General features: G+C 42.7%; 1 protein-coding gene across 1 annotated transcript; it reads right to left on the reverse strand.

Annotated features, from left to right (window-relative positions):
* Window positions 1-22,083: 22,083 nt before the first annotated feature.
* Window positions 22,084-45,963, reverse strand: LOC124973990 (mediator of RNA polymerase II transcription subunit 13-like). Its single transcript, XM_047537580.1, is given in 13 exon segments — window positions 22,084-22,216; window positions 23,061-23,173; window positions 28,806-28,967; window positions 31,398-31,555; window positions 32,752-32,928; window positions 33,757-33,915; window positions 37,065-37,237; window positions 37,387-37,631; window positions 42,092-42,280; window positions 43,709-43,928; window positions 44,574-45,000; window positions 45,670-45,862; window positions 45,955-45,963. Coding segments are annotated over 13 exon segments (2,358 nt in total).
* Window positions 45,964-72,089: the final 26,126 nt, after the last annotated feature.

Consider the following 72,089-nt stretch of genomic DNA (forward strand, 5'->3'; position numbering starts at 1 on the left):
ACGGAGGACAGGCAAAGTCTGCCTCGTTCTCTGGGGTGGCAGCCAGCAACCTGTTTCCCATCTCCCTGTAGGTGATGGCTGATGCTCTGTGAACACTGGGAGCCCCCAGTCAAGGGCGGAAGCCTATAAACCTCGATGTTGAGCGCCAGATTCTCCAGGTCTGAGAGGCCAGAATTGGTAATGGCATTGAAATCACTGATCTTTCTTTCCTGCTTTCTTTCTTTACTTTTTTTTTCTTTAGAGGAAAAGGTTTCTTGCTTTGCTAGCAAAGGAGAAACGCAGAGGACTCCTGTCCCAGAGGCTGTGATTCTGCCCCTCAACAGGAATAGGGGGCTTTTAAAGAGCTGATGCAAAGGTTCCATTCCACACGTTCTGCCTGGAGTAGGAATTCACTTGTTAATTTGGGAGAGAGTCACTTCGGAGATCTTCTGGTGTCATCCCCCAAAGTCTGGATGACTCCATTCCTATGGTGGGTGCCTGTTGATTTCTGCCTCCCATTCCTATGGGACAATGGGTGATGACATCTCCAAGCTGCCTCTGCTGAGAGGGCGAAGCTGTGGGGAAGTAACCCAAAGTCCTTTTCTCCACTAGGTGGGCGTGGACAGTTAAGGGCACTCAGCAACAGAGCAGTCCAGAGTCCCCTGTGGCAGATGGCAGGTGACTGGACAAGGCGTACATAGGGAGGGATCATGCTAAGACAACAATAAAGCAAAGCAATTCACTTAACAGGACAGCACACATTACTTTTTTGTAAACCCATTAGTGCAAATGCAATCAGTATTTCATCTGTTCTCTGACAACCATGAGGGACAGTAACTCATAGTCATATCACTGGGGAAAAAGATGGAGTTCATCAATGTAGGAGGTGGGGAAGATTTGTAGGTCTATGCAGTCAGACTCAGATTAACTCAGGACAGGACTTGTGACTCTAGAGTCCTCTGTGATGGTCCTATTAGTCCCTCCCACCCAAAGAACCCTCCCTTATAATTTCCAAATTTACTTTTGGTCGGGCTACCCAAGTGTACATCTTAAGCTACATTAAAACACACACACACACAAAACCGTTGCTTTTCCTTTTACATGTCCATGTGGGACTGTGCTGTTAGGCTGTACTTCCTGCCAGGTGTTTAAGACCACGTTGGTCAAGACTTATCTAGTTCCTATCTACTCTTTAGAGATTCCTCAGAGGTCACTCTTGGGGACATGTGCAAAGCCTCCTGGCTCCTTTAGCTTCCCCTACCAGTGGTGCCATCTTCCAGGATGGGTCAGGGTCTACCTGACCCTATGTGGCCTCCCTTGGAATATCAGGATATTTCCCTTTCAAATGACCCTCCTCTTTGCAGAATGTGCACTGGTTGGCTTCCTGTTCTCTAGGGTCCTCTCAATCTCCTTGGTCAGCAGATGGGGTGACTCACGAGAGTGGCAGGGCTCATTCTCTGGGTCCTGGCTGACCTTAGAGGGAAAGGGCCAAAAAGTTGACTGCTTTCTCCTTGGTTTTTTTACTTCCTTTACTTTGTTCTCCAAGTTTTGGGTTTTAAACAACCAGCAGGCCAGTATCACCAGTCTTATAGTGGGAGTGACGGGTTATCACTCCAATATTTATGATTTCATAGTTAGCCCTATGCTGATTCTTCTCACTCAGCTTTGCATTCTCTTCTGGAGCCTCAGAAAGCTTTCCCAACTTCACTCAGTAAGGATGTGCTGGTTTTCATAAGCAGCCATGGACCACGCCCAGAAGCCATGGGAACAGATGTGGTCAACTAGAGAAATGGCGGTCCACCGTCCATATGTGGGAGACTCTTCTGATTTTAACCCTGAATGTCTCACGTCCCAGGAAACCCCTAGCTCCTGGTCACCACCGGCGGATGCTCTCACACATGCACTACTGTGGCCCCAGGAACAGCCCATGATGCTGTGAGTTGGGCATCAGGATCTCTACGACCTCTGGATGTCAGCCCCGATCCCAACCTAGCTTTCTCCATCTTTGTCATCGCTGTCCTCACTGTGACTCAGCATTTCCAATCCACTGGAGCAAAGCTCAGAGGAGATGCTACACATTTCATGTTGGTGGCCATCGGACTCATGTGTATATCCTTTGAACTTAGGATAAGTCGGAAATCAGCCTTCTGGGATCAGCAATTCCACTCTGGGGAATCTTCTAGAGGAGTTAAGCAGGGGAATTCTGCACCGCTCTGAAGTTTGTAAGAGTTGGAAACCTGGAAGCAACATATATGATTGACAGAATAGATAACTACATTGTGGTCATCTCTTCAAGGGAACACTACAAACACAGGGGGACCCTGCAGGGTACAGGGGCTCCTTGATTCTGTTAGAGTTATGTTCCAATAAGCCAATCATAAGTCAAAAATATTAAGTCTAAAATTCTCTTACTATTCCCAATAAACTCACTGTAAACTTGAAAAATCTAAAACCGCCGTAGTTTGGTACTATGGTTCAGATTAGTGTCCCCAACGGCCATATGCTGAGGCATGGTCCCTAGAACAGTGCTACTGGGAGGTGTGGAAACCTTCAGGGATGGGGACTACTGGGAGGTCCTTAGGTGATTGGTAGTGTGCCTGAAAGGGATTGTGGGACTCCAGTCTCTTCCTCTGCTCACTCCTTTTTTCTAATTCCTGACTCATAAGGTAAGTGGTTTGCTCTGCCACATGCTCCCACAAGGATGCACATGCTGTTCTCACCAGAGACCCAAAAATGGGACTGACTTTTCTTGAACTGGAACCTCAGAAGCCATGAATCAAAAATAAACCTTCTTTCTTTATAAGTTAAGTACATCAGATATTTCATTATAGTAGAGGAAAGCGAACTTAAACAGTTGGGGACCATTAGACTATAAAACAAATGAAACAAGGCTACACATATCAACATGGATATCTCTGAAACCTAGCATTGTTTAAAGAAATCAAACTGCAGAAGGCTACATCTAGCTTCATGCGAAGTACAGATGACTGCAGATCAATGCACAAATTTCTCTGAATGCATACTATGTATTATAAAATGTAAAGTATACATTATAATATGTAAAAATAGACATGGGAAGGATGACATTGGATAACTGTTTCCACTAGAGGCAGGGAGGAGGGGATGGAAAAAATGGAATCTGCAAGGGGAGTTTAAATGCATTTTATAATTCAGTGTTTCATCTGTTAACCTGAGTCATGCCAATATGATTACATGATGCTTCATACATTTTAGTAAATCTGAAATATTTTATAATAAATGTTTTATATGTTTTGTTATTTGTTCAGAGATCTATGCTGTTTTTAACATATAAGGATCCCATAATTTGATTAAAAAAACTTCAACTTGTAGGCTAAGTCAAAAGAGGTTTTCTTGTCTCAAATAAATAAATAAATAAACAAGGCTGAGGATATAGCTCATTGGTATGGCACCCCTGGATTCAATCCTTAGTACTGCAAAACAGAAAGAAGAAAAAAACCAGAGTTTATGCTCTTTGAAAGATAGTTTCATGGGAATGAAAAGACAAACCACAGACTGGAGAAAATATTTGCAAAAGACACATCTGATGAAAGACTATTACCAAAATATACAAAGAAAGCTTGAATCTCAACAATAAGGAAAAAAAAAAAACCTGGTTTTAAAACTGGAACAAAGACCCAAACAGATACCTTACCAAAGATCCCCAGAGGGCAATTAGCTCATGTAAAAGTGCTCCCCACAACAGGTTGTATTGGGTAGTTTTCTGTGACTATGACAAAATACCTGAGAAAATCAACTTAACAGAGGAAAAATTGTTTTGGCTCATGATTTGAGAGGTTTCAGTCCACAGTTTGCTGGCTCCATTGTTTCTGGCCCCCAGGTGAGTTAAAACATCTTGGTAGATGGGTGTAAAGATGATCACCTCCAGTTTCCACCCCCTCCCAAGAGTCCATTCAGCTGTCAATGCACCAATGGATTAATCCACTGAAAAGGTCAGAGCCTTTGTGATCAGATCACTTCCCAAAAGCTCCACCTCTGAACAAAGTTGCAACGGGTACCAAGCCTGAAACACGTGACTTTCCAGACATTCCATATCCAATCTCTAACATATACTCAACAGAAAAAATGCACATTGAGCAGCAGGGTAGGTACCTAGCACTCCACCACACACCGTAGAACGGCCCACATCCAGGACACTGACAACACCAATGCTGATGGGGATGTAGAGCAACAGGAACTCTCTTCATTGCGCATGGGAATGCAAGATGGTGCCATCTCTTTGGAAGACACTTTGATGGTTCGTACAAAACAAAGCACACTCTTGCCATATGACCTAGTGATTGCACCATGTGGTATTTATCCAGAGGAGTTGAAAACTTCTCTCCACATGCTAACCAGCACATGGCTGTTTACAACAGCTTTATTAATAACTGCCAAACTTGGAAGCAACCCAACTGTCCCTCAGTAGGCGATGGATAAACTGTGCCACATTTGGGCAATGGAATATTATTCACCATTAAAAAAGAAATGACTATTGAATTCTGATGAGACTGAAAGAAGAATATTAAAAGCACATTGCTAAGTCAAATAGGCAGATCTGAAGAGGCTATCTACTGCATGATTCCAACTTGATGACATTCTGGAAAAGACAAAACTATAGAGACCGTGAAAGGGTTCGTGTCACCAGGGGTTGGAGGTAAAGCAGAGGATTTTTTGGAGTAGTGAAATTGCTCTGTTGATCCCACAGGGTGGGTATCGGTCCATATACATTTATCCAAACCCACAGCCTGTACAGCCCCAGGGTGAATTTTGGGTGGAGATGACATGTCAGGCAGGTCCACGGTGGTAGCAGATGGCCTGCTCTGGTGGTGATGGAGAGTCTGTGCATGTGTAGGTTCGGGGGGCGTACGGAAGACTCTGTACCTTCCTCTCAATTTTACTGTGAACCTCAACATGCTCTAAAACATAAATTAGACTCTTTTGAAAATGAACAAAACAGATTTTGGGTCCCAGAGGCTCATCTGCACCCCCATGGGACAGAACGTCACCAGCCAGCCTGTCTGATGGACCTCCAGAGGGGCTGGGGCCTGGGTCATGTCCGAGGATGTCAGGTGTGCCCAGCTGCCTCTGTCCAGAAGCTAACAGCTGGGAGTTGGGCATTAAGGGGATGGAAGTCACGGTCAGCCTGCCCAGCTCCCGCACCCTCCGCTCTCCCTCCCTGCCACAGTCTCTTGGTAACTGCGGAGGCTGGCCTCGTGGTCCAGGGACCCCATCGTCTTCTGTAAATGCTCAAAAAGGATGTGCCTCTTGAACTGTGGGTTCCACGCGTGTCCATTAGCTCTTGGGTGTTAATTGGCTTCTCCAGCCTTCCCGCTTCTTCCCCTGTTTTTGTCTGTTCATCTCTCAATTACTCAGGAGAGAGATGGTAAAATCTTCCCCGGTAATTGTGGGTGTAGGGAGACGTTAAGTTGAGCCCCCGGGAATTCAATCTTTTAACATCAGGGTGTGAGGCTCTTTATTTCCCACAGTGCTCTCTGCCTTCAAGTCTTTTCTGCCCAGTAATAACAGAGCAACACAAGCCGACTCTCAGTACTTGCCTGGCTCCTACTTTTCATCCTTACCCTTCAAATCTTCCTGTACCTTGACTCTCTAAAGTGTTTCTTTGACAAACAATGTATGGCTGGTGACTGTTTTTATTTTTGCTTTTAGTCCAATAAAACAGTGCTTTTGGGGACAAGACTGACATGTTTAAATGTGATGGCTGACATACTCAGATCTTCTTGAACATCTTGTTTTTGCCATATTTATCACACTTTAACCGTTTGCGCTTTATCCCCAGTTAGCTAAGTTTTCTTTCCTTCCCCTTTTAGCTTGCTGTGGGGTCAGAAGCTACACATTGTGGTCCTGTTATGTTAGTGTCTATACTGGACACTTTAATGTTTCCTTGACTTCAAGCTAGTTGTGGATAATTGAGTTTAATCCATTTAATCCATAGCTATACCTTCCTCTCTAGGAATATGAACTTAGAACTCTTCTATTTAGATTATTTGTGACGACACTTAGGTCTATGTAGTTCATATCCTCAAGAACACTCATTGCAGCTGTTTAATACAACCAGTGCATTTACACTTATTCACATGTGTACCAAATTCTTTTCATTATTTCTTATCATATCTTGCTGCTTCCTCTGTGATTTAATGATTTTCTTCCTAAAGTGCATGTCTTAGTGGTTATTTCAGCTTGTTATTTGATGATAAGAAGCTTTTCTTATTTGAAAATATCTATTTTATCCCTCTTTCTTGGGTGATAGTTTCACTAGGTATAGAATTCTGGGTCATTGGCTGCTGTCTTCTCAGCAGATAGAAGATAGTGAACATTTATCTTCCGTTGTTGCTCTTAAGAAGTCTTGGTTGGTGAGCTCTCTCTTCCCACTAATTAACAGCTTTTCAATTGCTCACAATATTTTCTTCGACTTTATGTTCTGTACTTGTACGATAACCTGAATTTGCTTATATTTATCCTGCTTGGGATAGTTGCATATCTTGTATATGAAGATTCATGTCTTTCATTAATTAGGAAAAACATTCTTTGAATAATGACTCTGTCAAATTTCCTCTGTTTCTTCCTGCTAAAATTCCTAATACATGCCTGTCAGACCTTATTCTGTCTTCAAAACCTCTTAATCTCTTTTCTCCTCTCCTCCCCTCCTCCTCTCCTCCCTCCTCCCTTTCCTCCTCCTCCTGTTCCTCCTCCTCCTCCCCTTCTTATTCCTCCTCCTCCTTCTCCTCCCCTTCTTCTCCTCCTCCTGCTCCTCCTCCTCCTCCTCCTCCTCCTCCTTCTTCTTCTTCTTCTTCTTCTTCTTCTTCTCCTCCTCCTCCTCCTCCTCCTCTTCCTCCCTCTTCTTCCTTCTTCTCCTTCTCCTCCTCCTCCTCCTCTTCTTCTTCTCCTCCTCCTCCTCTTCCTCCTCTCCTCCTCCTCCTCCTCCTCCTCCTCTTCTTCTTCTCTTCTTCTTCTTCTTCTTCTTCTTCTTCTTCTTCTTCTTCTTCTTCTCCTCTTCCTCCTCCTCCCCCTCCTTCTTCTTCTTCCTCCTTCTCTCTCTCTCTCTTAGTACTAAGATGGAACCCAGGACCCTGTGCATGCTAACAAGTGCTCTACACTGAGCTACATATCCCAACCCTCTTGGGTAGCATTCTAGATATTTCTTCACATTTGTCTTATAGTTTACTAATGTGCTCTTCTTCTGTCCTATTCACTTCAAACTATTGAAGTTGTTCTATTTATAGTTTTCTATTAATAGTTGTCTATTAACAACTATTTATAGTTGTTCTTAAGTCTACTGCTAAATCTTGTTTTATGAATTAATTTTAAAGCTCATATATTACTATGTCAGAGTTTGTTTTTAATACTAACATTATGTTGAAATAGCTTCCATTCCCTTTAAAATCTTATTTAAAACATGTAAGGCCAGCACTTGAAGAAGGGATTCTGAGACTAACACAGGCCACCACAGATATCATGGCACAAAGGAAGTCAAGACCTTGATCTGAATAGTTTTCATATATGATTCAAAATTGTTCCATATTTTATAAGTCTCAAGTTTTTGATGTGGTAGTCCCCAGTGTTGCCAGGACAGCAACAAAAAAGCCAAAGTTCACTGTTGCCCAAGCGTGTCCCCAGCACTGTGGGGCCCTGGGTTGATGGACAGGTCTAGCAGGATGGGAATAGTGTCAAGAGCATCCTGAGCCTTAGGGACTAAATGAGCCTGGCTTTCATTTAGCTTCCCTAGTTTAGCAGGACCTGGTGTGTCCCCTCCAAAACTCATGTCGCAATGTAATCCTCATTATGAGATATTAAAAAGGTGGGACCAAGTGGGACCTTGAAGAGGTGATCAGGATCTGCCCTCATGAATGGATTAATCAGTTGATATGATGACTAGATTAACGGATTGATGGGTTAATGGGCACTATAACTGCCAGTGTGGCTGGCCTCTCACGTGACCTGTCTCTTGCCACATGACATGAACCACTCAGAATTCTGCCAGCAGAAAACCCTCACCGGAGTTGGTGCCCAGACCTTGGATCAGATCTCTGAGGCCAAATGGACTTCTTTTCTGTGTGACATTCCAATCTGGGGTATTGTATTTTTAGCAACAGAAAACAGACTAAGAAAGGGGTAGAGACAACAGGGACAATAATAAGAGCTTGATAGGTCCCCCAAAGTCTCCAGGATCGAAAGCCAAGAAAGGAGAAAGCATGGACTGACCACTGCAACACTACTGGGATTGATCCAGACTCTGAGAGGTGGACAGATAAGAGGCGTGGGTCTCACCTTGGGGAGTTCATGGTTCAATAGGAGAGAGGGGGAAACTGAGGTTCCCAACTGCTCGATTCATCCTTAGCAACCGTGGTCAGCACCATGGCAGAGAAGTCGTTTCCAGACAACCATGCACAAAACTCCTCATGGTTTACAAACTGCTTCCAGACCCAGGGCGGTCTAACGTCTCCTTTGTAAAGATGAGGAAACCGAGGCCTAGTGGGAAAGTAACGTAACTTCTCTGCATCTCAGTCATTCATCCTCCAAACGGGACCATAAGGAGTCACCCCGTGGAGCTGATCAGAGAATCACGAGTTGGCATATAAGAAGCCCTGACCCCTCTGCCCGGTATACGGTAGGTGCAATCCAGCATTTAGTGATTGGCATTGTTATTGACCTGCTCCTCGGAATCTAACCCTCCCTGAGGCTCCTGTGGCCCTCCCGGCATGCCTTGTCATTTCCTTCATGACACTTATCCCTGTCTGAAAACGTGCATCCATTCACCTATATGCTGGTTCACCATGTCTCTCCTGAGGATCACACACACCTCGAGGAAGGGACCTGTCTGTGGCCTCAGCACCCCGGACATGGCGGCCCGTGTGAGTCTGTGAGTGACTAGGCAGCAGCTGGAGGTCTGAGTTCAGGGAACTCTGGTTCATCCCGAGTCATGAGCCAGCCACCCAGCGTGAATCCTGGGGAATGGTTTTAAAATGCTACACACCTCACCAGGCACAGCATGGTACCATCTGTGGCACCAGGTCCAGCCCCGCCTCCTCCCATGGCATCCTCATTCCTGGGCTACGTTTATTTTTCTGCCCCTGACACTCTGCTTGCATCTTTTGGTATAACTCCTATTGGCAATTTGACAGTCCAGGAAGGTATTGATAGGCAGGAACGAGGCTAGTCACCAGAGTCCCCACCAAGGGCCAGGCATCTGGTAGGTGTTCACATGAATGAAGGCACCTGGGTATGAATAATAGATGTTCCTTGGGTAAGGTTGCCAACTGTAATATAAGACATCTAGTTTTATCTGAATTTCAGATAAATGATGACTACTATTTTAGTATAAGTATATCCCACTGTATGAGATGGGATATACTTATACTAAAAATGATTCATTATTTGAAATTCAAGTTTAACTGGACATCCTGTATTTTTATGTACTCCCTCTGACAACCTATATCAGAGGTACCTAGAGCAAGTGACAGAAAGGGGTAACAGAAAAAGGGGTCAAGCTTAAATACAGGCCTGGTGTTGCTGAGGAGGTGGGCACAGCCAGTGACGCCATGGAAGAGCAATGAATTCTCCAGTGTGGCCTTGAAGTACCTGGCCCAGGAAGGTGATCAAGGATGGAGGACAAACCCCTCTACCCCTGATCTCCAAGGAGGCTTAGGATGGACAACACGAGAGGTCTGTGTGAGAAGATGACCGTGGATGACTGTGCCGATTTCATACTCTGGCACACAGGGTTGAGCACACGATACGTCCTCAAGAAAGAGGTGTTCATGTGGAGCCAAAGAAGCCCAACTCAGAAGGCCAGGGGCCGGCAGAAGCTAGAGCGGAAAAAGGAGAAGAAAGGTGGGGGATCTGGTGGAAAGGGAAGGGAGCTCAGAAGAGGAAAGGGACCAAGCGGGGGCGGGAGCCGCAGAGCTGGGGAGTGACACTGGCCAAATTGTCCTGTCACATTGTGTAGCGTGTGCAGGTGTGAAAACATAACAAGAAATTCCATCCACACGCACAACTACAATACACCAATTAAAAACGTGGGGGGAGTGTGTGCAGACACACACACACACACACACACACACAGACAGACATACACAGCAGCCCAGATTGCTCTTCAAAGCCGCCCTAAACCAGGCCCCAGTGTCCTACCTAGAGTCTGTCCCCTTGGGCTGTCTTCCCAAGCAAGGGCTCCTGGGATCTCCTGCTTCAGTTACTGGTCCACCACAATTTGTCGGTGAAGGCTGCACCCTGGTGGACCGTCGGGGACATGCTGCCTTTCTGTGGGTTTGGGTGGAATCCATTCAACCCCAAGTACCTGAGGGAGGAAATAAACTTCCAGTGGAGTCACAGAGGATGCGCCCTTAACCACAGGATCCAGGTGAACGAGACCCGCGACACCCCAGGAAACTCACAACACTGAGAAAGGGGCGGATCTTTTTGTGATGTTCGGGGCTCAAAATGCATCACTGCAATTTAACCCTGAGAAAGTATCAGACCAACCCACAGGGAGGGACCAAACTATGACAAGATAACTGGATGTGGAAAGGTCACCAACAAGAGAAAACAGGGCAATGGCCACAGAGCAGAGGGGCTGAAGGAGAGCCTAGGAGAAGGAGCCGCTGGGACCCTGGGCTGGAGCTGGGACACTGGTGGGCCACCTGCCCACTCTGTAGGCAGCAGGGGCACTGGACTGGGGGGCGCTGGGCTGGGGGGCGCTGGGCTCGCAGGGAGGTGCCGAGGCTCAAGCCTTGGTCTGAGTCTGTCCCACCACGATGCGGAATGTCAGCCTCAGCGGATGTGAATGAGGCTACTGGACTCAGCAAACTGCTTTTGCAATTTTTTAAAAAAATAAGTCTAGAATAACTTCAAAGGAAAACTTTTTAAAAATACATATGGGTGGCTGTCTTCCAAGAGAGGAAGGCCCTGGTCTGCATGCCAGGGCTGCCATCTCTGTCCTCACGGATCCTGTTCCGGACGCACAGGGCTGGTAGATGGTGGCCAGGGAGCTCTCCACGGAGATGACCCTGGCTCAGTGCCAAGGCCAGGCCACTGAGTCACCCACGGAGTAGATGGAGCTGATCAAGAGCCTGTGACATGCCAGGATCTTGGGGACCAAGCTGTGAGGGACACAGGTACAAACCCCGTGTGCCTGGTGACCCTGGGTTTGGAGGGGGAGAAGGTGCCACAGAGTGCTGGTAGCGGCCTTGGCGGGGCTGGCAGTGTGGCTTGGCTCAGAGCAGCCATGCGCTTTGGCCCTTCTGTCCCCAGGGTCCCCCTGCAGCGGGCAGGCAGGGTCTGCCAGTAGGCAGTCAGCTAGTGCTGGTGCTAGTGACAGGGTACCAACCTCTGTGGGAGGATCCACGGGGAGAGGGAGGCCAGCCGGAAGCTAGGGACGCTCCCCAGAGAGCCATGGTGACTAACCTGCACCGCGACTGGTGAGAAGAGCTGCCGAAGAGAGAACTTTCCAGGCCTAAGTCTAGGCCAGGTGGAGCTGGGTCTGCAGAGACCAGCAGACCCAGGGAGACGCAGGTGTTGCCCACACATCCCAGCATGAGCATCTGGGGAGTCCTCTGTCCTGTCTAGTTCTGTCCCTCCTCAGTAACAAGCTTTGGTGAAAGCTGGGCACTGAAGTCAATTCTATCCCTGCCGCACTCTGCTGCCTTAGACAACTTGCTTGCCCTCTCTGGGCCGTGGCGGTCTATTGTTGCTCACTGCCGAGAACCTGAAGGAGTGTTCTGTGAGGTTGCCCCCATCCTCAGCTGTCGTGCGGGTGTGGGAGACAGAAGCAAACCTGGAATCCTCCTTACAGTCCTTAAAGAGAAGGGGGACAGTAAAACACCACATCCTTGAGCACCATTTTCAGGTCCCCCAAACCCAGTCAAATTAAGGAACAAGAGCAAGTCCAGATCCACATCATGGTGGAGGACACTGGCTTCCCCCATCTCTTGCCGGGACAGGGCAGGTCGGGGATCCCCGTTGTCACTCTCCTTACGCCCACAGGGACGGCCGCTCCTTGGATGCTGGTCAGACAACAGGCTAAGTGAGCTACAGCCCACGAGGCAGCCGCCTCTGCAGCCTTACGCGTGCAGCCCTCTCTGTGGGGACTGGGGCGGAACCGAGGGCACCAGGAGAGATGTGTCCCCACCCGGCTGGCCACCGCTGGGCAGAACACCACGAGGGAGAGGAGGCACCACCTGGTGGGGCAGCTGCAGGGGCAGAGGTGCTCAGCGTGTCACCGCTGGGCTCCCCGTAAGCACGGCTCAGGCCTCCTGCCTCTCTGGGAAGAAGAGGGACCCGCCTCGCCGGCCTGGCCTCGGCAATGGACGGTACCTCCAGGCCTGGCTGAGGAGTGGGGCTGGGGAAGGCTGCTCAGGACCAGGCCACCATGAGACTCAAGTCCCTGCGGGAGACGCTGGCTTCACCGCTGGCGGGGAGCTGAGGAGGCATGGAAGGGTGAGTGGCAGGCAGGGAGACCCGGAGGCTGGGTGATGGATGGGAGGCACTGAGCAGGGGGCACCTGAGGGTCGGCGATGAAGCCATCATCTAGGACAACGTGAGGACACCAGGGCTCTGCCTGGGGCGGCTGGAGTCATGCAAGGTCACTTGGGTCCTGGGTCTATAAGGCCTGGGAAAGAACCGCGGTGGGTGAATGTTAGGGCCTGGCAGGGGACGCCCGCACTTGGGATGGAAACCAGTCCCATCCTTTCCCCTTGGTTTCCAAGTGGCGCGAGGAGTGTTCCAGGCGAGGCACCTTGTGAGCGAGGCTGGGAGGAGCGGGCACTGGAGCAGGCGCCTCAGCCGGGCCCACTCCGCTGCCTGGCTCTGGACGGCTGACCCAGTGTCCCCCCGCCGGGGTGAAGGAGTGCAGGCAGTCACCTCTGGGCCCGTCCCCGGGCAGGGGACCCGACCAGTGCATGTCACCATTGATCGACAGCAGCAGACCTGTCCAGGTCCCCGAGGGTCCCCACCGCCGTCTGCACCAAGGCTGTGACCTGAAACCTGCCCTGTGAGTCACTGGGCCCCCTCGGGCCGCTTCCCTCATGAGCACAGGAACAGAGCCACCAACCAAAGCTCTCCGGCACCCAGGCCTGGCCGGCCCGCGGGCCCTACCCTCCTGGGAGTGGGCACCTCAGGGCCACCTACCAAATCAGAGCCGACACCCGGCCCTCCGCCCTGCCCAACTTGGGGTCCCTGCCTTCCCACTTTGTTCCTCCAGCACTGCGGCCTGTCCTCAGCGGCCTCTAAAGCCTGTTGGGTTACTCTCCACCGAGGACCCGACTGCCTCCTGGCTGGCACCTACCCGAGGGGCCATGACGACCAAGGCCGTCTTCAGTGGCCCAAGTCCCCCTGCCTCCACGTGCACCCCCTTTGCACAGCCAGGTGATGACGGTCCTCTGGTCCCACGTGGACTTGCCTGACGCTCCAGGGAGGCTCCGGGTCAGCCAGTTCACCGGGAACTGGCACCTGCTTACAGCAACTGCTGGGGCTCCCCAGGGCCCGTGGGGCCCGCATCTTGTCCCCGCTGTAGCCCGAACCTGCACCTGGACGGCCACCTCCCAGGGCTCGTGCAGATCGCATGGAACTCACTTCCCCAGGCGGCTTTGGCCAACAGGACACGGCAGCCCTAGGCTGGTGGCTGCCATGCCAGGCTGGACCCGAGTCCAGTCATCTGCCTGTCTCACTAGACTCCAAGCTCCAAGGCTGGCAGGGACGGATCTGTCCTGTGGCCAGAGACCTGATGGTCCTCGGAGTGGAGAATCAGTGAGTGACAGGACGTGGGGCTTAGGGGAGGCGAGACAGGTCAGGCCACAGGGAGTGTGGGGAGGAGCAGCCCAGTGTTGTGCCCGGGGGCCACGGGCGTCGGGCAGAGGCACCTGGTAGGGGCTGGAAACAGGACCTCAGTGAGTCCCTGGAGTCTGGGCAGGGTGGGGTCACCTAACGGAAGGGCCATCCCAGGCTTTGCTGTGGTCATGGTGCCAGCCGCATGGATGTTCCTTCACTTCCTGCCTGCCCGTGGTACCTGGGGGTTCTCAAAATGTGGGCCCCAGCGGGGCGGCAGTTAACACAGCTCCCAGGGCCACCCTGCTCCACGGGTCAGAGTCCAGGGTGGCCTGGAGTCTGAGGCTCACCAGTTCCAGGAGACCAAGGCTTAAGGTCTTGCCAAAGGTGTTAAGGAAGAATCAAATTAACGGTGTCCATCAGTCAGTGGCTGAAGTGATGGACGGTGCGGCTGGGACAGAACTGGACACGGGAAACACCGGTGCCCTAGGACAGGCAAACAGGTGGACACTGGATGGGGCAGAGCCAAGCAGGCAGGCAGAGCGCTGTCACTTGGGGTTGGCTTGGCAGCGCACCCCATGCACACTGACTTCCACCCATGACTAACTCCATCCCAGATTCGGGATTGGAGTGGGGTTTCCCGATCTTGTCACCCTCGGCACATGACTCCTGCTGGCCATCAACAGACTCAGTCTACAGTCACGTCATGGTCCACGCATCAGGAGCAGGGTACTGGATGGTGAGGCAGCGTACTGGACGTGGTCCAAGGACTAGGAGGTCAACAGGCGGAGAATTCTGCTGATGGGCAGGTACCGCCCTGTTCACATCCATCACCTCCTGAGGGACCAGGAGGTAAGAGGTGATGTTGTTAGAATGGGTACAAGATGGGTAAGAAGAGACTGCTCAAGAGTAATTGCCAACAAAATCAAGAAATGGAGGTTTCTTCCCAAAACATTTTAAAAGAAAGAAAAAGTAAAGAGCAGAGTCCATACACACAAAAAAGCAAAACTGAAGAGTGAAAGGAAGCAAATAAATATGTGTGTATTTATAAAAATTGGCTGACAAGTCAAAGTGTAACACAGAACAGAAAATGCAAATGGTAGAAATCACCCTATTCAAATAAAAATATTAAGAAATAAAATGCAAGGGGCTGGGGAGATAGCTCAGCTGGTAGAGTGCTTGCCTTGCAAGCACAAGGCCCTGAGTTCGATCCCCAGTACCACAAAAAAAAAAAAAAAGAAATAAAATGCAACATCTTGTATGAAGAAGGACGCCTAACACAACATGACAAAGGTCGAAAATAAATGGTTGGTCAAAAATATAATACTGGAATTCTGCTCAAAGGAAAGAGGGATGACGATATTAATATCAAAAGGGTAATTCAAAGCAAAGGGTTTTATGCGAACAAAGGGTCGTTATACAGAGATAAATTTTAACAGAGGCACATCATTAAACCTTTATGCACCAATAATGAAGTACAAAGGGAACAGCGGACCCACCAAACTTGTTATGGAAAATTTTAACTCTTGTCATCTGCCAGTGACGGAGCCGAGTCCACACGGGCACAGAATTCACAATATAAAATCTCCCATCTAGCTGTACCGTCCCACACATGGCCATGAGTACCAGTGGCCATTGAGCCTTTGGAAATGTGTGTATGAACTGAGGAACTCATCAGTAAATTTTATTTAATAGTGAAAATTTGAACCTAAAAGAACTGAAGTCATATAAAATATTTTGTCTACCAAATTCAACTTTCGTTTTGGTAGAATTACATTTTTCTCTGATCACTGAGAATTTAACATTCCAATGTAAATGTGCTGTAAATTTCGAACTGAATTTGAAGACCCATTGCAAGAATGCTAACTAGTGCATTGATAATCTTTATATTGATGTAATGTTGAGATATAATAAGAATTAGGACATGTTGGTTAAAATAAAATGTTTGTTAAAATTTAACTTCCCCTGTTTCTTTTGGCTATTTTAATGTGGCTACTAGGAAAATATAAAATCACATTTATGGCTCACATTACATTTCTGTTAAGCAACACTGCCCAACAGGGCTCACCTTGTTTTGAAGGTTTCAGAGAATGTTTGCAAAAACAGATCATTAGTGGATTACATGGGGATAAGAGAATATTATACTATGACAGACTTTTTAAACTCCAAGAGAACTTTTTAAAAAAATAGTGGAACAAAACAGAAATAAAGAATTAAGAGTGTAAACATTAAATGAGAACATCAAACATCAAAACTCCTAGGATGTAATCAACTTAAACATTGGGTCAGATCAATAATCTCTATACTTTTTATGGTCGGCATCTCTGAGAATCTGACGAAGACATTTTCCAGAAAATGCCCATATGTGAAGAATTCTGTATAAGATTTGAGGAGGGCCCCACACATCCAGAAGCCCCCAGGCTATAAATGCTGGTATTATCAAAAGTGAAAATAAATTAACTAAGCAGGCAATTAAAATTCGAGGAACATGAAACAAAACTCTCAAGGAAACTGGGGTGGGGCGGGGGGCAGGTGGAGGGTGGTGGCAAAAAACAGCAAGATGAAAGTCAGAATGAAAACAGCAGAACTGTCAAATCCATGAGTGGTTCCTTTTGGGGGTGGGCGGGGGAATCAAAAGAAACTAAAAATAAGCAACTGCTAGTAAAAAAAGTCCATTAAGAAAGATAATGCATAAATATTGTTAGAAATGAGGCAGAGGATACTTCACCAAAAACCACAGGTTCAAAACTCAGCATGTCCTCGGCACAATTGCATAGTAATACACTGGGAAACCTGAGTTTTTCCCTTATAAAATTCTAAATTAACAAAACTGACAGAAGAAATAGGAAACATAAATCAACAAAAAAAGAAAAATAAATTTCTGTATTTTTCCAAACTGCTTCCTCCAAAAGCAGCAGAACCTAATGAACTTGCTGGTATATTGTTTCAGTTTTTTGAGGTTCAAGTAGTTCTAATCTCCAAAAGTTTCATCAGTACTTCACCAGTATTTTCTGGGTGCTTACTCCATGCCACATAGGGGCCCTGCTCAACTGTCATGTAAGATAACACCTCTCCAATGTCATAGATTATGACTGCAAGTTCACCAGCTCATCTGGTGAAGCAAATATGTCACCTCTGCACCTGGTAAAACTTTTTCAACTTTGCAGTGATGCAAGAAATACCTACAAAAAATATTATTGTGTGTGTATAACTATATCCACATTGTTTCCTCTACAATTAAAAACCATGTATTTTAAAAAATGAGACAGGAAATTACTTATGTAAATGAAGTATATAAATTAATAAGAATATCAAGAGCCCTAAGTGCATAAAATATGATTTAAATAAGAGAACTAACTTGACAATGCTTATTGCAAAACGTTCAAGCTCAAATTAAATAAGACCACAACTGCTATTATACATGTTAAATTAAGTTGATTTTCCCTGCTCAGCAAACATTTCCTTGTGTCTGAATTTTTTTACCCTCAAAGCTTCTAGTCTTGGCCTAGGGTGGCCAATTTTCCTAACACCTGGCTTTATAAAACAGGTGGATTGAAACATGCCAAATCCACTGGCAAGGAAACAAAAGCTTAAAATAGAGTCACTGCCAATTCCATCTGCCTCTTGGGAATACTGGGGGACTCTGGGACAGACGTGGTCTGACTTTTGTCAGTAGCAGCCCAAACCACATTGTTCCAGCAGATTATTAAAACATAACGTTCTTTTCTCGCTTCCCTGCTTGTTTGGGGTGGGGAGGGGGCAGGGGACTGTACCCTGCATCTGCCTTGGGTCTTCCCATCTCATGGTAACTTAGACGTCATGGGGAAATGAGGTGCAGAGGGAAATGAGTCTTATGCGGCCTCCTTCCTGAGAGTTAGACTTACTTCCTCAACGACTTCTTTCTTACCAGTTTCATTACTTCACAGTTCTAGCCAGAAGCAGTGTCAAAAAATCTTTTTAAACTTGACCTGGGAATTTCAAGCAAAGTGAAGGAAGGCGGGTGCGTGTGGTTCCAAGCACAGCCGGATGCCCTGGGCAAACATGACGTCCCTGTAATTACCTAGTACAAAAGAATTTTCTAAGCGTGTCTCATTAGGTATTAATGACATGAAATAATTACTGTTAGAGTGATCTTTTTGTCAAGGGGATATAAACAAGAGCATCATTTAACACCAAGATAACATGGTAATACGTTAAAATCACATCTTGGTTGGATCCTAACGTGGGGAATCCAAAAGCCAAAGATGCGTGCTTTTTAAAGAGCGACTTGAACTGTATTCCTGACAAGCAGCAAAGACGGTTTCCAGGGTGTGGCCTGAGCTTCAGCAGTGGGCCTTAGCCTTATGAGAAGTTTGTTTTAAAAACTTCTACTGACAAAGTGCACTTAAAAGTGCAGTTTGGCTCTTTGATATGAGTTGGAAACAAACCCCTTGCCCCATGACTTCCTGAAGAGTAGGAAAATAAAAGTATGTCATCGCCTTGTTGGAGCAGACAGACAGACGTGAGGCAGAACTCGGGCCCTGGAAATGGCCCCTGGCTGACAGCACCTCATGCACCTGCTCAAAATCTTCTCTGATTTTCAAAATGTTGGAAAGCATTCAATAACTAACTTTTCCTACCTCGGAGAGATTTGGCTATAGCAGCTGGATTGGTACAGACGGTGGTAGCTGTGAAAACCTTCCCACTATAAATCGAGCCAACACTAACTGCTAGGAAAGCGCCAGACAAGCTATGAGCCAAGTATCCAGCTAATGAAGGCTTGTAAAAATCTCACCTAATGTTGATTAGAGGACACAAGAATCACCTGACCAGATCACGTAGCATCTGGGAGACACGTGGTTCTTTAGGGATTCTTTGGGCAAGCAGAGTGGCAAACACTGCAGAGAACTATACACAGAGCAGTGGTGATCGGATGCGACAGAGACTAGCGCCATCTCCAACCATAATTTTGGCCTCCTTTTTCTCTCTCTTCAGTGTTACTATCACAACATGGGCAGCTTTTCACCCTCATCCCTTGGTTATGGAAGACACCACTGGGACCGAGTCCTCTCCCTGGTTTTCTCTCTAAATTTAGATAGTGTTCTGCTGACCTTAAGTTATGTCAACTCCCAGGGCTTACCCATTTTCAGTGAGAGATTCCACCACGCAGGACAGGGCAGGGAATAAACCCTCGAGACCCCTTCTAGAATGAGTGGTTTTTCCTACTGGATGGACCAAAAGAGGAAAGAACAGAGTGGACGTTGTGCAGTCAACAAGGAACTTGCCTGTATGCGGTATGCCAGATGGCAAGCTATGTCACCAGTCAGCAAAACAGCCAGAGACATGGCTGTTATTTCTAAAGGAAATCAAAAGAAACCAGCTGGGACTGTGACAAGAGAGAGGTAGAATATCACACAGCCTTGTGCTTCATTCTGGGATCGGTCATGACCTTATAGTCCGAGGCATGTGAGCCTGACCTACTCGGTGCCAGGGTTCCTCGTTCAAGGCTGTGTGGGTACACCTGTGTGTGTAAAATCTGACCAAGGAGTGGACTTGTGACGGGAATAGAAGACTGTTCCAGAATAGCTGCTGGTGTGAGCAGAGCAGTGAATTCTACCTTCAATCCACAGTACGCACACCTTTCGGACAGGTGTAGGTAATTTCATTAGAAAGGCAGGATGGGAGGGAAAACAGCCACTCGAAGTTTCAGTAATTCAATAATTTATTCCTCTAAAAAAGTGTGTAAATGTATATAGCTCTCATCCACAAGGTATATATGAATGATTTAAAAGGGAGGCCTTTTATTATTGTTTCTTTTTATCAAAGTCTTTTAGTGTACTGTACCAGCACTATATTGTAGTTTTTTTAATGAACTTCACATATTTTTGTATTCTTTCAAATTGTTTGCTATATATAAAAGAAACTCACTGCAAAATGTTTGAAGGAAAAAAGAAAACAAAAGAAATTCAGAACTTCCCAGAAATGTACAGCTTTTCCATTTAAAAAAGTTTCTGAAATATACATACAAGCATGCTGGACAACTCCCACCCTTCTCCCCACCCCTCGGCTCCTTTTTAGTTCCAACCATGGTTAAGAGTTCTGATTTCTGCAGAATTTCCAAAATTAAAAATAAAAAAAATAAAATAACTTTTCACTCTGTAGCAAATCCAGGGCTTGTATATTTCAGATTAGTTCAGTAAAAAACTCACAAGTAAAATAATGCATATTTAAGGGAAATATTATACAGACTTTTTCACACAGAAGTACATAATAAGATTTTTTAAAATCTATTGCCATTCATTTATTTTTGCACAAAAACGTATAAATATGTCACCAGCTTTTCTTAACTTAAAAAACTTAAATAAAAGACACCAGATGAAAACTACCCTTTGCTGCCTTTTTAAAGTTTTTGTAGGTTTTTTTTTTTTACTTTTTTTTTTCTTTGCTTTTTCTGCTTAGAATTGGGTTTCTAGGGAAGAAAAGCCCCTGCATTAAAAACAGTGCATTTAAAAAAAAAATTCAAAGTTCTGATGAATTCTGGGAAAAAAAGCAACCGCAAAGTGGTAAAAGATTACAAATATCTACTTTACAATGTGTCTTCTCACCAAGATAATTTTATACAAGTTTACAATCTTCATCATCTTATGCTCTTCAAAATGCCTTGAGAATTTTCCTTTCTGATTAAGAAAAAATAGCACTGCAATATTTTTAAAGTCAATTTTACACTGTACACATTAGATACAAATGGTTTGATATATCAGATTCTTTTAACCTATACATTGAGAAAGTCAACCCTTCACCCCTTCAATTGGTGGCACAGAGAACAAAATTATCCATTTACAAGTTATTTCTCTGCTTTCACATTCCCAGCACACAATTTTTTTAATATAATGTTTCAAATGTTAGATTATTTCAAGAAAAAGACTTTTACAAAATCATATCAATTATTACATTTTTTCCTTTTTGTGTTAATAAACAGGACATGGAAGTCTCTTGGAAGAACTTTTAAAATATGCAAGATTCTCTCCACAGACGACAAGAGCTCAAGGCCTGGTCAAAGGTTTAGAAACAGGGTCTCAAAGACAACCCTCTGGGCCTGGAAGGAGGAGTCATAAAATACTTCAATTAGCCATTAATGCTTTAAAAAGGCATTTTTTTAAAAGTCCCACCATGAAGGCTCAACTTCAAGTACTAATTTAATGGTTAAGTTGTAATATTTCTTTGAAATAATATTCCTATGGTCCAGAAAATATTCACCATATTTATAACTGATTTTATGAGCACACACTTTCCACTGTGATATGTACATGAGTCCCTTTTGCTCTAATGAGAGGAGAGACCTGGCTTTCGATAAAAATTCACTAGAAAATATATTTCCATGTGACTGTATAAATCTAGTTAAGGTACTTGCCTCCTCAGCTCTGGGCGGAGCTCCACTGCCTTCGTGTGAAAGTGTTACCCTCCACACGACGGCAAGCCACAGACTTAGCGTGGCAGACTTTTAAGACCCAGTGTGTTCTGAATAGAATCTACTGCCGGGTGGCTATGGACATGTACTTTTTAGGCATGATCTCCCCAATCTGTTTTCACTTTCTCCACCTTCTAGGACAGAGTATGTAGTCAAAGAATCCTATGGTGGATCTGAGTTGGGTTTCAGCTACTGTACCTGGTCCTCAAGAATTATAAAGTGAAAAGAAAGTCACAAAAAGCGTATGACAAAACAACTTAAAATAAATAAAATGAAGCAGTCTCCAGACCTTTCGAATCTACACACGGGTATGAAGTCAACCAAAGTATTCATGCCAATCTGGATGGGAGCACTAGGGAGACGGAGAACTTGGTATGAAATCATGTACTTGAGCTGGTTCTTATTTTTAAAAAGTCCCAGATAATGGAGTTCAGGTAACCCACAGGCCATACACCGAAAACAAGAGGATTTCATCCAAAGGGCTCTGTGGCCCTCGTCTTTAAACAGAGGCTGAAAACACAGACTCTTGTGCAAAAGGACACTGTCTCTTCTGTTTCCCTCTTACAAGCCACCAACAACCACCACTTCCTGTGGACCAGTGGCTGGGGGGCTGCACACACCACACACTGGCTGAAAGTCACTGCTTATGGGAGTTCCCAGGTCCATGAGAGAAGTGTCAAGGAGTCGCTGTGGTCATGAATACTGCAGAATGAACATGTGCCTGCCGAGGGCATCACAGTGCGGGACTGTGGAGGCTGGTCTGAAGAAAAGGATGTGGGCTATTTCCAGAGTACAGAAGGTTCCTCGGACTGAGGTTGCGGGAGAAGGAACTGAGTCAGAGAGAACAAGTTCTTTTCCAATTAAAGTATATTCATGATGGTATTGTACAACCAAGTGAGCACCATAAAGTGGATGGGAAGGCAGGAAGTGCGGTCCTGGGTGGCTGGATTGCACGTGAGCCAGGACAGTGCGTTGTACTGCTCCAAAACAAACCTGCTGAACAGAAGACATAGATGAGGGCAGGGGCCGGGGCAAAGGCTAGGCAACTCTCAAATTCTCACAGGGTCCAGATTCTGGGGCACAAAGGCTTCAAGCTGCTCTCCCACTTGCCCCAGGCACATTCACATGGTCCTTGACTCAACGGCCCCCTCTCCTGCCAGACCTGCGTTGTTTCTTAAGATAGCGACTGTCCACAAAAGTGGCCACTAAGCAATGAGAGGAGCTAAGCTTGAAGTGAGATTGGCTGTAAGTATAAAATACACAGTTCAATGACTCAGGAGTCTAAAAAGCATGCAGTATCTTATATCAATTACAGACAGAAATAAAACTTGGGATTTACTGAGTCAAATAGAATATATAATGATATAAAGTTATTATTATTTTAATTAATGTTATTAAAATTAATGCCACTAAAAATTATAATTATACAAATATGCTACAGAGTGTGCAAGAGAATACACACTTCTGAGATGCAGTTTCTAACTGTGGAACGTATGTTTCGGTGAATTTTATTTATGCAATCTAAGTCAGAGAACATGAATGTTTTTTCAACACCGAGCACTTTCTGTTTCAGACACGATCTTCTAACTATCCCCACCCCCTGGAAACTGACCTCTTTCTTTGTTACCATGAAATGCCTCCTGTGAACAGGAAGCACAGCAAGTGTAATTGTCCACAACTATCTACGTGGACAAAGTGCATTATACTGCATGCCACAACACACACGAGAAGGGCGGCATCTTTTCTAAGACATCACAAATTAAAACACCTTAGAGAAACAAGAGGAAAGGAGTATCATTTCAAAATGGACAGCTATGTTGCCTGGGCTGGAATCTACCTTAAAACATCAGATGTGGTCTTGGAGTCCAGAGGGTGTGGAACCCGTTGAGAATTCCTGGCAGGGAGAAGTTCGTCCATCTGTGCTACAGAGATGTGGTGATGTAATGAAGCCTGGAGAAAGAACAGACACCGTCACCTTCAGGCCCAGACATCACAGCGCAGAAGAGGGAGGCCCGCTGCTGCCTAAGCAGATGTGCTTGAGTCCTTAGAAGTGAGGGTTTCTGTATGTCTGTGAAATCTAAGCTGCTCGGTAGCCCTCAACGTGGTCACAAGTCTATATGCTAGAGGTGAAAACAAAGCAAACGCTGGGGCTGTTTTTCTTGTTTTCTTTAATGGAAACAGTCAAGCATCCATGAAAACAGTGTAACAAGGTCCCAAGTGCCCACATCACCAAGCCATAACAATTGCCACTATTTGTCACTTTCTGAGTTTGAAAATTTCCCCTTGTGTTTATTTTAAAATAAAATAAAGTTTCCCTTCATCTTAAATCAAAATCCAAATGTTATATCACTTTGCCTGAGAATAAGCGAGTAGGCATTTCTAACTGATAAGAACTTTTAAAAACAGTAATATCCTACACAGGAAAAATCAACAAGGATCCCTTAATATCATTAACTGATACTCAACCCATGCATAATTTTCTCTGATTATCTCAAAAATGTTTTTTTCTCTTTTTAATAATGAACAATCTGGTCTATACATTGCAAATGATTAAGTAAAGGGTCTCAATCTATAAAAGGCCCCACAGTCTAGATGTGGCTGGTTTTTATCTTGGTGGTACTTTTTAACATATTTTTCTACTTTCCAGGTTTTGCATAAAACAATAGTTGGATCCAGAGGGCTCAGTCATTTCTGGGACTGGCAGGCAAGAGTACTTCATAGCCAGGGTTGTGCCCTTAAATCAGATCACATCAAAGGCACCTGATGTTGGTTGTCCCCTGGGAGTACATGTCACAGGGTTCAGGTGGTCCCAGTACACTATAGCCATTATAAAGTTTTGCATCAATCTGTCACCTACTGGATTTAGGATGGTTTACTTTCTTAAATAACTAAAAAAAAATAACAGTTAAATGTAGTATATAAATACTTGATTCTCTTATTTACAATTTTCAAATTAATAAGTTGATACTCTAATAGCTGCAAAAGGTGACTACCGTATATTTTTGTTGTTGTTTTTCACCACATTTATGAACTAAAGGATTTATTTCAATCTACAGCTAGTGTTATTCTTTTTAATGATCTAAATGTCCTATCCTTGTCCTGATTATACTGCAAGTTTGTTACTGGGGCCTTTGAGATGACCTTAAAGACTTGCAGAGATGACGTGATGTACCAGGTACATGCCAAGTACTTCTTATTTCAGACCTGCAATCAATCACTTCTTCAGGGAACCCTGGTTCTTCTCAACTACAGATGATCACTGGAACTACAATCCTGGTAGCAGAGGTGCTCACTGCTGCCAAGCTGTCACTGCTCATAAGCCTTTTCAGTAGACAGACTAAACATGCGCATACTTCTTTAGAGAGAAAAATAAAATAAATAAATCTAGGTTCACACTACTAATTCTAATTCAAAATAAAAACTACATAAGATTTTTATTTTTTTTATGTTACTTCTTGGTTGTATTGTTAAAGTCATCAGGAAAAGAAAACTGTGGATTATGTTTTTAATTTAACCTCCCATTGTTTCTTTGTAAGACTGTAAGCAGATGTGTGCAAGTGTACTGTGGTAATCTACATCCAGGGGTGATCATACAGAAACAGTCCCAATTTTGTTATGCATAACTAGTCCTCCACTGTATGGGTGCATGACAGCTGGTTCAGTCAGTCCCTTACTGATGAAAAGTCAGGGTTTTTTCTAGCCTTTTACACACGTTTTAATTTCTGCTGAAATATCTTCAGGAAGGATTTGTAGAGGTATAACTATTGCACCACCAGGGACATGTGAAGGGAGTAGTCACACCAAGGCCTTCTCCCCAAGGTCCAGAAAGAGCACACTGTCAACATCTGTGTTTTCTTGCCAACTTGTGGGCAAGAAGTTGGTTTCATTTGTTCTTTCATACAGTCTGCAAGTGGGAGATCTTTTGTTTTTGATCCAAAACGTGAGGGTATCGCGTTCCCTCTGCCCGCAGAGAGAGACACGACAAACGTCTGAAGCTTTGGAAGTATATTGCGTACAGTCTTCCTTTCTTTCCTTCTTATCTATCCCTCTCTCTCGCTCTCTTTCCCTCTCCTGCACTTCACTCTTCTCCCGCTCGGCTCTCGCCTGCTCCGGCCGCTTCGTTTCTCCCGCTCGGCTCACGCCCGCTTGCACACCTCTACTCCCAGCTTCTACTCCTACTCTCAGTTTCTTCTCTCTTTTCTTTCTCTTGCTCTCTTTCCCTCCACTTAACTCTCACCTGCGCCAGTCGTTCTGCTTCTCCGCTTCTACCCCTACTCTCAGCCTCTTCTCTCAGCTTCTGCTCTCAGCTTCTGCCCTCAGCTTCTGCCCTCAGCTTCTGCCCTCAGCTTCTGCTCTCAGCCTCTGCTCCTACTCCCAGCTTCTTCTTCTCTCAGCTTCTTCTTACTCCCAGCTTCTTCCGCTATTCCTCCACCCATCAAGCTTATATACACTTCAACCAATCAGGGGAGAGCACACGAGGTAAACGCGCAGACAGCTGCAGGCATAGAATAGGTACACGAGGGGGGCATGCTCTAATCACATCGTTAACTAGCCAATCATTGGAATTCGCTGGTTGTTTACTGTATAGCTGGCCGCTTTTGACTCAGCGTCAGGCGCCATCTTGACCGTGCCCAAGGCTGGGGGTCCTGGAAACCCCGACATATCCCCCTTCTTTATTATTAAACTAAGGCTCGGGACCGTGTCTGTCTTAGGTTGAGTGGTCAGCATATGTCCTTACCCGTCATCAGAGCCTGCAGAGCATGCTGCAGCTCCTGTCTTAGGTTGGTACACAGCCACCTCCTTCATTACCCGTCTTTGACTACCGGTCCAGCATCAAGAGCCATACTAATGGGGGGCTGTCGGCCTTTAGGGCGGTCATGGCCTGATGAAAGATAATTTGATCTCTCTATTGGCTAGCTCGTAGATGCATGCCAAAACAAATGAAGAGAAGGAGGCCAAGGCAGAGGAGTACCACCATAGCTCCTAAGCCTGCCCGCTGTTTGATAAATCTATAAACAGAAGAAAAACCATGTAGCCATATTAAATACAGAAACAATATACATTCCGGTAGAGTTACAATACGGGCAACACAAACAGCTCTCAGGGAATAAACGCATCCCAGTCCCAAAAGTTCTTTCAAGGTATCCACTTGTTCTTATAGTGAGTCCACTCTCTGATAGAGTCTCTATGGTCTGTAAGGCTGCAGCTGTATTTTCGGCCAAATGATCGTTGTTATGGTTGTGTCAATGCTGCTACTGCAAGGACTGTGATGGCAATGATCACGGCTGTTGCAATGTCAAGGCCTCTTCTGTTTCTTGATAATAGCACTGGCAATTCTATATCTGCAACAGAAACTAGGACTGGTAGGAAGATAGGAATGTGCATCAAAATTGCACGGGTGGCAAAAGAACCATTCCAGCATTGTGAGAGATAGCACATGGTTATTGAACAGTTAAGAGGTGTAACAGATTTTACTATAGTTATCTCTTGTCTTTTGTTAGGGCATTATCTCCTTGCTGCCGATTTTGTGCATCTATTGAAGCGTATTGGCCTTCTCATCTCAACATTTCTATCGGGAAAACTTGCCACTATGTTTCTGCAAGCAGTTTCAACAGCTATTTCTTGCCACTGAGCTCTCCAATTAGACATTGTAACACTGCTCTGCATAGCTGTCTCCAATAGTCTTAACTGCCTCTTTAAAGTTTTTCTAATGGTTGATGGTATCTCCATTTGCTCCTCAAATACGGGCAGGTTCTACAGATTTTGAAGCTCTTTTTATTAGGCTTAGGTTTCTCCTACCTTTTCCCCTTGTTCTTAAGTTTTCACTACCACTTGGTTATTCCTTTTGGGGGTTCTTTATGTTAGACTTAATTCCCCTTTTTCCCTTGTTCTTAGATTTTTTGAGCAATTATTTTCTAGGTCACCACCACTCAATTTTTCCTCACTTTATTCTCTTTAAGCGTTCTTTTCTGTTACTATTAGATCCTGTTCATGAAGATCCCCCTTATGGCACACTGAGCAGTTTTTCTTACTTTAGCTGTTTTTTCCTTTAATGGCGTCCCATGGTTTTTTAATAGCTCCCTGAGGGGTTGCTGCATTCAGACCCCATTGTTACTAATTTGAATAGCTTTAGTTATGGCAGTTACAATAACAAACAGTGGCCTAGCTGCCAGGAGCAACGAGATTACTGAAAGGAAAACTATCAAGTGTGCATTAGAATTTTTATAGCGGTTTTTCATGTACTACCTATACCCTAATTGGACCGCTTAAAGCGTGTTTCTACTTTCACTTTAATTGAACCGCGTTCCACGCGTCAGGACCGCTGATGGCGTATCCCGATACCTTTTAACTGGACCGCATTCCGCGTGTCCCCAGGACCGCTGATGGCGTATCCCGATACCTTTTAACTTTTTTATAACCGGTTTAACTTGTTAAAATTTTTTAAGATATCTTATTTTTCATCTTCCCGGGTTTCGGCACCAGTTATCGCGTTCCCTCTGCCCGCAGAGAGAGACACGACAAACGTCTGAAGCTTTGGAAGTATATTGCGTACAGTCTTCCTTTCTTTCCTTCTTATCTATCCCTCTCTCTCGCTCTCTTTCCCTCTCCTGCACTTCACTCTTCTCCCGCTCGGCTCTCGCCTGCTCCGGCCGCTTCGTTTCTCCCGCTCGGCTCACGCCCGCTTGCACACCTCTACTCCCAGCTTCTACTCCTACTCTCAGTTTCTTCTCTCTTTTCTTTCTCTTGCTCTCTTTCCCTCCACTTAACTCTCACCTGCGCCAGTCGTTCCGCTTCTCCGCTTCTACCCCTACTCTCAGCCTCTTCTCTCAGCTTCTGCTCTCAGCTTCTGCCCTCAGCTTCTGCCCTCAGCTTCTGCTCTCAGCCTCTGCTCCTACTCCCAACTTCTTCTTCTCTCAGCTTCTTCTTACTCCCAGCTTCTTCCGCTATTCCTCCACCCATCAAGTTTATATACACTTCAACCAATCAGGGGAGAGCACACGAGGTAAACGCGCAGACAGCTGCAGGCATAGAATAGGTACACGAGGGGGGCATGCTCTAATCACATCGTTAACTAGCCAATCATTGGAATTCGCTGGTTGTTTACTGTATAGCTGGCCGCTTTTGGCTCAGCATCAGGCGCCATCTTGACCGTGCCCAAGGCTGGGGGTCCTGGAAACCCCGACATGAGGGTTTTTTGTTTTGCTTTTTAAAAGCAAACTCTGGCCCTTCTCTAATGAAGAATGTTGACAGTTCATGGCAGGAGGAAGAGACAACTAGTTACTAACACCTTCACTCAGAGAAATGCAATACCGACCTGGAGAAAGACCATCAAGCTGAACTACATGTCCTTCCTACCTTTATCCTTCAGGTCCCACAAAACATCCTACTTGGGTTAAACTCAATTCATTTCTTTGTGATTATGATAAAAATATCCTCAGAGTAAAAGTGACATCAAATAAACAGAAGAGAAAAAGACTCAGACAAAAAAGAAGAGAAAAAGACTAAGACAGAAATCTCTAATCAAAACATCTAAGCATGGATCCCTCATTCCTCACAAACTTCAATATGACGCCAAACCCACCTTTAGGAAGAGAGGGCACTGGTTCTGAGCCTGGGGACATGATGACCAAAACCACTGGGGGAGATTCTCAGCTTTGACAGTTGACACAAAATACCCAAGGGCCAAGGGCTGCTGCTTGAGCTCCTCAGGTGCCTCTTGAGAGAGAAGACGCTCACCCTGGCTCTGAAAAACAAGGTTCTGAAAGCACAGTCAGCATTTGCCATGAATTTCGTCCACTGGCTCCACACACTCTGTTGACGAACTCCTGTCTGGCAGTATCTCACACAGAATCCCCTGGTGACGGAGACAGGTAAACAGGGAAAGCACTGACTCTGTGGCACAGCATTCAACTGACAAGAACTACAGTTCAGCATAAGGTCCCAGCAAACTAATGTCACCAGTCAAGGAAGTCCAGATTTATTCACCCTGACTTTTTCCCTACAGAATGCAAAATCTACTCCATGGCATTACTATACAACAAACTGAAGTGGGAAGACTGGGGTCTCCAAGGGCTGAGCACTTCACCACATCCACGTGCTCCTTCACCAGAAACCATCTGACTGTGTGCCTCCATGAACCTGCAACAGGATGGTGGCAACAAACCAGAGTCTGCATGGCAGAGAGAACGCTGGCTTCCCACCCCGAGAGAAATCTGGTGGGAAAGCTGTTTTAATCTGCAATCGCCTTATAAAGAGACTCTGTAAGAGGCTTACTATGCCTTTCTGCAACTGATGTCTTCATCTTTAATTCTTTTAGCTAGCTTTAAGAACTGAAACTGTGCCTTTAATGCAAGCAACAGTGGGGAGTACATTTTTTCTGAGGTAGGAAAAGACCCTTAATCATCAAACAATATCAATTCTGAGGGGGTTAAAAAATAAAAACTTACTGCCAACTTGAGCACACTCTTTCATGTCCTAATGTCTTAATTGGTTATCAAAGAGTACTTAATGGTGTAGAAAAAGGGAAAGCTAAAAGCCTCCATGAGGTCAGTTGGCTGCTGTTGTTCAGAACTGAAAAAGGCCACCTGACTAGCGTCAGACAGCATGCTGTTTAAACTGTGACATTCATTAAAGACTTTAGGGCTTGAGGCTCCAACAAAAGAAGAAAATACAACACACCTCTGTTTCTTACAAAACAAATATTACACTTTAAGGATCAATTCTCTGTTAATGGATAAACTGAATGACAATGGGTATGGGAAGCAGAGGCTATTATTTCCACCACACAATGAGGTAACTAAGACTAAGAGAGGTGGAGCAGGCTTGTCCAAGGCCATAGGGCTGGTCTTGGAGAGGTGTAGTGCAGAGTTGTCTCCCCCAAACTCAGGGTCCACGTTCTGAGCTGCCAGGTCCCCTATATATACAATTTTCAGAAATCCTCATTTTAAATCATCCAGTATAAATTTTGTGTTTAGGGTTCTTATTACAGAATCTTCAGTAAACAAATAAATTGTCATTAACTGGCAAATAACTACAAAGAAAATAAAGACATTTAAAAATCGCTTCCTTCCAGGAGGGTAAGGGCACAGGAAGCAACACAAGAGCATTCTGCAGTGCCCTTGCCTGGTTTCACCTGCTCTGCGACTGAACTAAGCTTTAAATCCTCACTCTGACTGTCCCTTCAACGATTCAGTGCTGGCAATGAAAGTTCCACCTGACAGAAACCTAATTCCTTTAAGTCCATTTCTGTGTCTATAAAAATGAGCATGAGTTGGGCTGCTTATACCTGTTCAGTCTAAGAAACTAAGATGGCTATTTTTCTGTGACTCAATCCCTTAATCTCATGGCATTTTAAATAATAAGCACAGTACAGTGATGAGGCATGAATCATCTAGATGTTAAACACAGTTAACACCAGCTATGGCAGAACCTTTTAACTCTGCACCTTTTAGCTGTTGAACATAACTGTCAATCTGCCTCCAAGATGCATGGGACATTTACAGATGAAACTAGTTGTAAGGTTGGTTTTGTCCTTGAGACTCTGGCATTAACCTGGACATTTCTGTAAAATCAGCCTCCTGATGGCCCCTGCCTCTCCTGCAGGTTGACTATAGACAAGAGCAAGACAATCAGGCTTCTGGCAGAATAAGCAACCATCGACAATGTGTTCCTCAGTGAACATTTACTGTGGGTGTTAAATAACCAGGCCTGCTGAACTGCCCTCTTAAAAGTCACTATTTTTGAGGGAAAAGTAAAAATATTTTTTTAAAATACAGGGAAGTGTAGCAGGCAAACAAAACTAATTTTTGCTAAGAAAACAATTGCATAAAATCCCTGCTGTGGGTTGGGGCTGTAGCTCAGTGGTAGAGTGCTTGCCTGGCCTGGTTTCATCTCCATCACCACAAGAGCAAAGCAAAAACATACAAACCCACAAAAACAATAGAATTATTCTTTTGATAAAATTATGCATCATAAACAACACATTTCTTTCAAATTCCTGCTTTCTATGCAAAATAGAACTAGACAGTTGTTTTTCCACTCTTACTTATCTGGTCCAAGAGACCTAGACCATCAGGAAGAAAGGTACACATAGTAAAAGGATGATCATATGTCATGAGCATCATTCTCCCGAGGTCTGTGCTTGTTTAAACACCCTCCTTCCAATCACCCTTACCCGACTGTACTGGAAGTGAGAGCCCACACCAATTCCAGAAGGAGAGCCTGGAGAGGGAACTGGGGAGGAGTTGGGAGAGGAATGGAGGTTCCCAGTCAATAATATGCCAATGTCATTGTCCATATCATCTGGGAATGGAAGGTCAACAAACATATCATCTAGAGGAGAAGGAAAAATATAAAAATTAAAAAGATGCCATATCCCCAACTTAAACAACATAGGTTTTATGAACCTACGATTAATAGTCACATGTTGTTAACAGATTACAAAGATGTAATGAGTGCATGCCTGATGTTACAAATGGTTGTTTCATTTTGTTCCCTCCAATGATCTCCTAATATGAAATTATTAACAGAATAGAGAAAAAAAGAACTTGTGAAACCCCACACTCTGTGTAGCCTCCAAAGACACATGAAAAGATGTTACTATCTTTTATAACAGTTAAAGAAGTAATTTAATAATTAAAGTTGATACCACTAAGAACAGGGAGATTCCCATCTATGCATCCAATTAGCAGCTAAAATACTGAAGGCTGAATGCATGCATGTTAACAGGTGTGAGCTCGCTCTGAAACAGGAGGAGGCCTACTCCAAAAGCAGATCAAAGCACAATGTTTTCATTAAGAAATTCTCTCCCACATTGTAAAAGTAAGATGCACTCAGAGTAGAAAATTTAGAAAGTATAAAAAGGGAAAAAACTTTACCCATAACCCAATCACCATGAACATTTTCGTTTTGATCCTTCCCTTTTCTCATTTTACCATTTTATTGTGATCATGTTACACATAATTTGGTATACTTCCTTCCTCCCCATTTAATATGAGTAATGCTGCTACCTATTTTAAAAAAAACAACTCTTCAAAAATAATACAAATTAATGTTTAATACTGAGCATTTCACAGTTTAAAAATAGATTTTAACAAATGCTATATTCAAACCAAAAGCAATCCATTAAGACTAATCAAGGGGTCACTAAAGCAAACTAGATTCCCAAGGATGAGAGAAAGGAGGCGCTACCTTCATATTGGCTTGTACTTCAATGTATAAAAGCAGATCAACAATATTTATTGAAGGAAAGGCACCATGTGCAAGATATTATCAGGCAATTATTTTTGCCTTTAATGAAAAACAGAGGAAAGTTGATCATCCAAGTGAGGAAAGTCTCTATTTGTTCTTAATAGTGGGGACAAATTAAAGTTTTAAAATCAGAACGCTCCTCAGCCCTTTGTCCTCTGAGTATTCGACGTGTTCTTCACTGCACCACGGAACGGCTGGTGGCACGATGGGCCCGTATTCTCGTCTGTGCCCTGCTGGTAAAAGGGGACTCTGACTGCTACCCAGGGGCCTCCACTCACCATTGTTAGGACTGAATCCATCTTCATTGGGGTAGTTTGCTGGGGCCACCTGGATGGTTCACGAGGTTGGGAACACCAAGATGTGTGTACAAGAAGCATCCTGAGGGGTGTTCAGCTGGGAAGACTGCATGTTCAGAGCAGTACTTCGACCAAAAACAGAGCCCATTGTGACAGCATCTTTAAAGAAAGAAGAACTACGTCAGTTCCCCTTGAGCAACAATGAACCCCTGGAATGAGGTCTGCAGTGGGCCTGAAGGCGAGTGGTTCTACTTTTATGCGAATGTCATGGAGGATGCACATTGAGAGTTGGGTCCAATTGTTAAAATATCTTCTAAGAATTTAACACAGAGTACACAGGTATGATGACCACCTCATTTAACACTGGAAATTTTAAGATAAAACTGGATTGAGTCTATCTAATATTTTTTAAATTAGTCATACAAGAAGTATTTCTAATACTAAATCCCATTTTCCTTCTCCTATATATATTTGTCTCCTAAATGATGACAATCCCAGAAAAATGTTACCATTCAAATAACAGATATCTTAAGCGACCCTTACTGAAGGCTTGCTTCCCACAGGCCAACTCTTGTATTATACCCCCATCCACACCATCTCAATCATCATAGTTACCTCAGTGTGGCCACCATCAGCCCCATTTCATAGACAAGAACAGAAGCACAATGAAGTTATGTCACTGCCCAAGTGTTGCAGGCAACAGAGGTAACTGGGGTCAGGCAACAGTCATTAATCATGGCTCTAAGAGCTCTCACTCATATCTAGAACTTCATCTCTTTCCCGAATTGTAGTCAACAAAGATAATAAAATCACAAACCACTCCCCTTGGAAGAGATTAAATGGTTTCCATTACTGAGTTTAAGGTGCAATATTCTCTTACACAGATATAATAATAGTGAGATATCCTACCCTTGCTTGTGAATTTAAGTTTGAAAGGACTGAACTGATGTAATACCTAATTAATGACACTGACCAGAGGAGATTTACCTGGCATCACTACAAAGGACCCCTGGGGCTCCATGGCAACCAGGCAGGCACTAAGGATAGAAGGAGAGTCTGCAGCAGAGATCCCACACATCCGGCACACATCCTTGAGCTGTTTGCTGATTGTCTGTAGTGAACATTCTCCAAGGAGGATACTCCAATCTGAAGTCAAATATCACAGTTAATACAGTCTTCACACATACACACTGATGTGAGTCTGAGCTTTTTGGCAGTTTTATTTGGTAAATGAATTTCCATGATTTGACCCTAACAGGAGCATGGCTTTCCACATTCCCTTCCATTTTCGGTTCCTCTCCTTCCTACAAATAAAATGTGACTTGACTTCTATTACACTTATTTAACACAGAAACAAAGGTCTACTATACTGGAGGCTGAAGTCATGTCTGAAATGACCTTTGAGTCCCACACAGACCCTGGTAGATTTAGACACTTAAAATGCCTTCCAATGATGAGGTTAGTGTTGTTCTAGCCTTTCTCCTCCTTCCCAAGGACTGATTTTCTCCCTGCTCATCAGCACATTCCTTTGGGATGACAGCAGAGCTGGGGGAGCCTCAGCTGTTTACTATCATGGGTTAGTTATTACTTCCCCAAAGGCAAGCAGCAGCAGCAGCGGAAATAAAGTGAACCTTTCTTAAAACACCCAAAAGAGCTCAAAAGCAACTGGTGAGAGTGAGGCTCTCCAATGGTGCACAGTGGTAGCTGAGGCTGAAAGCTGAAAGCACGACTTGTGACATTTGTGCACTGCTTCTGAACAAAAGCATGTGTTCGCTCACAACTCTCCTGCAGGTATGTTACTCTGGGAAATGAAAGTCACCTGGTCCTCACTTTTGACCTCCACAACACCCATGAGCTATGCACAATTTTGCATAGCGAGCTGCAGTCACGTCACAGCCCACTGATCAAATGTCACTTCACTACAAACTTTTTTCCCCCCAGACAAGCTGTTTCTTCCCCTCAAGAGCAGTTGAATAGAAAAACGTTTTCATATTCCTAAGGAAACTCAATCTGAAGTGGGTGAAATAAAGTGTCCAGGAACATGAAGAATGCATGTTTTAAAACTGCCCCAAATCACACAGATGTGAGCTTTGTGTAAAGGCACTGAGTACTTCATCACAAGCCCTGTGGAGATAAAGAACAGAAACTGATAAAGCTGACCAGGAAGTCCAAAGACTCTGATCTGACAGGGCCACAGAAATGTGATGTGGCACCGACCGCAGAGCCACAAAGGAAGGAGAGGCAAGTGGGTAAACAGATCTGTACACAGGGTTCATCCGTGTTCCTGTTACTGGGAGTAACAGAAGACTAGCTCCTCGAACCACTTACACCCCACTCCTCTAAGAAGAAGGAAGAGTGTGCCCCTTTGACAATCACGCCAGGCAAGGAGATGGCCTTAATCACATTCCAAAACACCAAGTGACTAGAGAGACTACTAGACTACATTCTTATCCCCACTTCTTCTTTTCTATTATATGCTAACTTCCCCAAGGATTAAAAATAGCTCAAAGCCTTTAAGAAATAAGATTGACTAAAAAGGTAGAATTGGGAAGAAGATAGGAAATCTGACAGAAATGAAATGACAAATCCCTGAATGTATTAACCTCCAGGTTACTGATACTAGATTCATTATGACATTCCTTAAAAAATGAAAAAAGTATTTTATATTGGTCTGTAGTATCACATATTACTAAAAGAACTTTATGTGCAATAGATGCTTAAGAAAACTCTTAAGTACATATTATGCAATATTTGTATACACTTATACAAACCCTGAAAATTAACTTCAAATGCAATGTTCATTGAAGGCAATGATTTACACTTAGGTAATTAAGTGTAATTAAGTGTAATTAGATTGCCTACAATGTAAGTTCTCTGTGTATCAGTGCTATTTTATTTCAGGGATTCCACAAATACCTGATACCAATTATCAGTAAAGAAACATCTTATATGCTTAATGCAGGGGTCAGCATACTATGGTCTGCAGGCCAAATCTTACCCTATTTTTGTAAATAAAGTTTTATTAACACAGTCACCCCCAATTAGTGTGGGTACTGTCTATGGTTGCTTTGATGTTACAACACCAGACTTGAGTAGCTGCAACAGTGACCATCTAGCCTATGACTCTCAACAAAGAAACTTTGGTTTTGCTGAGTCTAATGTACTTGGCATGCAGGAAACCACTAAGCTAAGTTGTGATGTAAGCTTTGGTGCAGTCTTTAGAAAAAAATTTGTATCAATATGCATATATGGAACTTCTTATAAATGTGCCATTAATTAATCAGGTTTTATAATATCTACCCAGGCCTATTCATATTACTCCTGTAAAGACTATATAAGTAGCTACGCAAACGAGGACAGTGTGTGAGCTCGGCTTGTGCCAGGCAAGGCAGCTGATATGGGCTCGGTATGCAGTAGGCAAAGTTACTTTTAGTACTTCTTGGCTGTTATGTTTATAATAAGGAATATAAGCAGTGGAAGATATATTTGGGGGCTACACTTAAAAAGAAAAATCTGTTTTCTACCTTCCAGACTGAAAAATATCAGGTGTTGGCACTGTGAATAAAGACCTGCTCCTACTTGCTACTCCACGTCTTCCTGAAGCAGGATTTTCTTGCTATTATGCCACCAAAACAAACTAGAGAAATAACAAAAATCATCTTCAACCACCAAATAGATAAACTGAAGGCGGTTCTTATATATGATTTCAACAATCATCTGTAATCTCCGATGTAAGATCTTTGGTCTTTAAAACTGACTTGGGGCGAAAGAAGAATGGAGGAACTTTAGATTACGTAGAAGGAAATGAGAGGGAGGAGGGGGTGGGGGTGTGAAAGATGGTGGACTGAGACAAACATCATTACCCTGTGTACATGTATGATTACACAAATGGTATAAATCAACATCATGCACAACCATAGAAACGAAAAGTTGTACCCCATTTGTGTACGATGAATCAAAATGCAGTCTGTAGAAATGAAAAAAAAATTTTAAAAACTGACTTGTTCATCTCACTTCCTCTATTAATCAATGTGAGAAATTTAAATTTACTGAGCATCACTTTTATATTAATAAGTCACCTTTTCTTTTTTATATTTAAGATTTTATTTGGAGAAATAATTTTGCTGCTAAAGAAAAGTTTCAAACCTGAAACAATCAGAAAATATAATGTGAACCAATCAGAAAATATAATGTTTCAGTCTTACTAACTTTAAAATGCTTCCCTCTTGCCTAGTCACTAGCATCTGCACAGCCCCTTCCTATTTTGTACACACACGGCTTCAGGAATTTCTCACCCTTAAGCTCCCCATGGCCAAGACGCCCCAGTCGCCCAATCACAACTCTCCAGGGCAGAGATGTCATCTGCACGATGCCCACGCACCATTCCCAGAGCTTCTGCAGTCCAATCTTCTGTGCAGACACTTTACTCTTCCGTGACTTAACAAAGCAAGACATGGAGAAGGGTTCCCTGTACAGATCAATGTTACCACTGAATACGACACACATAATAACATTCCAAAGAACACATCCATGCTGTTCCCATTGCATTTAGACAGGAAAACGAGAACGATTAACATCTGCACAAGGACACAGCACTCGTTTACACACAACACAGACATCAAGGCCTCTCACCTGTTTGGTAAAGCAATATTCACAACGCAGGTCTCTAATAACTCCCCATGGAGGTCAGTGCAGGAAGCCAAGAGCCAGAGCTGGTCATGAGACAGACAATAGCCCACAAAGAGCACATTGTATTTCTGGCTGGCCTCACCAAAGTTCTCTCCCAGCTCTGTCTGCTTTGATTTGTCTTTGATTGGGGCCAATATAAAGGGAGGGGAGTAAAGCTGAACTGGGCTGGGCCGCTGAAATCAAGATCAAAACCATTTTCAACACAAAGTCATCCAACGTAATGTTCACAACAAAACCCAGAACACCGAGGAAAACCAACAGGGATAAATGGCAATGGCCACAGGTTGCTCCCCACTCCTGCTCCAGTACTAAATATGTAAATAGTTGTTCACACAGATAACAAAAAGATTGTTTAAATGATATGAGGTAGGAAACCCAACCAACCTAATATCTTTTTAGTAAAAGAAATCACTATTTTGGAAAGTAAATTGGCCTAATTTCATTAGGCATTAGGAAAGTAGAAACTGAAACCACAGTGAGATAACCCTACCAACATCAGCCAGAATGTTTAGAATAAAAGGCAGAATGTTTCAAATAAAATACTGTGTTTGGTGAGAATGTAGAACTTTCACACACTGCCCCTCTGTGACCCAACAAAGGCATATGTCTATCTCCAAAGAACAGGTGTAATAATATTTGTAATAGTATTAATCACAATAGCTCTAAGTTGAAAATAACCTAGATACCCATCAACAGTAAAATAGATAATACATTGCGTTAGAGTCACATAATCAGAATATTAAAAAGCAAAGATAATGAAAAAACTACAACATCAAGCAAAAGAAATGGATAAATTTCAACACTGACTGCAGAAAGCCAGACACAAAGAATATGAACCATATGAATCAATTTATAGAAGGTCAAAAACAGTCAAAGCTATGTTGTTAGAAGTAAGAATAGTGACATCAGTGATACAAAGGAACACTAAGGAGCTGCTTTTGCTGGTTGTGTTTGTTTCTTGTGCTTCTTATGTGACATTTTTCACTGGAAATTCACCAAGCAGCAGTATTTTTCAGTACATATATTTTAATAATAGGTACATGTATGAAAAGGGAATTTTAGAAATCAAAGCTTTAGTTTTTACCCAAGACAAAATATTTTAGAAAAACAGACAAAATGTAGTTGTCACCTTTTTTTTTACAGTTACCATATACATCTCAATATTTAATAAATTGCAACAGGGATAAGAAAATGTTTATAAAAGAACCAGATAGTAAAGATTATATTTCAGGGGTCTCTGTCATATATTCTTCTCTTTTTAAAAATGAAAAAATAATTTTTACCTGGTTTGCCATACAAGCATAGGGAGTAGGCCAGATCTGACCCACAGCCATAGTCACTGACCCCTGAACTATCATACCAGCATAAGGCAAAGTAGTAACAGAATAACATGATTTTAAAGATAAAAGAAACTTTAGAAATAATCTAATCCAATGTTTTTATTTTAGGGTCCAAAACTCAGCCCATGAGACACTCAATAATTTGCTCAAAGTTGTAAAGCCAATCTACCACTAATCCATTCACTTTCTATATGACCCAGAATTCCACTCTGACATCCTTATCCAAAAAACTGAAAACACTTCCACACAAAATCTTTGCACACAAGTTTGTGTCAGCACTATTCACAATAGTCAAAAAGTGGAAACAACCCGAATGTCGATCAGCTAATGAAGTAAATACAATATGGAATATCCATCCCACTGAATATTAATAACCATGAAATGATACATGCTCTGACATGGAGAGCATAAAATTTATGCTAAATGAAATATGCAGACATTAAAAAAACAGGTATTACATGATTTCATTTACAGTGAAATGTCCACAACAGACAACTCCAGTGAGAAAAGAGGCAACTCAGTGTCTGCCAGGAGCTGAGGGGAGGGGAAAAGAGAGGTGACCATGGAGGGTAGGGTTCCTTCAGGACTGATGAAAATGTTCTAAATCAGAAGTGATGGTTTATGCAACTTAGTGATCATATTAAAATCACTGAATTATACAATTTAAAAAGGTGAATTTTACAAAATGAATTATATCTCCATAGAGCTGTTATTAAAACAAAAAACAAAACAAAAAAAGTTCCAAGTGAGGTTGTTTGAAAGTTTTACATAAAACAAAGGGTTAAATGTCAAATATTTTAGCCACAACAGCTAGCCTGTGGTAAAAAAAAAAAATATATATATATATATATATATATAAATATATATAATATATAAATGGACCATCACTTAACTGCTCCCTGCCTCAGTTTCTCCATCTGTGAAATGGGACAGGAGATGGACACCTCACGGTGGGGCCCTCTGTGCACAGGGCCTAAAGGCGGCTTCCTGAGGGCCTCACTGCCCCTGGGGTTGGAGTTGCCATCGCCTGCCCCTCGGCCCCTGAGAAGCTATAAATATATATAAATATATAAAATATATAATATTATATATTATATAAATATATAAATATATATAATATATTATATTATATATTATATATAAATATATATAAAATATATATAGGTAAATATATATAGGTAAACTATGATTCTCAAACTATGTTTTAAGATACTGTATATTTTAATTGATAGTTACTGCATCTGTTTATCATGTGCATTCTAAAACACGTATACAACATGCAATGATCAGGCCACGGTAGTAACTGGCATATCCATCACCTCAAACATTTACTGTTACTTTGTTGAGAACATTCAAAATTCTTTCTACTAGTACAAAATTGTTTTTGAGATGCTAAATATTCCATAAGAAAACAAAAGTGACACTAGCAATAGGTTTCCTCAAACAGTTGTACATGAATACTAGGACACATTCTCTCACGTCACGAGTGCTTCACGTGCCGCCGCAATCAGAACCGCACGGAGCAGGGACCCGGCTCTCCCAATCACCACCACTGCCTTCTAGGCCTGGAAGGCAGCAGCTGGCACAGAGCAGAGGCAAATGCAGGGAGCTAAGGGAAGCACGATGTTCCAGGCCGTTCACTGTACACCTCAGTATTTACAAAATGTGATGCGTCTGCTTTTAATAAAATAAAATAGACTTTTTTCTCTTTCCCCGTTGTAAGGAATGGGGGAGACGTATTACATGAAGTCTTTTTGCCACTTATTTTAAACTATGCCTCATTGTATCTCACCTGATGGTGTTCTGCCAGTATATTATAATTTTTTTAAATGTTATATAATGCCTTGGGATATATTAATAATAGGTAGCCAGCCTTTCTTTAATCTCCACTACAAAATACACAGCACTATGAGTTATTACTTGAATTGTGATCACTTCTCACCAAAGCATCAAGAAATTATTGTGTCAGAATTGCAGAACAGCCACAAGCAGGTAACGAACAGAAGGACCCTACATTTATAAAGAAAGGCAGTAATTCATAATTTCAAGAGACAAAGAAACAAAGATTAAGTTTTAAATTCTAGAAAAAACTAATAGATGAATTGCTCACAAAAATGAAAAATTCAAACTTCAAGACTAAACTAAACTGAAAATGCCAAAAACAGCAACTGTATTTAACAAGAGAGTAAATGTAGGTCATCAGCTAAACAGCTTTCTCTCTTGGGACTATGCTGACCTGAACCAAGTTACAACACAATATTAGCAACCTGAATCATTTCTCACTTCCAAGCTTTTAGCATTCCAGGCAGTCTTCAAGAAACAATTTATATTACCAACTAAGATCTGCCATAGGGGAGTTTTTAAAAAGGTCTATTAAAGTGAAGAAGTGTTTGCTGGCTTTTATTAATGGGTTATCTTTCATGCTATGAGGTTGTGGGAATTGATTTTTAAAGGCTCTGATAAAGCTAAACACTGCCTTAGACACCTATCTTCAAGATAAAGTAATTAGAAAAACAAGGGGAGCACAAAACTTTGGTTTAAGACGTTTTGACTCGGTATGGTGGTGGATACCTGTAATACTAGCTACTCAGGAGGCTGAGGCAGAAAGACTCTATGTTTGAGGCAGGCCTGGGCAACTTAGCAAAATCCTGCCTCGAAATAAATAACAAAAAGGGCTGGGGGTGTAGCTCAGTGGTAGAGCACACCTGAATTCAATCTCCAGTACCAGGGTGGGGGGAGACATATTTGGCTTTAGCATTTTAAAATTCCCTTAAAGGTACATTAGCTATGGGAAGTAGACCCAAGAAAAAGGGAGGGAAAAGCATTCGTTTCTACCCAACAGCACGTGATGAGGAATGATAAGTAGCATCAGGGGACAGCATGCGTCAGAAAGTGAGGTGCTCTCACATGGTAAACACACAGATCACTGCTGCCTCAGACATAAGTCAGATCTAAAGAGAGCAGAGAATCTGCAATACAAGACAGGTTAGTGAGAACAATAAGAAATGAAATAAATTTAGGAAATCTGAACATTTGTAGCTAAAAGTAGTAAGTATATTATTGCCTTAGATCCTAAATAAAACAAAAAAGGGCTTGTCTCTTTCCTCAAAAATAATTTTAAAGTTCACAGAAGTATTTATTTTGATTTAACAATTAAAAAGAATCCTATCAACTCTCATATAAAGGTAGAAGACCAAGAAGTCACCAACCAATCTGTATGTCGGGTAAGACATACTCTTGGTTTGCATTTTTAGTATCAAAGTATTCTTTCTGCAAGTCCCGCCAATACTTACTTCAGGGTTCTTGAGGGTCATCTCAATGCTGGCTGCAGGCCCAAATTCTGTGAGTGATTTAATGTGGATCTGTGTAGGCAGAGGTCACCTGCACTGGCAGTACACTGAAAATGCCATGGACTTCAAGTATTGAATGTAGAAAACTTGCTCATCCTTCACTGTCTGCAGCATGTACTGGCAAGGCACAATCTAAAACACAAATAGACCAACCCCAGGAGACCGAATATGCTTACAAGGAAACTGAAAAGTGAAATGGCATGAATTTATTCCTTGATGTAGGAGAGGGACCTGGGCTTTAAAATACATAAATGTCAACCATAATACAATTAAATCCTAATTCCTTCCAGTGGCATAACGTCCTACATAAGAGGCAGGATTTTTTACAACATAATGTTACATAAGCAGCAATATTATGTTGCTCATGATTTGCTTTCACTTAGAAATTACCCTATTCCTACTTTTGGTATTTGATTTGCTATTGCCATGGTTCCAAAATTTTTAAACTTGCATTTTAATACTTTTCTCACAGATAGCATGGACAGCATCTTTGGAGTTATTGCCTAATCATGTGGGACACAGACTTTGAAACAATCAATTATCAACATTCTATTTTGATTACACTACATTTCAATTTTTTAATTCTTTTAGGATAACTTTCATTAAAGTGACAATAAAATAAAACCCCAAAAGGAAAAAGAAAAAATTTAAAAACAAAACCAAAACCAACACTGGGTATGGTAGCATGCACCTATAATCCCTGCACCTTGGTAGGCTGAGGCAGAAGGATCCCAACTTTGAGGGCAGCCTCAGCAACTTAGGCCATAAGTAACTTAGCAAGACCATTTAAAAATAAAAAATAAAAAGGGTGGAGATGTGGCTCAGTGGTAGACCACCATTGGGTTCAAACCTCTGTACCACCACCAACAACAACAACAAAAAAATCAAAAACACACTCAAAACACCCAAGGCCTCTTTTTTCATCCATATAAAATATTTTTTACAAAATTATTTCACTATAAAAAGCAAAGATGTAGTGAAAATAAACATGATCGTTCACTGCTCAAAGGAAGGTTAAGTTTTTGAGAAAGGAATTTGGCAATATTTGTCATCATCCAGAGCTAAGAATCTAACTTAAAGGGAAAAAAAAAGATTAGACACCAACATGTTTACTATGGCTTTGTTTATAAATAAAAAAGCAGAGACAAAGGTCTAACTATATAGGAAGAGTTACACATGGAAAATAGGTAGTTAAAAACAGCAGAGGCTGGGGTGGGCTCCATGGTAAAGCGCTTGCCTAGCGTGCTCAAGGCCCTGGCTTCCATACCCAGCACTGCAAAAAGAAAAGGTTACTGGTATAAATTTTAGGGAACATGGAAACATATTCCTGAATAACATCTAGAAAAAGGTTAAAAATAGTATTAAAAGCAGGATCTCAACCTTGTAAAGATGTAGGGAAAAAGGTAGAAAGACATAAAAATACTAATGATGGTTGCCCTTAAAAGATAAAATTATGAATATTTTTCCTTTCATACTTTCATCTACTATCAATTTTTTAAAAATTATGAATTTACTTTCATAAAAACAACAAATGTAAAGAATAAACTTGTAGACAATAACCTGGAGAATGAAAGAATTTCTCATATGCTCGGGTAAATTATCCAGCATTTCTGTATAGCAGCGCATCAAGCTCAAGGGCCAGAAGTTTCCAGATGTGGAGTCTTCCTCCAAAGTGTAGGTGAAGGGGTCCACCATGTAAATGACAACAGCTGGAGGGTAGGCTTGGCTGTCTGCAGAGTCAGGCTCCGTGGGAATTCCTATTCTCTCCCTCTCTGTAACACTGGAGAGAGTCACTTGTGAGGTACACAAAACAAGTAATTCCAGAGCACACTGACTCTGTGGATGGTGATGGCAGGTTAAATGTGAGACTATGAATGCATCGTATACAAGAAGGCAAATCAAGCCAGTCAGCACTGAGGACAGATGGAAATGGCAATATTGATCAAGCATCACTAATCCAAAACTGTAACATGATGCTTAAAAAGTTCTGGATCTTGGAGTGCTCTGGATTTCAGATTTTCAGATTAGGGATATTCAACTAGCAAAGTCTATGCAAATATTTCCAAATTCAAAAATCTCCCCAAAGCTGAAACATTTCCAATCCTAAGTATTTTGGAAGAAGCATACTAAACCTGTATGTTCTTCTAAAATGGGAGGTCTCTTTTTCAACACCCTTTTCTTTTCTGTGGTAATACTCTAGAAAGTGGTTTTATAACAAGTTAATAGTGAATTAGTAAGTTTCATGTTTGTCAGCTGTAATAAATTAAAAGTGTCAAATTCCTTAATGTAGCTATAGATTGACAGTTGTCACTTTTTATGGAAAAAAGAAAAACAGAACATTCTACTGGATTTGGAGACTCATTGAGGTGGGGAAAAAGAAGGGGTCCAAGCCGAGGCCCTGTCTCTGAATCAGTGAGTAACCCACCTTTCTTGTCCATCCTGTGCAGGCTGGGCGGAGTTCTGCCCAAGCTCAGGGTCTCCACCACAGCCCAGGTTCCCTTGTATTCTATCGGTGGCACTGCCCCCAACATTGGGGTTCTGCCCTCCAACACTACCGCTGAGTCCTGAGGAAGAGGTAGTGCTCATCTGGTTAATACCCAGAGCAGGAGCAGATGACGAGACCGGTGGCACGGAGGAGCCAGATGTGGAACTACTTGTCGCGGGATTTGCAGAACTACCATTGGAGGTGGGATTGAATGCACTGCCAGCTGCAGGAGCCGCTGATCCTGAATTTGAAGCTAAAGGCCCAGCATTCCCAGACGGAGCTTGTCCCTGTGTTGCTGCTGGTGCGGTCTGGTATTTAGGTGAGATCAACAGGCTGCTGTCCAGCTGCAGAGTGGTTAAATAAGGTGCTGAAAGAGAACATGCGAAGAGCTGACTTCAGTGATGTCCAGCAGGGTCAAACTTAATCAGATGTTTAAAATGTTCACTATTTTATTAAAAGAATGCTTTCACGATGCAATACTCTGATTCTGACGCCCTAAATACGGTCTCTACAGTTGAAGATATGCTTATGTGTTTTGAAAACATAGAAATGCTCATGAAGCAGCTTATAAATTCTATAGAAACAGCTTATTTGAAAAGAAATATAAATTAATCACTCATAATATTCTGCTTTCAGACAGACTTCACATACCTTCGCTAAAAAACAAGAAGCCATATATTCCATAGCCATCACAGTATACTATGCTCTTATGTACATATGGCTTTATGAACTTTAGAGGTTCTCTTGAGAATATGGGTTAAATGTAAGCAGTAAATACCAAATCATGCTGCTAAGTTTTCAAAATGTGGTATAAATAGATATTCCTTCTTTCAAATAACAGCTTTAAAGAATATGTGTCCACAAAAAAATTAGGATTTAACTACCTAGAACACAAAAATTAGACTAAACTAGGTACAGTAATGAAATGCTAACATTCTCAAGACAAAAGAAATGTAACATAGCATCTGTCAGGCGAGGAGACGGATCTACTGCTTCACATCTCCAACCCTGCTTGGCCACACAGATCCTTACCCACCTAGGTGATGGCGGCAGACTTGCACGTAAAGTCTGAGTCTGGAATGATTGTCGTTCTCCTCACTGCTCCAAGGCTGGTTGAACCATTCGCTCACAAGCTCATCCGTCAGCTTCTGTGCCACGGTCTTTCCCACATGCATGATGCCATCACGTAGCACTTTGCAGATGGGCTTGTGCTGCCCAAGCCTACACATCTGATGACACAATCGAGATCATGATTTTCAAGAGGAGCCAGTCCTTCACACAGTACCTGCCCTCCGCACCTACACTCAACAAGGAAGATTACCATAAACATACAAGCTTTTCCCTTTTTCTTTATGTTATCACATGCCATTAAACCAACAGTATAAGCTGGTCCTTTTAATCCACTCTGAAATTGCTCTCTGTCCCTCCAAAATCTGAACTAGGCCCTCAGAAGAAAACTATACATTTGATCACCCAAACCAACTTCCCCTGTGCAGAGGAGATTGCTGAGCACTACCTGATTGCTAGTGAGCAAGTAGAGAATTACCAGGATTTCTGACTACTAAAGCTGAGACATATGTCCACTAAAATCTCTTAAGTAATCCTTATACATAATGTTTTCTCATAAGATAACACTAAAATTTTATAGGCCATCTGTTAGATTGTTACAGACATTTGGAGATCACTAATGGCAGAGGGTAAATCAGTAAGCAGCCCAATCACTTTTCAAAAGTAAATAGTTGTTTTAGGACAATGAGAATCTGCTGGTAATCTCCAGGACACTCAGTGGACGCTCACAACACCCTACAAAAAGTCAACTATCTGTTCAGCAGCAAAAGGGTTCATATTAGTACTACTTGCTAGAGTCGGCTAAGGGAAGGCGTATCAAGCCCCACTCCACTGTAATTTGAGCTGGGCAGATGAAGGCTGTTTGTGCTGGGCTCTCATGTGTGACATACATACACCTGACAGCAGAGCCAACTTAGAAAAGGCAGAGTCTAAAAATCTAGATGATTGTCTCAGCCATGACAACATCCTTCAAGTCCTTGAATCCAGCTATACATAACACTAACTAATCAGGTATAGTTAGAGCAAACTAATCTAACCTCAACTATCTAACTAATCACATTTCTATCACTTACCAACAAGAAGTCCTGACTGCTCCATGCCCAAGTGAGGTTGGCCCTTTGTCCCCAACACAAGGATCTCTTAAGCCGAGGCACTCTACAACCCACATATTTAGTCCATTCATATAGAGTGAATCATACATAAAAAAATGCTTTCAGATTTAGTGTTGCTACATATTTGGACCTGGGATAAACCTAGCTTTAAGATTTTAATTTTTTCCATCTACAGAATAGATGCATTCATAGAAAATGACCACTCTCATAGAAAACACCTAAGAATAGTCACATTGTACTCATGGTGCATTTATGTTAATAGATAAGAAGCCTGGTTAATCATATTAACCTGAATTTGCCTCACACTTCTGATTTTTCAAAGTTTACTTGTTCTAATGACCCTGAAAATCTGGTATTATCACCCCATATTATACACCTGCAAACTAACTGGACACAAAGACTTCTCAAGGTCATATAGCAAGATATTGTCTGAACTGGTATTGAACAAGGTATCTCATATCCTACATATACTCATTATTCTATGAAATCTCACTGGAAATTTCTCTAGTGGTCTGTAATGCTCTTAAAATCATTAAAAAATACAAATAATAAAAAATTAGGGTAATCATCATAGCATTATTTTTAAGAAGAAAATTGGAACTAATTAGGCATTTAATAAAAGGAAATGGCTTAAACAGATTAGGGTACATATGTACAAAGGACTTTTAGGAAGTCATTAAAAATGCATACATGGTTTCTCCTGAGTCTGCCATATCGGCCATTTGGTTTTAGGTTTCACTCTCCTGCTTAGGAGCCCCAAGTTGCTTTGCTGTGCAGGAGCTGAAGAACCCTAGGGAGAAGGACTGGCTCCTGAACACCCAGAAATGGTGTTCTGATTCTGTCCTGAATGAAAGCAGAGTGCTTTAAGCAGAAAGCTTCCAGAGCTCCAAGTCTACAGTAGCCTGATGCATGAGAGGTACATGACAATGAGCTTCCAGTTTCCAGTAGGCATCTCAGGATGGGATTTGCCCCACCTAAAGATGGGAACTTCTACTTCCCAGATAATCCAAGTTGGCCAAACTGACTTGAAAGAACTGTTGACATTCAGGGATGTGGCCATTGATCTCACAGAAGAGGAGTAGAAATGCCTTCAGCCCGCTCAAAAAAACTTATATAGAGATGTGATGTTAGAGAATTACAGAAACTTGTTCTTCCCAGCAATGACATCTCATAATACCGAAGAATTTTCACCAGACATAAGACATATATTTCAAAAAGTGATTAATGGAAAATATGGAAATTGTGACCTTGACTATTTACAACAAAGGACAATATGGAGAACTTTAAATGAGAGTGAGCAGCAGAAATTATATTATCAAAAACCATGCCTCATTTGTCAGCAGAGAACTCATACAGGAGAGAAGTCCTTCAAATGTACCACATGCAACAAAGCTTTTAATGACAATTGCACCTTTTTTGCCATCAGAGAATTCATACTGGTGGGAAGCCCTACCAATGTAAAGAATGTGGCAAAGCTTTTAATGCGAAATAACACCTTATTTGATATCAAATAATTGATACAGGAGAGAAGCCTTACAAATGTATAGCATGTAACAAAGCCTTCAATAAAATATCAGACCTTAGTCACCACCAGAGAATTCATATTGGAGAGAAACCAAACAAATGTAAAGAACATGGCAAAGCTTTCTATCCAAGAACACACCTTACTCAACACCAGATACTTCATACTGGAGAGAAGTCCTACAATGTAAAGAATGTAGCAAAGCTTTCTATTGAAGATCACATCTTACTCAACACCATAGAATTCTTACTGGAGAGAAGTCCTACAAATGTAAAGAATGTGACAAAGCTTTCTATCAAAGATCACACCTTACTAAACACCAGAGAACTCATACAGGAGAGAAGCCCTTCAAATGTACCACATGCAACAAAGCTTTTAATGACAAATTGCACCTTATTTGCCATCAGAGAATTCATACTGGAGGGAAGCCCTACCAATGTAAAGAATGTGACAAAGCTTTTAATGCAAAATCACACCTTACATGCCATCAAAGAATTCATACAGGAGAGAAACCTTACAAATATACAGCATGCAACAAAGCCTTTAATGAAAACTCAGACCTTAGTCACCCCCAGGGAATTCATATTGGAGAGAAACACTACCAATGTAAAGAGTGTGGCAAAGCTTTTAATGTAAAATCAAAACGCGTTCGACACTAGGGAATTCAGACTGGTGAGAAGCCTTAGGAATGTTCAGATTGTGGCAAAACTTTTAATAAAAAGTATGACTAATTCACAACCAGGGAATTCATACTGGAGAGAAGCCCTACAAATGCAAAGAATATGATGAAGTTTTAATGGAAAAGTATACATTTCTCACTAGCAGAAAATTCAAATTGAAAAGAAGTCCTACAAATAAAAAAATGTGGTAAAAAAATGCATACATAATAGTAAAAGTAACATAAATGTTATACCAAGTAAAGATTATGTTAAAAAAAAGTAAATAAGTCTATTAAATTTTAAGTTGATATATTAGAAAAAAGATAGGAAAATGGAAATTTATCTTTGGTATTATAATTATACAAGTTTTATTCTGCTCAGTGTCTGTGTTCTATAATATACTAGTAATTATGTACTATTCTTAAAACATTGGGTATCTATTTCTTCAGCCTCCACCTGCCTCACTACCCCAGTGCTGTGTTGCCCACATCCTCTGAGACCTGGACCTCCTGTGGTCTTGGGCTTCCCTGTGTTCTCTGGACAGCAGGACGGACACACCACAGCACAGTCACCAGTGCAGCAGGGGTTGGAAAGAGATTTCCAGTCACCTCAGGGTCCTGCACGCCTTGACGGCAGCTTGCAGAAAGCACTACATGCTGCTTCAAGGTGCAGAGGAGAGGGCCCGGTGGCATGAACAGCATGCATGGGGCCAGGGGAGGGGGCTACCAGCAGCCAAGTGAACAAGAAAGCCCTCTGAGTCCATGGATGTTCAGGGACGGAACCTGAAACACTCAGATCAGTGCTCCTCCAGCTTCCTCTGAGAGCTCACTTAGCTTCCTCACCTGTGGAGAGGGAAGGAAAAAAGTACCTACTTCACAGCATTTTCTGGAGTGTGATGTTGATTTGAAACAGTATCATTTGGTCTTCACCATAACTAGGTATGGTTGGTACTATTATTATCCTGTTTTGAAAGAATCTAAGGTTGAAAAAAGGAGAATCAACGTGTATGAGTCATATGAAGTTCATACATCAATGGCAGAACCAGATCTTGGACCAGAAATCCTTTATTTAGAAAATGGGATCTCGTAATTATTTAGGATCCTTCATGTTAATAGTTCATAGGAAGCTGGAATGAGCTTCCAATTTGACTTATATCTGATTTTCACCCCCATCACCTTATAGCTATACAATAATAACCATTCATAAAAATTTACAACACCATCTGCTGGAAATTTCAAAACTCGTAATATCAAAGCATTACCATACACAGTCATAATTCGGGCTTATTCTCATCACTGCCACTGCTAGTATGTAACACGGGCCATTCATGAGCACCACGAGCACCACTGGACACTATTATTTGGTGAAGACTACAATAGGGAGTTGAAGAAAACCAGGTCACTGACCTTGAGTTGCTTAGTCTAGCTGACAGATAAGAAAGATCAGGTGACCAAAACCCAGGACGAAGTGTGATATTTGCTAGGGGGAAGGGACAGAGGGCTGAGAGGTACAGGAGAGTATGGATATGAGAAAAGAAGGCAGGCTCAGTGGAGGAGAGGGCTGGTACCCATCAGAAGGACAGAATCTCAACAGCAGAGCCTGGGAGGAGAGCTTACAGGTGTGAGTGGAGGAAAGAGCAATGGGGATTTGAGTTCCAGAGTCCCATGGTCTGACCACCATCAGGACTCAGTGGAGTGTGTCCTTCCTGTTGATGAACTGAGTGGGAGATTTAGAATGGCTCCCACCTGCACAAGTTCATTGGAATTCCAGACCCTCCTCTGGGTAGCCTCCCACCTCCACAAACGCCCACTCAGAGCCACATGTGAAGACAGCTCACACATGTCCCACCATGAGCTTCCCTGTACCCCAGCATCTGTCCTCAACCTCTTCCTCTCTACCAGACTCCATTCCAAATTGATGATGGGAGTAGTAGATTGAAGGCCATTGCTACACAAGCCAAAAGTCTCCATGTGGCAGAGGGCCCTCAAACATCCGATTCCTGGTGAGAAAACAGAAGTCTAAACATGGCACTTCTCCACATAACTCCACATAAAATGCTTCAGTTGGTTTCCCACAGCTCAAAATCCATAGCCAGAACCAGCTCTTGGCATCTTTTCCAGTCCCATACTTTGCCCCAGGTCCCACACAGGCCTCTGCCCAGGACAGGCCTAGAATTCTCCTCCTGTTCCCAGCACTACATCCCCAAAATCTCCAGTGCTCAGAGGAAACACTTGATAGCCCTGCCCAGAGATGGTTCCTGTGTAGTATGCTTTCAGTTCCTCATTTTCTTTCAGATCCTTTATCATAACCTACGATGATCCTATTATTTCTGTGATCATTTGATGCATGTCTGCATCCCTTATTAGCATCTAAATGCCACGAGCACAGGACTGCTTTCTGTTTTAGTTCATAATAGTTAAGTAGTCCATAAATACTGGTTAAATATTGAACGAAGGAGTCTGAGGCCCAGAGTAGGCTTAATGCCCAGATTTGCATAAAAAGAAATGATGTGGGGGCTGTTGAACTTGGCGTGGGAGCAGGAGTGTTAGCATTTTCCTTAGATTCTTAGTTGACTTGGGGTCCTGCCCCCAACCAAAAGCTAGAGAGTGTGTATCCCTGGAGATTTCCATGAGTTCTCAGCATAGAAATATGGGTCTAGAAGGATTCTCAGAGATCACGAGCTTCATATTATAAATAAGCATGGGGGTGGTATTTCTCCAAGGTCACACCTAATTGAAGAAGATAATCCCACATTGAATCCTTGTCTTCAAATTCCAATTCAGTGTACTTCCCATTGCCCAAAACATGGTGTAATACACACATATATCCCATCTGCATCTTGCCTGCCTTTCCAATTTAAACTCCAAGTCCTTGTTTGATGAAGCTTAGATTCTTTTTTTTTTTTTTTTTTTTTTGTGGTGCTGGAGATTGAACCCAGGGCTTTGTGCCTGTGAGGCAAGCACTCTACCAACTGAACTATATCCCCAGCCCGAAGCTTAGATTATTACAACCAGAAGTTCTTTCTCTCCTCTGAATATAGGTGTGTGTGTGTGTGTGTGTGTGTGTGTGTGTGTGAGAGAGAGAGAGAGAGAGAGAGAGAGAGAGAGAGAGAGAGAGAGAGAGTGAGAGGGCATCTGTCCCATGCCACAGTATTTCTGCTGATGCCCATTTCCTCTATAAGAACCCAAACCCCTTAAGGGGAGAATCAATGCCTAACACATTTTATTTTCCTCAATTCCTAATGTGATGCTTTGTAGCAGCAAATGGATTTCATCTCTTGTGTCCACTCTGACCTATAGCTGAGTTGTAGCAGCTGTTTAGAATGCTATGGTGAGAGGGATATGAGGTCCTGTGCAGATTCAGAGGGAAAGAATTCTCTAGTCAGTGAGTGATGTGGGTGAGGGATGAAGGGGCAGCGAAGGTGCATGTGCCCAACAGAGGGCAATCACAAAACTGCTCTGAATGGACAAATGGAAAAACGAATCTCGCCAGTCTTGCAAATGTCTGATGGGACCGTCTGTGCTGAGCCTCTGAGGAGAGCGGCAGTCTCTCTCCACCCAGCCCAGGTGTGTAAGCTCGCCAGAGGAAGACATGTTTGCAAATACTTCTCAGTACCAAAAAGCTGAGGATCATCCACATTATAAGAACAGAAAATCAACCACAGACACATGTCGATGCTGGAGTGTCTCGAAGTGAGGACACAGGAGCCAAAATCAGAATGTGACATCACCCAGGGAGCTGGAGACCTCTGCTATGGAGCCCGGAGCCTGGTGTGGGTGCCGAAGACAATGCTGAATCCCTCAGCTCAGAAGCACAAGCACATGTAGTAGTGGCTGAGGGGAGGCAAGGAAGACTTCTGGGACTTGACACTCAAAATAACTTCTTCTCACTCCACCACCCAAATGTGCTCCATTTTCCATGATTGTTCAAGACCCAGCTTCCCCCAGGACATCTCCATTATCCACAGCCAACAGTCCTACCTTGGAAGCACACTGAACCCTGAACCAATGTCACGACAGTGATTCTCCTGCAGGTTCCTCCCACTAGGGTCCATATACTCATAAATCTTCCAAGGGAGAAAGTTCATTCAGTGTTGAAACACCCCCCACACACACCACACCAGCGTCTAGTACTAACTCAGGTTCTTATTTGTTGCATCTTCTGTAACAAATTTTTCTACCAATTAAATTTCAGGTTTGCTTTTAAGGCACTCAGTAGCACAACAGAAGAGATTTTTAGTTTTAGCATTACTAAAATGCAGAGTTGCTATTTTGTTAATTCAATGGGCTGCTCCTATGCAATATCACAGCTACAGTTTTGTGTACTCTGTGTGTTTCTCCTTGGATGCTTTATTAGGCCACGGACTTACAAGTTCCTGAAAATTCCTTTTGGGTAAATGCACTATAGATGATTAAGGTACCATAAGCATCAGGATATCTACCATAAGCTCAGGGATACAGACCTTGGGAGTCATAAGACCACCACTTTATTCCCCAGTTACCTTGGTAAATTCTATAACTTGTTGCTGCCTCAGTTTCCTTATCTCTAAAAGAAAGATAATATAGAACTCTTCTGTGAAGACTAAATGAGCTAACTCATAAAAAGCAATTAGTTCTTTACATGGGCTGTAGCCAATGTTTAATAAATGAAAATGAATGCTACTATAAATATCCATAAAGAACTTATCATTGTTCTTGATGCACAGTAAGTCTTCAATAAGTGGAATCTGGTATAATTGTAATTCTTGGAATTCATATCAACAGGAACGCTCAGCCTTTCATTTTGAGGCTTCAAAACCTTTTCAACTCACTGAGAGCCCACCACGTGGGAATGGTGAAGGACATAAAAGATGGTTCAGGCCTTCCACCATGTACAGCTCAGCAGAAGTCTCCAAGCCAGTAGTGACTTACAAAGTCTGTGGGTCAACTGGATCCCATTTTGGAATCCAAATTTTTCCTGCCCATTCTCTTCATACTTTCCTGCCATAAATTCCTATCTGATCTTAATCCCTAGTGGGAAAGTGTCTGTACTGGTTAATTTTTATACTTCCATCTGACATAAAGTGACAATCATGTACCAATCACCCAGGTTTCCTCTGCAGTCCTAGTGGGTAGAAAAACTCAGAGTGATGCTTGTTGCCCACATTTTATAACTCATTCAGTTCAGATGTCACCAATATGCCTATCCCTTCCCCTTCCTGAGACCACCTCTGTTCTCTTTCATGTTCAAAGCTTGTCATACGAACTGTGTAAATTTTTCAGATTTTTTTTGTGTGTCTACAAACTGTATTTTAAGCAATTAATCCCTTTAAGTCATTTTGGAAATAAAGAAACAAATCTTAACAGTTACTGGTCCCTTCTGAAAGTAGGAAACCATCTACCTTTTCTTATGGAGACAGAGAGATATGTTTCTCCTTTAGACTTGTGGACAGGAAATGTCTTAAGTATTCTAAAGTGAGGACCTTTATTTCTACAACTCTCAGAAGTTTCCTATGTGAGAAACTCTCTTAACTGAACCAGAAAACATCAGTGAGGTAAGGGATATGCAGTCAACCCAAGTACTCATTGGGCTGGCATTTAAAGTGAGCAGACAGTGAAAAAGCAAACCCAATCCATGAAGCAGAGCAGATCTAAAATACCAACTGCTGGAATCACTTAAAAGGCTCTGGAAGTTTTTCTTGGAGGGCTTTCTCTTATGAAGACAAATGACAACTCAAGTCATTTTGGCACCACCACCACCTACCCACAGGCCCTCCTTTCATTGGTCTGCACAGAAGGAAATCTCAGAAATAGAAGCAAGTACTTACATCTATAGGTCATCTCAAAGCTGTCGCTGATGTTCACAATATCAATCTGGGGGAGCAGTTTTTGGAGCTCTGTGAGTTGCAACAAAGCAAATCTAAAAGTGGCATGTTTCTGTGACTGCTGGTTTGGAAATAATCCCCCTAGGAGGAAAGAAAATGCAACATGGTATCTAGGCTACAGACAGATTTTAGTTCCTCAACAGCCCACCCCAGATGAGCTCTCTTCTCCCCTGCTAAGCTCATTAGCTAATTTTTAGAGGTAAGAATGAGAGTCCAAATAGACCTAATTGGATGGTAAGGCTTAAACTTGTACAGATGAGCCATTATGTGACAGGGTCCCCAACATCTATCACTCTGCTCAAAGATTCGATTGTTCACCTTTCAGCTCTGCTAAGATCACTGAACACAGGAGACCTGTGTCACTTCTCTTCTTCCCTTATCCAAGCTGCATATAAGGCCTGTGTCCATATACACTCACACATCCTTCCTGGGTCTAACTTGTCAGGCATAGGCCACGACTCTGATCACAGAACTTACTGGATGCAGGTGTTAGTAAGTGTTGCAAAGTGACTCCAAACCAGGGCCGTGACCCAAGGGTTTCTCCAGCACTATAACTATCTGCTTTGACACTTTGGATCTTTGGCCTTTAAGACCTGCATGCAGTTAACTATTCTATTGCCTCCAGAGATATATTATCTATTTTCCCTGAAAACTCTTAATTTTCTGCAAGTAGTGTCTGGTTTCTTCAATCACTCATGTTCCCAGCTACCTAAAAATGACTGGTTACATAAGGGATCAAAACTGGGTGTTTGCATGGTCCACCCTTCTGCTTCCAGGATGGGGGTCTTAAGAATATCTAGAGGTATGAACATTCTATTCCAGTAAAAAAGCAGAGTTAAGGGGCCTGTCACATATCCTGTTCCAAGAAACAAGAGCACAGGACTTACCTTTGTATTTAATGTGGACATGTAAATGAATCAAATTATATTTCTTGTGAATTAAAATTAGCCTTTTCCAGAGACTGAACTCTAATGAATATTTACAGAGAGATTCACTTCAGATCCAATAGGAATCACAGTCCTACTATCATACAACTCTAACATCTTCCATAGACGATATGTGTTTTAGAAACTAAAAAAGAAATGTATTGCAAGATTTTTGTTGAAGATTAGAAAAGTAGAGTCAAGTATGACCTGATGGCTGTGCTTCTGGTATTTGTTATAAAATTTAATGATTCTACCTTTTGTTTGAAAACAGCAACAATGATTTTATAAGCCCCTCAAGCAAGTTGGGGCTACATGATGAAAAATCTGCAGAGAAACATGAGCAAACAACGTGCACACAGACACAGATCAGCTCCGTGCTTTTACACCCACAGTGATGAACACACACACCCTGAGAAAGCCACACCATGAGTCTCTAGACCAGCAGTTACAATCAGCAGAGCACAGGCAATATATAAGTGAAAACACTTCCACCCAGATGCAAAATGACACATACAGGACAGCTACAAGGGCTAGGATTTGCAAGAAATATCAGACCGTGTTCCACATAGCCCCCAAAGTAAGAGCAACTTGGTGGTCAGATGCTTTATGATTTCTACATCCTTCCCATATGTTAATTAATTGACTTCAGTGATGTTTAAAGCTAATGTTTATTTGTCATTTGCCAAGTGCCAGGGACCATGCTAAACATGGTATGTGCAACAATCCTTGTGGCAGGACATCTCATTCCCATTTTATTGATAAAGAAACTGAAGCCTAAGCCAAGTTGTCATTGCTAACCAGGAAGAGATGGGAATTGGTTCAATGATTATGGCAAGGGGAACTCCGCCATCAGCCTCTAACCACAATAAGCACCGGGCATGGACATTCTAGGGTTTGCATGAGTGTCTGTGTGGGAAACTAGGACACAGAATGTGGAAAGATCCATTCTAAGGTCCTCACCCATACAGATAGTTCATGATCCAGGGATTCCATCTCATAAGTCCTCCATGGTGAAGCACTGCTTACTGTCCCCCAGAACGGGAGTACCTGGTCAGCCAGCCAGCCTGGGCAGAGCATCATCCATACACAACTGGGATCCCACATGGTGGGGTCTCTGGGCTGCATGATATTCAAAGAAAGCACCATCAGACAAGAAAGGAACATCAAGAGCATTTGAATCTTTCTTCAGTCTCTCAAGATGCATCAAGCAGAAGAGATCATTTTTAGTGCAGAGCAAAAAACCTTCACAAAGCCCTTCTTGGGTGATGCCACTTGTCAAGTCTTTCTTGCTCCTGACAGTGACTTCTTCCTCAGCTCCTGCAAAGACCTTCTGCTCCATCCAGACCAAAATGCTCTTCTGCCTCTGTTCCCCACCTGCCCTTGCTAAGGAGGCATATGAACTGATGTGTCCTATCTTACTTCTTTGTCTTTATTTCTCCCATTTATGGGATTCTTTTTTTTAATTTAAGTTGATTTTTAATAAAAGCATAAAATCATCATCACTATATATATTAATGGCATGCCATGTGGTGTTTTGACACATGCATACATTATGTAATCAAGGTAAATATTTCTGTCTCCTCGAACGTTTATCACTTCTTTGTGGCAAAACAAGGAACACTCAGATTCCTTTTTTCTGGCTTTTTGACCTGAATAGCACACAATCATCACCTATAATCACCCTACTGTTGCAATCAGATGCTAGAACGTCTTTCTCCCATCTGTTGGTAGCTTAGTACTCATTGACCGAACTTTTCCTGTCCCTCCTTCATTCCTTCTCTGTAGTCTTCAGTAACCATCACTCTACTCTCAAACTCTGTGAGATCAACATTTTTAGACTCTGCATAGGAGTACTTATCTTTCTGTGCCTGGCTTACTTCACTTAGGAAAAAGATCTCTGGTTCCAACCACATTGTCACAAACAACTAGATCCCACTCTTTTTCATGGCTGAATAGTATTCCATTGAGTATATCTACCATATTTCTTTATCCAAGTGAATGGTCACTTAGGTTGTTTCCATTTCTTGACTATTGCAAATAGTTCTGCAGCAAATATGCTAGTGCAGATATCTCTTTGACATACTGATTCCATATCCTATGGCTATGTACCCAGGAGTGGAATTGCTGGATCACATGACAGTCCTATTTTTAATTTTTTTAAGGAAACACCATTCGGTCTTCAATAATGGCTGCAATAATTTGCTTTCCCACCAACGGTCTGCAAAGGTTCCCTTTCTCCACCTCCTCACCAAGACTTATTATCTTGATTTACAGGATCCTGCACAACAGAGTCAAGTTTGAGAGTTGAGAGAGCAGTCAAAAAGGATAATTCAAGAAATAGCCTTGAATATTCTTTCCAGGATGGCCTTAAGAGAGATAAAAATGATCAATTCATGGGATTATAAGCATTTCTGTTTTCTATAACTCTATGCATAACCAACTTTTTCCACCTGTCTCCTTGCTCCAAATACCCTATTCTCCAATGGGAATGCTATATACTTGTGAAGGCCTCTGCCTTATGCCCATCTACCTTTTGCTCACTTCCTCTGAATTCATTCAACAAGCATTTTCAACCACGCTGTTAGGCTGGCACCATGCTCAGTGTAGGGTTACCCAGCTGGACAGCCAAAGGGTACAATGGCGACAGGCACAAAGAGTTCTAACGAGCAGTACCAAGCTCTTTTATCTCTATACCAACACACAGGGAATATGGGTAAGAATGTGAGAAGGATTCTTGAAGGAGATGAAGTCTGAGTTAGAGCATGAAGACCAATGGGAGGGAAGGGTGTTCTAGGCAGAAGGAGCAGCATTTGCAAAAGCTCTCCTGTTGAACCGAGGAAGAAAAGTAAGGAGGGAGTTTTAATCAGTTTTTTTTCCAGTGATGTAACTAAAAGACCTGACCAGAACAATTGCACAGGAGGAAAAGTTTATTTGGGGGCTCACAGTTGCAGAGGACTCAGTCCATAGACAGCAGGCTCCATTCCTCGGAGCTCAAGTGAGGCAGGACATCATGGAGGAAGAGTGTGGTGGAGGGAAGCAGCTCACATGGTGATCAGGAAGCAGAGAGAGACTCCATTCTCCAGATACAGATATGTAACCCAAAGCCACACCCCAATCCCACACCCCCAATGTCCTCCTCCTCCAGCCACACCCACCTGCCTCCAGTCACCACTCAGTTAATCCCATCAGGAATTCATTCACTGATTGGGTTAAGACTCTCACAACCCAATCATTTCTCCTCTGAACCTTCTTGCATGGCCTCAAACGTGAGCTTTTGGGGGGCACCTCATATCCAAACCATAACAGAGGCACATGAAAATTATCTTTAAATATATGAAGGATATTCATGGAAGGCAGAGAAGACTTAGTCTAAATCACATCTGGGCCATGAGAGGGGATAAATAGGCAGGAAGACAACAAGCCAAATGTATTCCATCTGAAGAAGAAATTTTTCATACAGAGAACAACCTGTCCATAGTGATGATAACAGCAAAGTCATGTGCCAATTATTAAATTCCAAGCACTCATTGCTTCACATGATATATAGGTTGAGTATCCATTAACCTAAATGCTTGGGATCAGAAATGTTTAAGGAATTTGTTTTTCAGATTTTGGAATATTTGCAAATTAAGATGTTGAACACAAAATTCATGTATGCTTCATACACAATTTATACACATTGCCTGAAAATAACAGCATACAATATCTTTAGTGTGCCTGGTTGTGACTGCAACCTGTCACCTGAGGTCAGGTGTGGAAGTTTCACTTTCTACATCATGTCCCTGTTCAAAAAGTTTTGGATTTTTGGAGCATTTTTGGATCTGAAAATTTTGAATTATGGATGCTCGACCTGTATATCCATCATGAATAAATAAACATATAGGTGTGCATGGGGTTTTTGCATTTAATTACACATTCTATATAAAATAATTCTATGTATATAAATATACATACAATGAAGCCCTATAACAACCCTTAATGACTGTTATCCCCAATTTATAGGGACAGAAATGGAGGCACAGAGATGTTAGATGACATCTCCAAGGTGCTGCAATCAATCATTGGTGGCCCCTGCAGACTGGCTGTAGCATTGTGTCCTTACCTGTCCCTCTAGTCTGTCAGAGGACCAGAACATCCCCTATCACTAATGTTTCCAAGTAAAGGCAGGTGGCCCTTCCCTAGGAGAGTCCCACACCGGCTTTCTACACTGAACCAGAGGCTGAGCTGTGTCCCTTGTTAGGTCCCTTTCTCCTGTGACCCTGATGGGTTGGTAACTTTCCCCAGATTTCCCTTCTAGTTTTATAACTTGTACCTCATAACCACATGTCTTCAAGTCTCCCTGTCTCTCTTCAAGAACCCCCAAAGTAACCAAACTACCATCTCTCTCAGTGTTCGCTACTCAATTCAACTCCATGCCTATTCTTGCTCTTTCCTAAATTCTGGTTATATGCATTGATTCAGCCTTTCCAGAAACATCTTTCCACCCTTGTACATGGTAGGGGGATTCCCCCATCTCTGCAGGACTAGAAGAGTCCCCAGATAGCTCTGTGTGTTTTATGAACAGCTGGCGACTTCTCCTTGAGTCTAATTAAGCAACTCCCTGGCTGCGGACACTCCCTGTTCTATTTCCAAGATTAAAAACATTTTCTAAACACATATCTCCGAGAAGATGGATTTCAGACATCTCATCCCCAACACATCATTTTGGGGCACAGGCTTCTAACCTGAAGCTTTGCCAGGTCAATAATATTGATTGATGAACCCAGGATGTCAACTGTCTGAACAGAGTGCTTCAGACCAGATCCTGTTCTTTAAACTTCTCATATTTGTAGCTAATGCCCCTTCCCCTGCCAGCCTCTCCCTAATGTAATAAATGTTAGAGAAAATGAAAACAGATTGCATTTGCTCCAGTCAAATGAAGCAAGGTGCAGCTGCGTCTCAGCCTGGAACTCGTGCCGACATTGATTCTGTCACTGGAACTTGGGTGGGTCTGGTCTGATGACCTCTCCTGTCCCAATACTTCCAGCACTGCTCCATCCTGCCCCTCCAGCCAGACCCACGAGCATGGCTTTCAGGTGAAAGACATGTGCAGATAATGAGATGTCCGATTCGGCAAATAAAATCAGAGTGAGTGACAATTACTGTGATGTAAACCCCAGGGCTCCTTTGGAATATATCTTTGTACTCATAAATGTGCAATGCTCCTTGAATCAGTGGTTGGGGGCATGACCTAATAGAGCCATTGTAAACTGAAAATATCCCAAGTCAAAACTGCATTTAGGACCCTGTTACGGTTTTGATGGGAAAGGCACAAGTGTTGAAGATCTGTCCCCTCTGCAGCAGTGCTCAGAGGCAGAGCATTTGGAAAGTGATTTGGATCACAAGGGCTCTGACCGCCTCAGTGGATCAATCCCTTCATCAGTTCATAGGTGAATGATGATTGACAGGTGGTACAAACCACAGTAGATGGGATTTGGTTAGAGGAAGCTGGTCATGGGGAGTGCACCCTGGGGACTATACCTTGTCTCTGGCTCCTCCTTTTCTTTCCCTCTGTCTCTCCCTCTCTTCCTGCCCCTGCTCTCTCCTTCCTGGTTGCCATGAGCTGAGCAACATTTTCTACCCCACCCTTCCACCATGATGTTCTGCCTCACCTCAGGCCCACAGCAATGGAGCTGGCCAACCATGGACTGAAATATCTGAAACAATGAGCAAAATACATCTTTCCTTCTCTACGTCGATGTCCTCAGGTATTTTGTTCCAGTGATGAAAAACTAACACGTACACCTGACTCACAGAACTTCCAAATTTTGCCACACTCATTTGGCACTCTGGAGAATTGGTGTTCCTCCAGTGAATGTGGGACTGACTGGGGGCTTTGACTCACTGCCCCTGCCGGCATTGAGGGATCACTGGATCAAACATCGCCGGCCCAGGAAAAGGCTACAGTTCAACATCTGAAGCATGGTTTCTGCTGAGTATCACTTTGACACCATTGTAAAGCCAAAAATGGTGTAAGTCTAACTACTGTCATTTGGGGACCATCTGTCTCTGTAACTTGAGTGGTGCCTCTAGAACTCTACCTGAGTCCCCCTCTCTCTGTGCCACCGTCACTAAAGGGTGCAATCGGGAGAAAATATTCTGTAAAGGGAGCAGAACCCCAAACCACAGAGACTGTACCTATCAACAGCTTTTCTAATCTTAAAAGAAAATGTACAAAGCAAAAGAGTAGGGGCTGGGGAGATAGCTCAGTTGGTAGAGTGCTTGCCTCGCATGCACTAGGCCCTGTGTTCAAACCCCAGTACCACAAAAAACAAAACAAAAAAAGGCTATAAAGTATTTTTTTCTGGACTAAATACAAAGAGACAAGTTTCCACCAATTCTGAGTGGAAGGTTGTGCTGAAGGACCTCATTTTCATCAAAACAGAGGAGGCTGGGGTGAGGGGTGAGGGGTGAGGGATGGGCCCAGGGGAGGGAGCCACCATAGAAATGGTAGAGAAAGCAACCCCAGGGCACAGAGCAAGCCCATAAAAGGGGGAGGGATCATAAAAGAACCTGAAATGCTTCTTCAAGAATTCTTTTCAGTCAAATGGAAGCAGGGTTTACTGTAATTTCCCTTTCATGGGGCTGGAGTAGATATTAAGGGGGCTTCTCTTTAGAAAAGGGAAGAAGGCCTTGGGCTGCATTTGGATCCTGTCTTCACAGTGAGATAATCTCCATAGATCTCATTTGGGATCTCCCTGAATCCCAGGGCAGGCTAGCCTCAGGCTACAAAGTTGAGATCATCACCAAAAAAGGCCTTTAAGTTGGAAAAAGTGTCACAGGACACAGGCAGTCCCAAACCCAGGAAGGCTGGTATGCAGTGGCAAGCACTCTACCTCATAATGACACAGCCTTAGTGTCCCTGTTTTTCAAGTTTCTGTGCTTGCCTGTGCAAAGGAACAGCCCTTGCCTATAGAAGGAAGATCAGGAAACTGAGAAAAGTTCCAGTCAAGGATAACGGACCCAGACTCCAAGAACAGGAGAGCACCCAACCAACATGGGTTGAAGGGGAGGAGATCTTTTGCAAGGTCAAGGAAGAGAGCAAGAAATACAAGCATCACTGGCAAACATGGTAGCCACTGAAAACCAAAGGAAAGAGCAATCATAGAGAAAAATCAGCTTGGGATGCTGTGATAATACCTCTTGATATTCTGTAACTGATGATCTTGAAATCATGGGCCAAAAGAATGTCCAGCATTGCTATCATCTGTATTTCCCTGTGTTTTCACAGGTGCATGTAAATCCAATACAGATTCTCTGATTACCAACCTCAGCATCAGTTTCACTTCCTGCCAAGGAGGGAAACCCCTACTTAACGACTTCCTGCCACCGTAGTAACAAAGGCGCTCGCCCATCCTTGCTCCTCACTCCTTCTCTCTCTAGGCCAACTCTGGTGCTCTCCCGTTTGGCTCTGGCTGGTACTGCATGTTCCCTTCTCCCAGGAACTGCGAGTAATAAACTCTTCTGTCAAAGGCACTTGTCCCTTTGTCATCTCCCCCTAGCTGATTAAATGAATCCCAAATGCATTTAAAACAGGTACAAAACATCCTTCTGAATCCTTAATAGCGCAGACACTTCTAAACTGTATTTACTTAAGTCTAAGAGACAGACTTATGGGATTTTTTTCCTCATCTTTAACTGTCTTTTTAGTTATACATGGCAGTAGAGTGCATTCTGACACATCATACCTACATGGAGTGTGACTTCCCATTCTTGTGGTTGGACATGGTGTGGAGTTTCACTGGTTGTGTGTTCATATATGAACATGGGAATGTTACGTCCCCTTCATTCCACTGTCTTTCCTATTCCCATCCCCCCCTTCCCTTCATTCTGCTTTGTGTAATCCAGTGAACTTCTATTCTCCCTCTCCCAACCCACCTTATCATGTGTCAGCATCTGCATTTCAGAGAGTACATTTGATCTTTGGTTTTTTTGGGACTGGCTTATTTCACTTAGCCTGATAGTCTCTAGTTCCATCCATTTACCAGCAAATGCCTTCATTTCATTTTTCTTTATGACTGAGTAACATTCCATTGTGTATATATGCCTATGCAGTTATGAAGGTAGAATTCACAAACTAATGATCCATGACTAATGGATTTTGATTACACAAAAACAATGAGTGCTTCACCTGACTCACCTCCTTTTATCCTCACCCCAACTCTATGAGGCAGCTTCCCTCATTTCTTCCACTTCATCATGAGGAAAGGCTCAAAGCCGGTGAAGAAGGAGCTTGAGGTGACTCAGTGGGTGGGCACAGTGCTCAGAGGCAGTGTGTTGGTGGAGGCTGTTTCTAACCCTGTATTCATGCTTACTTCAAACACACTAGTGATCTTTGTTTCTTCTTCTCATTGTGACTTGTCACATAATTATCCACAACAGACATTCCCTAAAGGCATCATTATTTTAGGCACCAAGGATTCCTATCAAAAAAAAAAAAAAGCCCTGCTTTTAGGGAAGATAACCAGAACATACCAGACCATGGTAACTTTCACTGAGAACTGCTCAGGTAGACAACGGGTCCTGTGAATGGAAGAGCAGGGAGATGACAGGCTTCGGAGTAGCGGGGATGGGGTGAAGGTGGGCACTGGGGAAGGCTGGGTACCATGGGCCATGAGGGAAAGAGAGGGATTGGAACATGGAGAGGTAAGGCCTGGGCATGTGGGAAGATGGAGAAAAGATCGCATGTGACACGTTGCAGTTCTGCAATAATGACCTTGTCTTGATTTGAGGTTTAGGTTGACATTGAAGAGGTTGGGAAGGTGTCAAAGAGTGCTCCCCCATGATGCTAAGGGGTCTTGTGCAGAAGCCACCTGTTGTGGAGGAGGTGAGAGAATCCAGAAAAGGAAAACAGTACCAGCAAGTGGGACACCAGAAGAGAAGATGGGGTAGGGGTGCGGGGCTTTCTGAGGTCAGGCAGGGCTGAATCAAGGCTCACAAGGGATAAGAGAAAAGAAGGGGATGGGGCTGCAGTGACAGAGTCCTCATCAACACAAGAGTCTAAGGCAGACATTCCAGCATGGGTAGAGAAGGGCCTGTAATCAACATTACTGATTGTGTTAGTCAGCTGTCAGCCACTATGACAAAATACCTGAGATAATTAACTAACAAAGAGAAAAGGATTCTTTTGGCTCCCAGTTTTAGAGGTTCCAGTCGCATTTCTTTGGGCTGGTGGCAAAGCAGCCAGTCCATCATGATGAGAATGTGTAAGCAGAGCAAAATCAGTCACCTCCTGTCTAGGTAATATAAGAGAAAGGGTCCAGGGTCCCCATGATCCCCTTCAAGGGCATGCCCTGAATTACCTGAGGACCTCCTCTGCCCTGCCTCTGAATGGGGCCATGATTGAACCCTGGCACTGTGGCACATGTCTGTAATCCCAGCAGTTCAGGAGGCTGAGGCAGGAGAATCGTGAATTCAAAGCCAGCCTCAGCAACTTAGTGAGGCCCTAGGCAACTCAGTGACACCCTGTCTCTAAATAAAATACAAAAAAGGGCTGGGGATGTGTCAGTGTTTGAGTGGCCCTGAGTTCAATCCCCAGTACCCACTGCCCCCTTCTCCCCCCCAAAAAAGACCCACTAATGAAGCTCTTACCCTCTTTCTTCATATTAAGTCCCACCAAAGGTATCTGGAAAGTTGGCCTCAAGTGGATTTTTGATAACTTGAATTACGAAGTCCCCACACTAACATGCTTGTAAGGAAAACATTTGCTTCAAGCAATTTTCTGTCAATTTTTCTGTTTTTAGTTAAAAAATTATGAAAGAAAATGGAAAGTTTAGGTGTTGAAAAGGAATATCCTACATTATATGTGATCCTACCCGCTGGAGATATTGACAGCTCTTATTTGTATTAAGTAACCTTCAAGATTTCATACATGTCGTGTAAACACCTGTGTGTACAGATAGGCTTGTTTTATAAAGAAACCAGTGAAATTGTACATGCTATTCTGCCTTCTTCACTCACCTACATACCTTTACTTGATTTCTAGGCCAATAATTTCATACAGTGTACATGCATATGTAAAAATATTTTTTGCCTACCAGTTATATTATGAATGTCCCATGATTTGTTTGTATATTTTCTTTCTTTCTTTCATCTTTTTTGGCACGGGGTATTGAACTCAGGGACACTCAACCACTGAGCTGCATCCCCAGCCTGTTTTTTGTTTTATTTAGAAACAGGGTCTCACTGAGTTGCTTAGAGCCTCGCTAAGTGACTGAGGCTGCTTTGGAACTCACTATCCTCAGCCTCACTACCTCAGTCTCCCAAGCTGCTGGGATTACAGGCCTGCGCCCCCGTGCCTGGCTGCTACTTGCTTTCTTTGTTATGCCTTACACACAATGTATTAGTAAATGTCATTGGATGCATTTCTAAGTATTTGTCTGATTATTCAGGTGATTATAAAAAAATAGAAAAAATTTTTTCCTCAGATTTTTTTCTCCTTTGTTGATTTCAGTATTCCTCCGCATCTCTAAACATCTGTTAGCCATAATTTTTCCTCCGACCTATTTCCTTTCAGGTCGTCTCCCTTGAACAATAACTACACAGATCTCTCATGATGAAGAATTCCCTGTAACTGATGTAGATACTCTGTCTTCGAGGAGGAGGATAGTGAGTTCTTATTCCTAAAGGTGGGCTAGGTCTAGTGACTTCCTTGCAAGGAGTAGAAGAGGAAAGAAGGAGGAAAAAGGAGAGCGGAGACCCATGACCATCTTACCCCAACCAGGTGAGGAAGGCCCACATCAGAGACCAGAGGACATCTGGATGGCTCTTCCCCCTGATAAGATGTGATCAAAACAGTATTCCACCTCCCTACCCCAAAACACAGGGCTCATCACCAGAATAACATCAGGCAGTGTTTCAATAGTGGGATATTCTACAAAAGTACTAATCAGCCCTGTTCTCAACAGGGCAGGTCATGAGAAACAGGGACAGTCTGAGAAACTGTCATAGCCAAGAGGGATCATCCTAGATGGGGGAGTCTTAGAACAGGAAAGGGACCTAAGGTTAAAAACTCAGCAATCTAAATAAAGCATGGACTTAAACTAATAATCATGCCTCAATCTTGATGCGTTACCTGGGTGTGTTGGAGCACACCTGTCATCCCAGTGGCTTGGGAGGCTGAGGCAGGAGGATGGTGCATTCAAAGCCAGCCTCAGCAATTTAGTGAGGCCCTTAGCAACTCAGTGAGATCCTGACTCTATAAAATGCAAAATAGGGTTGGGGATGTGGCTCAGTGGCTAAGTGCCCTGGGTTCAATCCCCAGTGCCAAAAAAACAAAAAGGAGAACTCTCAAAAAATGGTGTGACACTACTACCACCAATAAGCGAAGCCACCCAATGCAGTGGACATATCCTCTTGGCTCCAGCATCTGAAGGCTCCAGAGGGTAGAAAGTCCACTGGCAGGACACACTCCACCCAAGAAAGTCTTGGACCTGGTCCTGGACTGTCCATAGACAGTTACCCAATGGAATGAGGTAGTTGACTGCTACCATCCATCCATTCATCCATTCACACTCTCCAACGAGAGCAAAAATAGCAACTATGCTATTTCCATTCCTGATCAGCAGGTTCTGTAAAACACTCCAATAATAGGAATGTCTTGATTGCAGGCAATTCAATTTATAAAAATATGGACTATTTGAACTATTTCTAATAAAAAAATGACTCATATTCACTAAACTCTTCCTATGTGCCAGAGTCTGTTTTAAGTACCAAATACATACTAATTTAATCATCATAAGAACTGTATGTGGTTGTTAGTATTGTTCTTCCCATTTTACAGAAAAAAGACACTGAGTGGCAGAGAGGTCATGGAGGAGGGAGAACTCACATGGCAGTTTTATTCCAGAACCCATATTCTCAATGACTATACCGCATATCCCACAGGCACCCTATAGCATGAGTGTGCACATATTTACATACAATTATATGTGCATGTATGTGTGCATGAATACACACACATCTTTACCATAAAACATTCTCGAATGTTTAAGTCATCATAATATCAGGTTCTATTTTAATTGAAACTCACAATCAAAGATCATTAACTTCTTTAAATGTTCAGAACAACATTTGTTGATGGAACTGCACAGAAGTAATACAGAAAAAATTAAGTTTGGTACTTGAGAGGCATTTCTAAGTAAAATGGCATTTTTATATCAGGTATGGAGGAGAGAAGCCTTTGAAGATTATTTGAAAGTCCTCTGGAAGAAAGGATTCTCTCTTAGGGCAGCGATGATCAGGGATAGAGTATTTAAGAACTATTGGACATTTTGAAATTCCCTGGAGGTGGAGAGAAGGGGATTTCTCTAATGAATGCTACTTCCAACTCTCCTAAGAAAAGTAATAAAGACTGGATAGATTTTCTTTGGAAGCCATGGAGTAGGCATTTGTCACACCTCACCTGGAGGTAGCTGCCCTCTGATGTGGTATTGAGAGTCTGCGGATCACAGATATGCCATTTCCATGAATGCTTACATAAATAACCTGGGAAATAGATGCTGCTGGCCTTGTGAAGCCTGGTCGTTCTTATTATTTTCAGAGCAACAGGAAATTTCAAATAACTTGAAGGCACAGGAGAGTCGTTGGAACGATTTCTTCAGCCCTGGGGCTCGTGAAGGGGAAAGACCCCATTCCAGTTGGGAAAGAGTGCTTTTCATCAGCAAATGACAGGGCCCAGCAAAGGATCCCTGTGGTCCTGGAGGAAGGCTGATGGAAGCAGTAGACAGGAGAGTAAGCTCGGCGGGTCTCGGTGGCAGGACCAAATGTTAAGCTCAGTGGGCACAGTTAGCGGCCAAATAAAATGGGACAGAAAGTGACCAGAGCAAGCTTTATAGGAATGTGGTTCTTGGGTGAAATTCCCAGACTCCTGGAGGTATAGTGACCCAGAGAAAATCACACATGGTCCTGGCTGCCCAGGATTTTTATAGGCTGGGATGGGAGGGGGTCCTGTTGAGTGACAGGTGGGTGTGAAGGGTCAGTGGAACTTTCCATCCACCTTGCTGGGAACTTTCTGGTCACCTTTGGTGAGCTGGTCTTTGTTCTGGCTGCTCAGCTTTGCTCCCTACAGTCACCTAATTTCCAACCTAACAAGGAGCAAAATAAGAAGCATGGAAGATAAACAGAACCCATGGGATGATTGCAAGCATCCTATGTGGTAATGGTACACACGGTGGCTGAAATTCTCCCCAAGGGTGTGCATAGCAACCGCAGATATTCTCTCTACAGGATGGGTGGGGGCGCTGCTTCTGATCACGTTACCATGGCAACACTGAGACCAGTTAAAGGTCTCCTCTGATGACCCCTGGCTCCATGGATGTGTGTTCCTGCATGTCCCCTTGCCAGGGGTGACCCATGCACAAACTCATGTGTGCTTAAATCAAATCCAATTATTGATTCTTTTATTGGACTAGGGATTTGATGCCGGCATTGACTGCCTTTAAATCTTAGACCTCCAAAGTGGGTCATCAGTTGGAGGTTGCAGGAGGAACTGTTGGAGAGATTTTCACTGTAGCTATTTTATGGGCTTCTCTGAGGTACAGTTCTTCCTTCTCCAAGACCAAAGGTAAAATGGAGGGCACAGAGAGGCACGAGGAAACTGTCAATATCAATTCTGGATTTTTTTATTTTAATGAAGACTATTGGAGCTTCTGGGGCAAGCCAGGAATATGCATGAATTCCTAAAATGAGATATTGTGAAGGGATAAAACAAATTTATCTTTTTTTTTATTTTTTTTGGTACTTTTTTAAAAATTTTTAATTGTATACAAATGGGATACATGTTGTTTCTCTATTTGTACATAGAGTCAAGGCATACCATTTGTGTAATCATACGTTTATATAGGGCAATGATGTTCGTTTTTTCCCTTCCCCCCCACCCCTCCCACCCCTCTTTTCCCTCTATACAGTCCTTCTTTCCTTCATTCTTACCGCTCTCCTTATCCCTAACCCTAAACCTAACCCTAAACCTAATGCTAACTCCTCCCACCCCCCATTATATGTCCTCATCCGCTTATCAGCGAGATCATTCATCCCTTAGTTTTTAGAGATTGCCTTATCTCACTTAGCATGATATTCTCCAATTTCGTCCATTTGCCTACAAATACCATAATTTTATCATTCTTCATTGCGGAGTAATATTCCATTGTATAAATATGCCACAGTTTCTTTATCCATTCATCAACTGAAGGGCTTCTAGGTTGGTTCCACAATCTGGCTATGGTGAATTGAGCAGCAATGAACATTGATGTGGCTGTATCTCTGGAGTATGCTGATTTTAAGTCCTTTGGGTATAGGCCAAGGAGTGGGATAGCTGGGTCAAATGGTGTTTCCATTCCAAGCTTTCTGAGGAATCTCCACACTGCTTTCCAGAGTGGCTGCACTAATTTGCAACCCCACCAGCAATGTATGAGTGTTCCTTGTTCACCACATCCTCGCCAACACCTATTGTTGCTTGTATTCTTGATAATCGCCATTCTAATTGGGGTGAGATGAAATCTTAGGGTAGTTTTGATTTGCATTTCCCTTATTACGAGGGATGTTGAACATTTCTTCATATATCTGTTGATTACTTGTACATCTTCTTCTGTGAAGTGTCTGTTCACTTCCTTAGCCCATTTGTTGATTGGATTATTTGTATTCTTCATGTAGAGTTTTTTGTGTTCTTTATAGATTCTGGAAGTTAGCGCTCTATCTGAGGTATGGTTGGCAAAGATATTCTCCCACTCCGTAGGCTCTCTCTTCATATTGTTGATAGTTTCCTTTGCTGAGAGAAAGCTTTTTAGTTTGAATCTATCCCAGTTGTTGATTCTTGCTTTTATTTCTTGTGCTATGGGAGTCCTGTTAAGGAAGTCTGATCCTAAGCCAACAAGTTGAAGATTTGGACCTACTTTTTCTTCCATAAGATGCAGGGCCTCTGGTCTGATTCCGAGGTCCTTGATCCATTTTGAGTTGAGTTTTGTGTAGGGTGAGAGATAGGAGTTTAATTTCATTCTATTGCATATGGTTTTCCAGTTTTCCCAGCACCATTTGTTGAAGAGGCTATCTTTCCTCCATTGCATATTGTTGGAACCTTTGTCTAGTATGAGAAAATTGTATTTATTTGGGTTTGTGTCCATGTCCTCTATTCTGTACCATTGATCTACCTGTCTATTTTGGTACCAATACCATGCCGTTTTTGTTACTATTGCTTTGTAGTAGAGTTGAAGATCTGGTATTGCAATACCCCCTGCTTCGCTCTTCCTACTGAGGATTGCTTTAGCTATTCTAGGTTTTTTATTCTTCCAGATGAATTTCATAATTGCTTGCTCTATTTCTGCAAGGTACATCATTGGGATTTTAATTGGAATTGCATTGAATCTGTATAGCACTTTAGGTAGTATAGCCATTTTGACGATATTAATTCTGCCTATCCAGGAACATGGGAGATCTTTCCATCTTCTAAGGTGTTCTTTAATTTCTTTCTTTAGTGTTCTGTAGTTCTCATTGTAGAGGTCTTTCACCTCTTTTGTGAGACTGATTCCCAAGTATTTTATTTTTTTCGATGCTATTGTGAATGGGGTAGTTTTCCTAATTTCTCTTTCTGAAGATTCATCACTTATGTATAAAAATGCATTGGATTTATGAGCATTGATCTTGTAACCTGCTACATTACTGAATTCACTTATGAGTTCTAAAAGTTTTCTGATGGAATTTCCAGGTTCCTCTAAATATATAATCATGTCATCAGTGAACAGGGATAGTTTGAGTTCTTCTTTTCCTATTCGTATCCCTTTAATTTCTTTGGTTTGTCTGATTGCTCTGGCTAGAGTCTCAAGGACGATGTTGAATAGAAGCGGTGAAAGAGGGCATCCCTGCTTTGTTCCAGTTTTTAGGGGGAACGCTTTCAGTTTTTCACCATTTAGAATGATATTAGCCATGGGCTTAGCGTAGATTGCCTTTATAATGTTAAGGAATGTTCCCACTACCCCAATTTTTTCTAGTGTTTTGAGCATGAAGAGATGCTGTATTTTATCGAATGCTTTTTCTGCATCTATTGAAATAATCATGTGATTCTTAACTTTAAGTCTGTTGATATGGTGAATGACATTTATTGATTTCCGAATGTTTAACCAACCTTGCATCCCTGGAATAAAACCCACTTGATCGTGGTGCACTATCTTTTTAATATATATTTGTTTGCGATTTGCTAAAATTTTGTTGAGAATTTTTGCGTCGATGTTCATTAAGGATATTGGTCTGAAATTTTCTTTCCTCGATGTGTCTCTGT

The sequence above is a fragment of the Sciurus carolinensis genome, unplaced genomic scaffold, assembly GCF_902686445.1.
Source record: "Sciurus carolinensis unplaced genomic scaffold, mSciCar1.2, whole genome shotgun sequence".
Lineage (NCBI taxonomy): Eukaryota > Metazoa > Chordata > Mammalia > Rodentia > Sciuridae > Sciurus > Sciurus carolinensis.